General features: G+C 31.7%; 1 protein-coding gene across 1 annotated transcript; it reads left to right on the forward strand.

Moving 5' to 3' along the window:
- Positions 1–29,654: 29,654 nt before the first annotated feature.
- On the forward strand, positions 29,655–47,031 carry LOC143058263 (peptidyl-glycine alpha-amidating monooxygenase-like). Its single transcript, XM_076231734.1, has 12 exons — positions 29,655–29,791; positions 30,172–30,229; positions 33,238–33,325; positions 35,019–35,122; positions 40,384–40,461; positions 40,643–40,697; positions 41,791–41,858; positions 43,249–43,329; positions 44,433–44,512; positions 45,229–45,282; positions 45,745–45,794; positions 46,830–47,031. The coding sequence occupies exons 1-12, from the start codon at positions 29,663–29,665 to the stop codon at positions 46,978–46,980; spliced, it is 996 nt and encodes a 331-aa protein (XP_076087849.1). The 5' UTR covers positions 29,655–29,662; the 3' UTR covers positions 46,981–47,031.
- Positions 47,032–57,755: the final 10,724 nt, after the last annotated feature.

The following is a 57,755-nucleotide window of genomic DNA, read 5'->3' on the forward strand; positions in this document are numbered from 1 at the left end:
AATATTTGCAAAAAATAGGACTTATATTGAGACGGAATCATGCTAAAAATTTACATGGAACAATGTTTATATTAATCATTTTGGATTTTCATTTGATGAAGGCTGATTTTGATGACTATAGTTAGTCTGTTTATCTCTGTGTAGTCAGATTAATAAAATTAGCTACATACGCAGATCATCATTAGAAAAAAGTATTGGCTAATTGCTTAACAAATATTTAATATACGAAAAATGACATGATTAAAAAAGATGTAAGATACACGTTGCTTAGTCAATTAATTTGCTTAAAACAAACACATTTTTATATCTCTAACTGTGTCATGTTTACATTCTGACTTTAAACGCGTGATTCTTAGCCAGAGTCAACGTTCCATTTGGTCTCAGTTCTTAAAATATTTCAATCGTTCTTGGGTTGATTTAACAAACATAAAGAAAATTGAAAAATAAGAAAACAGTGATTAAGGTGTTAAATGTGATATATGCCTTTTTGTGCTTCTTTGTTTAACATGTGTTTGTTTGTTGTTATTGTGATAACGATACTTGTTGTTCTTGTTCATCCTCTCATTATGTTATTGTTAATGATATTCTCGTATTCTTGTCTTTGATTTTTGCTTATGTGCTTTGTCTATATATGTCTTCGAAACATATAGCGTGGCTCTGATCTTATACATCCCGTTGTTGTGCTATTGTAAAAAAATGTTTGTATGCTGGTCGTTCATTTTTGCTATGTGCTTTTTCTATGTAACTTTTTATGTTTCTTCGATACATCTATGTCGTGGCTCTGTACTAATGCATCACGTCATTGTGTTATTGTACTATAGTGAATTTGTATATTGTTGTCGTTAATTGTTGCTAATATTCTTTGTCTATATGTCATTTTGTGCTTCCTTGTAACTCATTTGTTTGTATTTTAGTGTTTAAGATAATAACACAATGTTGACTGTTTTACCCCTATTTTTGACATTTTTACCTAACATGTCTGTTTATTTTGTTCACGCATCGTTGTCAATATAATGAAATTTGATGCGACTGTCATGCAAGTGAAAGGTTTAACTAGCTATAAAACCAGGTTCACTCCATCATTTTCTACATAAGAATTTTCCTGTATCAAGTCAGGAATATGACATTTGTTAGCCATTCGTTTGATGCGTTTTATCTTTTGATGTTGCCATTTGATTAGGGACTATCCGTTTTGAATTTTCCTCGAATTTGAGTATTTTTGTGATTTTACTTTCTACACAACTAACAGAGTTGTCTCATTGACACCTATGCCACATTTTGTTTTAACTATATTTATAAATGTTATAACTAAGGCTTGAATGCTCGTTGTGAATATTTATAACGAATTATAAAGTATTATCAAATTATAATATTTCAATATCAATATAAGAATATGTAGTATGAGTGCCTATGAGACAACTCTCCATCGAAGTTATGTAAAAGTAATTCATTATATGTCTAAGTACTGTCTTCAATACAGAGCTTTGGCTCACACCGAACAACAAGCCATTAAGGACCCTAAATGACTAGTGTAAACTCATCCCAACGGAAAACCCAAAGGCCTAATCTTTATATAATTATACACATAATGAGCAACAACAAACGACATCCACAGAGGACCCGTATGCATGACACTACTTTGGTTGAGATTTGTTCCGAACTAACGGATTTTCCCGCATGTTCAACACTTAATTAGAACTATGAATGGATTTCTTAACTTAAGTGGTTTTAAGCATACGGGCCCTAGTTTCTGACTTAGGACAGCTGCAAACAACTCCAGCGGGTATTAACATTTTAATAGGTACCCAACTTTCAACCTAATCTGAAACAATAGTGTGACATCACAACATAGAAAGACACAGTATCAAATATAAATCGAAATAGCTTAATTCAATCAAAAGACAAGTTAACAGAAGTAAACGCTGAACGAATAAATTTGATCTACGACACAATGTTAATACAAAATCAATGAAATAAGAGGTGAAAGGTTAATCAATTTCAGAGGGACAACTATAAACTTGACAAAATGCCTCAATATGAATCATACTACTTCTCTTTATTTCTAGGTATTGTAAGGTATGTTTTTTATTCGTAGATTTTGACAAAATTTTCATGACATTTCAATGGTTCTTCGCATATTTTAAATTTACTACTACTTCATGTACTTAGTGGCAGACCACATGCATCAAATGAAGAACTTAATACATGACTTTTGGCATCTTTAGATATTTGCGTATATAATTTTTGTGTGCATGAAACGCTATTGTGGAATAATCATAAGGTATGTTCGTGACAAAATATTATGAAAATTCAAATCTCACACGAGAGAATATATGTAAATGTTGAAAAGTTCACATTTGGAAAGCTGAAATCATCTCTTTTGTCGTAAAGTTTTGTTTTCAACCGACCCTCGTTGTCAACTTCTAGATGTAAGTCAAGATATGAGGCCGACTTAACTGTATCTGTAGTATCCTTTATCTCTAGTTCGATGCGTTCCACATAGTCACCAAATTTTGAATTATTTAGTGAAAGAGCATCATCTATATAGCGGAAAGTAGAGTTAAAGGATATCGCTAACTTCTTATCTTTCTTCCTAAAAAGTTCCTGCATGAAGTCAGCCTCATAATAATAAAGAGACAAGTCGGCAAGTATAATTTTTTTCTTTGGAATGCCAATAGTCTGTTGAAAACACGTCCTCCGAACGTAACAATTATGTTGTCAATCAAGAAATCAAGCATCTTGATAATATCATTTTCAGAGAATTTTTTGTTTGAATCAGAGTGATTCTTTACAAAGTAGGATTTATCCCTCCCTAAGACAAGATACTTGTATCTACGTTGGCCATTCTTTTTATGAAGCAAAGCAATACCAACTCTTTCAATTTGTATTTTAGTTTGGAATGTGGAATACTTGAGTAAAGAGTAGAAAAACAAAATGTTTTAATACTGTTACAAGATGAAAGAGAGTTAGATTGTATGTACTCTAAAAGATCTTTGGAATTTTTAAGTATCCATCTGATTCACGCCACCTCTTGAATAGGCAGTTTTAAAATTACTTTGAAGCCCATCTTTGATTGCTGATAAAATAGATGTTAATAACTTAGAAAGAGGTTTCGTGGAACACTTGGAAGACCCAGCAATATACCTCAACTCTTTTATACAAAGTTTACCACAAATGGCTACTTTTGTTGGGTCTGTGCATGTCTTTAACTGTTTTGGGTCTTATTAATCTTTGACTTCAATATATTTGGCTTTGAAGGAAAATCCAGAAGCATGCTTCTGACACATGCTATTATAGAGAGTTGTTATACTTTTTTCATGAAAATTACATTTTGGATGTAACGGATCATCTAATTGGTTGGCATTGTTTTGTATATCAGCTCATAGATAAATTTTTGTCATGTGACCGTGACGTCATCAACGTTTTAATGATTTACTCCGTCTTAAAAAAGGAATTCATAATTTAATCATAAGGTATGACTGTAATAATATTTCTGTCTATTCGAATTAACATAAAAATGTGGTGCACACTTTAATATATACGCGGGTTATTAAGTGTGCACCTTATTTTTTAGGTTATTTTTCATAGAAAATAATATTACAGTAATTTCTTGATCTTTAGAATACATTATGTTACATTTATCAGACAGACTATTTAAATGACTAAACGAACCGATCCATGCGATCGAAATGAATATAAAGTAGTACTCGTAGATGAATGTACATTTTAAAGAAACTAGGGCGTCCATACCAGGGAAGCAGCCTCAAAAACATCAATATAATAATTTAAAGAAACTTTTGTAAGTATTTTGGGAGAATTTAAGATGTTAAGGATGTACTTAGGTGAGGTTTTGGAATTTGTGTCAAATGTTCGGACTCCTTGGTGTTTTTCCATACAATACAATGTAAAATATTTTGCCCCGTAACACCCATTTATTTTTTCATACAAGACTTAATAGCTCATGAAAGGTCATTTACCAAAATTTTAGAAGATTCTTGATTTTCTTTCTTTTGTTTTGAGACCCAATAATACCAATGCAAATATAAGGTAAAAGTCCAAGTCAGCCTTTCCACGCCATATTTTAAATCTCAAATATCTCGAAAGGAGGTCCATAACCTATCAACATTTTTAGCCTATCTTTATCCTTAATTGATGCTCTACCAGCTTATAGTATCAATTTTAATTTCTTAATTTCTTAATTTTTACCTAACCTCATTTAAGTACATCCTTAACAAAGTTATAATGCGTTTAAATGAAAGAGTAGAGATATTAGAAGATACTGTAAATCAACGAAATAACCTAGGAATATTCTCGTTCATCAAACATGGAATATCAACAGTTGTACAGATAGCTTATAACATTTTTCTGCGACAGTTATCATGTGGTAATTATCCATCATTGAATTCCAAAAAAACTGTTAATGCATTATATAATTAAAAAGCATGTTTTCTTGCAGGGGCATTATCATTTCATAGACAACACATTGTATGCTCTTACAAGAGGTAGTATAACTTATTATTGATCTCACATAAAATCAAGTGAACAGAATTTATTGTTTTGTCCATTTTTCTCTATCCTTTTTTTTTTGGCACTTCTTTTTAACAGTATTACAGACCATCATTCCCTGTGCGTGTCCTTAATGGAGATACAATAGGTCAGATGTAAAATATGTCAGTAACCTTATTTATTGGTTCAGTCACGTTCTGGGTAGAAAAGACAAATGGAGTGCTTTAAGGGAATATTATAGAACTTTCTCCTACTCAGTAAACACCATTAACCGCAAAAAGAGAGGCGAAATATATCAGAGGGACATTCAAACTTATTAAAACTAAACTAAATTGATTTCAGGTGCTCCGGAAGGGAAGGGTAAGCAAACCGTGCTTCACAATGTATTGCCTTCCAGATGAAATACATTGATAAAGATCGTTTTAGATAATTTACTTGTCTTGTCGAATAAAATTCCACATAACACATCTTATTATTTCATTTTAAGACAACTTGAAATTTGTTATGAAGAACAATGCATTTTGCCATTAAAGTCGAGATAAAGCCCTAACCTTTTGTGCTACATTTATAATTATCATAATCATTGTATAATTAAAAATGTTGGACCCCATATCCCCATCAGGTACACACAAAGACATCATTGGTATCTATTCAACGGGTACAAAGTATAGAAAAAGATAAGCATGCTTTAAGTAAATGCAATATTGGTATACACAACATTAAAATGTAACACACACACACAGAAAAAGACTAAGCAGTAGACAAAATCCTATGACAATAACAAATATAACATCAAAACCAAATACATGAATTTGGGATAGATAAGTACACGTCTTATAGTAAATGTGAATTCACACTCAAAAATAAGAGAAAGCAAACGACACAATGGAAACACAACGTTAAAATGTAACACACACAGAAACGAACTATAATATAACAATGGCCATATTCCTGATATTTTAAAGGAACAAATGGTGGGTTGAACCTGGTTTTGTGGCTTGCCAAATCTCACTCTTTTATGGCCATGTGAAATATAACATTAAAATGACAACACAACATTACAGGACTACAGTATAAATAAATAGGAGAACCCAATTGACAAAGAAACACACGAATAATAGCTAACAAAAGGCAACAAGTTTAAATTTTTTAATACGCCAGAAGTGCATTTTGTCTATTTTAGCATTGTCTGTATGCTAAATGATTAGTTACAAAATAAATATATTTAAGACCAAATAAATGAAAACGCTATATAAGTTCCATGTATTCAAAGCGCATGCATTTCTGTATTTATCTTCATCAGAAACGCAATAAGCAATACATTTGAAAGCCAGAGATTTATAAAATCTGAAACAATTGACACAAGAAATAATCTCTTTCTCGATTCGCACTATATAACCACCGACTTTAACAAATTAATGTTTGAATCAAACATGTTCAATAGCAACTGACGAATATTTACAAATGAATATTGAATCTGGTAATAAACGTGTTACTACTGAAATCAATTTACATCTTCTAGTAATCAATATATCTTTATTTATATGTATATACATATAGATTGACTCTTTATGAATTGCGATTTTACAATAGTAATAGAAGTTTTAGATGCAAATCATCTTTAGTTACGAAAAACTAATTATTTCCTTGCTATGTCATTATGTAATGTTTAAACAATTTCATGGACCAGAAAATATAATGGGTAAACTTTATGTCAATCCAGTAATGGGCATTGATTTCTTAAAATAAACGCTGCATAAATTTATAATTTTTGCCACTGGATCGAAACATCTCCTGTTGGACCTCACTGCCGAGATCGGATAGACAATACTAGGTCATGTGGTATGAATATTTAAGCACGAGGCGTAGCTGAGAGTTTGAATTTACATAAAACATAGCCAAGTTTTCTCTAATTAAATTAGAACATACTTAAATCATTAAATCATATTAAAAAACATACTTCCTAATTGAAATAATCAGACCATGATATGAGTTCACTGTAATTATTAACACGGATGAACATCTTACATTTAATGCTCATTTCAACAGGTGCATTGTGATAGCACTGATAATGTCGTTTCTATTGAATAATAGGGTGAAGTGTTCAAAATAGGAGATTTTGCTGCCTCAGGTAAAATTTAATACCTTAACATATTAAATTCCTTCGTTTTGAAAAGCAAATAATGTTATAAAAGTAAACGTTTTCCAAAATTGTACCTTTTTTTTTATTTTTATAAAAACTAAATAAATATCCTTCAAACCTCGAATGCTTTCTTTTTGTATGGACGAATGCATTATTTTCAAAAATTACATTTACCTTATAGATCAACAGTCATTGTCTCTTACAAAACTTTGATTTCTGGTCTCGCATAGATTTAATTTTTTCCTAAATCTTTAGCCTCTTTTCATTACATAACTTTGCAATATTCAAAAATTCTATTTAAGATGTTTTATCATCTTCTTTTCGTTTAAAATAATGACAAACAACAGTGCTCATAGGATTTTCTTCTGATACTATGGAATTTGACTCATGGGTTTTTAATAGTCGAGAACGGCTGAGCATGTTCTAATTGTTGATAAAATTACCTATAAATAGTCTAACTTCTCAAGGTGATTATTATAAAGGTCATGGCTTTGTCAATAAATATAGGAAGATGTGGTGTGAGTGCCTATGAGCAGTTCAGTTTAGAACCATGTATTATAAAAGTTCCTTCTGGTATCTCTCTTTCCAACAGATAAAAAAATATTCTGTATTTATATAAATAAAAGGTTTCATGTTGAAGTACAAATAAAAAAATGTAAAAGATTATACAAATTATTACAGTGTTCTGTCAAGAAATAAAATCATTCAGATTTGTGGTATAATTATACTATCTAACACAAAACAGAATAATTATATGTGCCTACGTTATTTTATGTTTCAAGTGTTCTCAAACCAGCTCATGACGTACAGTTCTAGAGGTGTTTTTTTTTGTATTTCAATAATCACCACCGATGATATACTTATACAGTCAATTTAGAAATATTGCAATGTTTTTATTGCAACAATTGCGATTGGTGCGCTGAGGTTAAGAAAAACATCGCATTTACGTTTGATGGCTTTAATTTTTGACAAGCCTTAACAAAGTCAAAAATCGCGACATAGGTATGCTGTTTCCGCGGCGGCGGCGTCAACAATGTATTAATTTGTGATTAGGTCAATATTATTTGATATATAGTTGTATAAGAATTTAAAAATTTCATTTTCATTTTCATGGATATAAGTTAGCCGTACACCCTCTGTCATGGTCTATTGACTTTAAAACTTTTGTTAAGGTCAATGATATTTGATGTGCAGTTGTATTAACATTGGTACATCTCATTTTCCTGGAGATTGTTTCTCAATCTTCCTTAAGTAACGATTCATTGACTTTGAATATTTTGCATAACTTACATAGTGAAGTATAGCTATATCAATCACAATATTTGCATTAAGTATCGATTTAAGAAAAAGGCGAGACATATTCCAATGCTAACGGTATATTTTAAATCCTAAAAAAACACTCGTGTTTTTTTTTAATCGTGCAACTATCGCAATAATGTGACGTCAGACGAACTTTTTGTGTACACAATACTCCCTACTGGCTCTTATGTAAGAAGACCAAAGCAGATACGAAGTTTTAGTTAACCAATATCCAAAACGTTGTTCCAAATACAAATTAAACCATCAAAGACATCTAAGCCTAAGAGTAGAGTAACCTTAAGGTTTTAAGTTTGCTCATTTTAAAAGCGTTGTCATGAATGGATGCAAAATAGTTTTTCCATATGCCTTTTTCAAACACAACTAGGACGAATTTGTATCCAAGCCTACTCTAATCTTTTGTTTACCGTTTGTCTAGTTTTGTGTTGCAATTTACCTTATTTTCCTTAGCGAATATGAACGAAACCAAACTCTATTAAATAGGACCACTAATTATTCAATGTGCTTTCTTCCTTCCGATTGTTTGAATATACTGGGTTCCTTTACCCTGCATAGCAGTTAAACGGTGCTATAGTTCTGTTTTTTGTTGGTGTTTAGCATTGAAACATGTATGCATCGTTTAGAGTTTAAGAAGTTCCCATAGCGTTTTTTTCTTGATTCAAGTGGAGTTTTGTGATTAACTTTTATAGCCCCTTATTTCTAAACGAAACTCTATTTAAACGGAACAACTGAATTTCTTTTACTTTGACTAGTTTATCCTTCATGTGCTGAACAGTTCTATATTCAACATAACATCTATAAACCAAATGGATTTTGGTAAGACAGGTTTCATTTCATGGCAATATCAATGCAATTAGTCTTTGTAAGTGTTCTAGGACATCAACAGATAGGTGTTTAAAGCTTGTGATAATGTAAGCTGGCAGTGTTTCTGATGATCTGAAAAAAATATTTCATTTTCATGTTTTATCGAAAAGATTTTAACCCATGCTTTGATTTTTTTCCAGTTTGCTGTGTTCTTAATCGTATATATAATAAATCTGAATTGTATAGTTGTTCGATTTATTTCTTTGATTCGAGATGGATAAAAACAATCTAATAGAGACAAGCTTGTAAGGTTACATAACTTTATTAGTTAATAGTCAATGTTATCTATAAACGAGACGTACTAATATCATCTTTCTCATTTCTTCGCAACTGGCTTCTGTAAAAAAAACCAATATAACATATTTATTTGTTCATTACAGAATAAATATATTTCCAACCAGTAGGTAGAAGGCATATTTGATTGAACATTTTATATACGAAAGTAATAAATGTTGACGGTTGCTGCTCACAAGAAAGCTATTAAAACAAGAGTTTCAAATGGTGAAGTTGAAATCATCCCTTTGTAAATTTTACGGACGCCATAACGAGTTGGTTGACTAAAAAACTCATAGATACCAAGACTAAATTTTGTTTATACGCCAGACGCGCGTTTCGTCTACAAAAGACTCGTCAGTAACGCTCGAATCCAAAAAGTTAAAAAGGCCAAATAAAGTACGAAGTTGGAGAGCATAAAGGACCAAAATTGCAAAAAGTTTTGCCAAATACAGCTAAGGTAATATATGCCTGAGGTAGAAAAGCCTTAGCATTTCAAAAATTCAAAATTTTGTTAACAGTTAATTTATAAATATAACCATATCAATGATAATTCATGTCAGCAAAAAAGTAATGACTACTAGGCTGGTGATACCCTCGGGGAAATAAATTTCCACCAGCAGTGGCGTCGACCCAGTGGTGGAAATAAACTCATCATTGATACCAGGACTAAATTTTGTATATACGCCAGACGCGTGTTTCGTCTACACAAAGACTCATCAGTGACTGTTATGGAATATCCGTTTCACAGATGATATCGGATATGTTCCTTACGTCGTAACTATAATCCCGTTCCCTTTTCAGGAATGTGACATACCACATGGCTTGGGTTTTTTTTATGAAAATAAAGTAGAAAATGTAAGGAACTATATCTGTTTATACGCATTCACAATTTGTTTTGATCCGATATCTTGACAATGCCTATTGTTCAATTCATTGCAACCAATGTAATAAGCTCTCTTATTTACTCTAGGTATTGTGGCACTAATCATACTTACAACATCTGTTGCTTCTGCAACTAAAAGTTAAGATAAATAATTTTTCAATTGTATAAGATGTACAATGTAATTTCACCTCATACGATTTTCTGTTTTGTTTTTATATAGTAAACAATATGTGTATTGTTATAATATTAAAGATTACATTATGTTAAGAGTGTTAAATCAATGAATCTAACTTGATTGGAATTCAGGTGTAATAGATAGTTTGATTACAGTGAACATATTGTACAATGAACCACATTGACGAATGAAGTTCTATCTAAGTGAAAGGTCTATTGCTTATAAATAATAAGGATACATTGTTGTAAAGAACCTTCTTTTATTTGTCAATATTCGACAGGAAAAGTTTCTTTTAATTTGTTTATGTATACATGGTATATCGTAGGATAGTGAAATGTTAGATCAGTTTTTGTTAATTTCTGAAAACTTCGTGCATAATTGAATTCTGTTGTTTCTGAACATTTGAAATTCATGCCGTACTCTTTTTGATTTCAGTCGTTTTAAAATGTTATAGAATGTTGTAACGTTGTTTCCGGAATTGTCCTTTGTTTTAAACAAAATTCTTAAATTGTAGCTAATCCCAGTGTGTTTGAATTGTCTCAAAGGTCACAAATTGTGTCACGTAAATCAGTAAACAAAAGGTGTATTTGAACGATGAATTGAAATTTTGCAAGCAAGAATGGCACAAACTGTAATCCAACAGAATTCCTCCAGATGACAATTTAGGGACATGTGGTTCGTCTGAAAGACACAGTCACATCATCTTATTGTATCCATCCTGTAAGACCTGGAGGGAGTACATTACAACAAAACAAGCAAATTCATCTGATGCAACTTCTCAATTGCTTTTGTTACGGACTTTCCGTTTTGAATTTCCTCCAAGTTCAGTGTTTTTGTATTTTTTATTTTTTCATGACGCCTACAGTCACATTTACCCATATTAGCCCACAATAGAATTTTAGACCGAAATCTGTCAAATATATTTTGTATAGCTGTTTAAATTTCTACAATCTTACTCATCATATCATGTAGTTATTTATAGTGGATTGATAAACACGTTATTGTAACTTATATTAATCTCTTTCCACTTGGCGGGTGCGAGTGCTGCTTTGTAGCAGCCTAAGCATGCTCTTTTTGAATCTACAATGGTGTCTTTTACGTGCAAGAGATATGGTTCTCTCTAAACACGGGTTAGCTATTTATCGTCCCCTTCCGACGGACTACAACGTTTCCTCAAGACCATACTCGTAAATGGGAGAGCCGTCATATGTAATCGCAGTTAATCTCAACTCTCGCAATTATATAGATAAGACTTAAAGACTTAAATCACTTAATGGTGTTTGAATCTCAGACAATATATCGAACTCAATTGGTTTTTAACCATGATGAGTACACCATACAACCAAAATATCCGAAACAAAATTTGGCCATTTCTAAAGGAATTTTATTTTCTTTTTAACCGGACATATTTCGAGCTAGTTATATCTTACCTTGTTCTTAAAAACAGTCAATTTTGTAAACTGGTTGCATTAAAAAAAATTTGTGGTATTGCGCAGCTGCCATTGACATAATTCAAACATTTTTCAAGGCGATAATTTCTACCTTCTATAAGTCACTGATGAGTCTTATATAGACGAAACGCGCGTCTGACGTACTAAATTATAATCCTGGTAACCTTGATAACTATTGTAAATAGATCCGATTTATTTTTGTTCTACATTTTGTCTTGTAGAACCTTTTATTACTCGCTATTTGGCATTGGTTTTCCATCTTCAAAACATGTGTTGAAACAATCTAGCGATTAATCTTGCATCTGTATTCTCTATATTAGTTCTACAGATAGTTTACTTACGATTTGGTGCTAGATGTCCATTTAAGGCTGCCATTAGTCCAATAAAGGTTGGTCCTTGGCCTACAAAAATACATTTGAGCTCATTTTGAATAATTTTTAAATGTGCATGCAAATGTATATAGAACACCTGACAACTTTAAAAAAGTTTTTGACAGAAATTATTCAACAGTTTTGAACAGTTCCAGCTTAAAATAGATATAAGTCATTACCCAAGTATCACATATTCTGAAGTTCTATCCTAAGTAAGTAAGTGGAGCAGCTTATTTATTTATTATTAATTAATTAATTAATTAATTAACTAATTAATTAATTAATTAACTAATTAATTAATTTATTAGTTTATTTATTTATGTATTTCTTTATTTCTTTATTTACTTCTTTTTTTTTCTTTATTTCTTTCTGTCTTTCTTTCTTTCTGTCTTTCTTTCCTTTTTCTTTCACTTTTCGCAGTAACATTTGTAAGTTTTAAGAATTATTCAGTTATTTGCTTATTCATTTATGATTATACACAACTACAAACTTTATATTGATTTGATATATTGGGACCGTAAAAGTCATCTACAAAAAATTGACATGTTTGATTATGATTGTCAAGTACAGTTCTTAAAAAGTTATTTTCTTAAGTACTAAATTCTGCAAAATAACGCATATATATATCTACAAGATAGATACACAGAAGTTGCTTAGTGAATTAGTTCATAAATCCTTAATCCTCCTTAATACGAGTCTTTTAAAAATTATGAGGAGTTTGTTCCAAATTTGCATTATAGGAACAAAATAATTTTGAAGTTTAAAAAAAAATACTATCGGGACAATCGACCTAATATTTTGTTTCTGACATTTGGAGATGTTAATAATCTTTTACTTCGGTGTTGACATGAATATTAATTATATGGTCATTTATATAATTTTCCTGAAAATTTTGAAAAACTAAGGATTTTCTTATCCCAGGCATAGATTACCTTAGCCGTATTTGGCACAACTTTTTGGAATTTTGGATCCTCAATGCTCTTTACCTTTGTACTTGTTTGTCTTTATAACTATTTTGATCTGAGCGTTACTGGTGAGTCTTATGTAGACGGTACGCGCGCCTGGCGTATACATTATAATTCTGGTACCTTTGATAACTTTTAACACCACTGGGTCGATGCCACTGCTGGTGAACGTTTCGTCCCCGAGGGTATCACCAGCCCAGTAGTCAGCACTTCTGTGTTGCCATGAATATCAATTAAACTGTCATTTGTACAAATTTAAAATTTTTTGAAAAACTAAGGCTTTTCTACCTCAGAAACATATTTCCTTAGCTGTATTTGGCAAAACTTTTAGGAATTTTTTGTCCTCAATATTCTTCAACTTCATACTTTATTTGGCCTTTTAAAATTTTTTTTTATTCGAGCGTTAATATAAAATTTTAACTTTGGTATCTATGATGAGTTTAGTTGCAACCACTGGATTGATGCCACTGTTGGTGGAGATTTATTTCCCAGAGGGTATCACCAGCCCAGCACTTCTGTATTGAATTTAGTTGTCATTCGTATGTGCATAATTATAAATGACTGTTAACAAAATTTTGAACTTTTGAAAAACTAAGGCTCTTCTACCTCAGGAATAGATTTCCTTAGCTGTATTTGGCAAAACGTTTACGAAGTTTCGGTCCTCAGTGCTCTTCAACTTCATACTTTATTTTCCCTTTCAAACATTTTTTGATTCGAGCGTCACTGATGAGTCTTTTGTAGACGAAACGCGCATCAGGAGTAAATATAATTTTTTTATCTTGACTTATACAAATTATTTAATAAATGTTTGTAAACATGCTTAACATAATAATCAGTTAAAGGGGCACTAGCTACGAAATATATATAAAATTTGAAATATGATTAGTTTTTTGTTCAATCATTAATGAAAGTGACATAGTGAAAAAATAATTTGCTTTTAGCGTTCAATTCTGTCAAAATAAGGTAAAAACATTGATGCTGAATTATTCAATTGCAAGAAAATAATTCGTCCTCATGGAATTTGTATTTAGGTGAACTTCAATTCAATCCCTTATGTTTGTTTGAGAACGCATGATTGTGCATGTTCTGTTATTGAAAGGAAAAAATGTCAACATTCACGGCCGACACTCGGCTAACCGAGAGATTGGTCGGTTAATCTATATTGAGTATGCGGCTATATGGGCGATTGGTCTGTTAATCGGGTTGGTTATACGTCTGTTAAGAGTAAAACGCTTAATTTAATGTTAAACTCTATTAAATATACAGATTTTTGGCATGTTACAAGAACCAAATAAAAAAAAGAAAAGTGTCTGACAAAACTATATCTATCATAGAACCTTTTGCACTTGTAAAAACATTTCTTAGTCTGCGCAGTTTTCAGTAAAACTAAAAGGCGTCGCGCAAGTATGTAGTATTTATGCTTATACGCATAGCAATTTTTTTAATAAAAGGCGAAACAAACAAATTTAGATATCATTTAAAGGACAAAAAATAGTACTGTGGTTCTAAAAAATAAATTGACATTAGTAAATATTTCATAATTGTAAAATAACGTGAATAATACCACGTTTTAGTGAAAATTATGGGAATAAAGTCTGTTAATGAGTTGGACAATTGAAATTGTGTCAGTTAAGAGTTATTTAGCCACGACAATAATTTTGCTACCTTTATATTTTCCCCTTGAAAAATTTAAGAATGAGATGTTCCAGAGTAAACAAAAATGACAATACGGTGCCACAGTATCCTAGAAAGAGCATTTTTATTTTGACTTTCTTTGCATTTTATTGAAGGGTGTGTCACTTCAATATAGCGTGATATGGATTGGCCTCTGGAATATGCATGAATTTTTATTGAAGTTTTCAATCAGCCTTAATTTTTGTGTCTGTTCGAAGTAGCACGTTCTCAATTCCGACTGAAAGTGTCTTTCTAATACAACACAGGGTACACATAACGTGTTCTCGTTCACATATGAACATGATATTTGTCACTGGACGTTAAACCCTAATTCGTCAGCATCATCCAATTGGTTCTTTTCTTCTATTACTTAATCATATGTTGTTTACAAATCACTCTAAAGAAGTAAACGGAAAGGAGCGAATGCAGCTACACTTGGTTATTTTAAGTTTCAATTCATTTTATGTCGTTTAGTTTCTTTCTACATAAGTGCAGAGGAGAACTATTGTTGCAAAGGAGAACTACAGTTGTCTATGGTGGCCGGTGAAGTCCAGTTCGCGTTTTCGCGATTTCGCTTTTCGTATTCTATAGGGCGAAAACGCGAAATCGCGAAAAGGCGAAATCGCGAAGTCGAAAACGAGAAATCGCGAAGTAGAAAACGCGAAAAAGCGAAGTCGAAAACGAGAAATCGGTTTCGCGTTTTCGACTTCGAAATTTCGCGTTTTCGCCATGTATAATATGTAAGGCGAAACCGCTAAAGCGCTAAAATGCAAAATCCCATTAACTTGCCACCATAGTTGTCCGCATGTTAACTTCTAGAATTTGTCACCAATATAAGTACATCGCAATCAGTTACTGTTTCAAGAGCCATCGGTGTTTCATGTGTGTACATGCATTCTTAAACAAGTATTATTTTTCTCTTGTTTTTAGCAATGCATCACTCTCTACTGTCCTTATATATTATTCTATATTCTGCGTTTCCATCCAGATTCTCGCAGTGTATACCATGAGGGTCCGGATTGCGGGTATTGTTTATTTTTGTATTCTTTAAATTGTTATGTCACTTTTTTTCTACATTTTATTTATCTTACTCATTATTCTTTCTTTATTTTTCATATTTTGTCATCCCAATATATTTTACTTACTGATGTTTAGTTACATTACGACGTTTATATCTGATTTATATACTGGTTACCAATATAGATGACAAATTTGTGTCATTCATGACAATTAAACAGAATCAACATGATATATGCGATCATTCTTGGATGAAATTAATATTACTTTAATATTACACTTTTTGAAACCATTTTATCAATTTTCAATTTCATGTGTTGTTTCCGTATAATTTATGTTATGTTTCATTGCTCATGTGTTGTTTTCGATTATTTTAGCCGCTCGTCTCGAGCCTACTCATTTGATCCGATAACACCCCATATAGCAATAAAATTATACTTTTATTGTCATTCATAACTCTTAACAGACCAATTAACAGACCGGGTTTTATACATCCGACCCATTAACAGACCAGGTTTTAAATAAAGATTGATTTATGTCACCAAAATACAGATTTTCGTGTAGATTTTTCACACGATGATATCAATATGGTTAACAAACATAATGCTTTTCTTTTTTCGATGTTCAAAATATTGAATGCAAGTAAATTTAACCAATGTGTCATTTTGTGTACATTTTATGTGTGTAAAATGTGTATAAATTTATTGATGAGTAACCCGCCTTTTCATTTTATAGATCGTACATCGAAGCTAGAAAATTAATAGTTACACCACTGAATTCAGTACATTGAATTGTTTTGTTAGACATGAATACCTTTATGATGAAAATATATTTAAAAAGTTATATAATGAAACATGCTGAACTTTCAATGATTTTCTCGATAACACCTGATTAACAGACTTAAGCCAACCCGATTAACAGACCAACCGCCGATATAGCCGCATACTCAATATAGATTAACCGACCAATCTCTCGGTTAGCCGAGTATCGGCCGTGACATTAAAAAGGAAATAAATTTAAGGTTTATTATTTGATTGACTAATACGATTCACAAAACATCATTCTTGTACAGGTAAAAAAACGATAATTAACAGATATTTTAAATCTATAATCTGAAATTAAACAGACCTAGACAAATCCAATGGCACGAGTTCACTTTCTATTTCTATATCGCTTAAATGATCATCGTAGTTATTCGGAGGTCAACTTAAGTTAATTAGGTGGCGTCTAGACTAAAATACACATGGAACGAATGCCCTGTAAATTGTTTATTTTAAACTTTTAATACTTTGGATAAAACAAAATTATAAATCAAATATGAAAACTTGTGTCAAATATGTTAACATTAATTTAACAGCTAGTGGTCCTTTAACTAATTTTTTTTTCTTTCTTCAATATATTTTTTCTTTTGATTTTAGTCAGAACGAATGTTTAAGGATATTGTTTATATTGTTCATGATTGTCTGGTTATGACCCTGTTTAAAGACCAATAATTATTCATCATCATCATCATCATCATGATCATCATCATCACGTTAATGATATTTTGTTATCAGCATTAACAAAAACTTGGTATGATATATTTAAGCCAACTGTGTATTATCGAAATGTAATTGGAATTTAGTTAATGAAGATATATGTAGCATATAACTTACCGGTACCTTCGTCTATTTTTGGCTTAAATGTGTCAGGAAACAACTTTCCAGTTTCAGAAAGAACATGCGCAAGCAAACTTTCTGGTGCTATAAATTTATGCAAAAGAGATTTTGAAACAAAAATATTACTTCGTGTTTTTAAAATCGACAAAAAAGAAAGTAATGTTTTCACAAGAGATTAATACGACCCAGACATCAAGAAAACAAACATCATATCAGAAAATAAGTGTGCTTTTTATAAGCTATTTTTTCCAATTCATGATGACATGCTATTGGGATAGAATATCGATCACAGGTCATCGATCAATGAGAACGAAATAACAAATTTGACAAACGAATAGAGTTTTGCATCCTGATGTGGTAGCTAATTTCATAGTAATTAAAAAAATGATACATATTTGAAAAAAAGTATAAAACATTGATGTTACATTGAAAACTAATATCAAGCTACAGCTGTTAAATTCAGCAATAACTATTAACTTAATAGATTTCGAAGTTATAGGAGCTTGTAATACAGAGTTTGTTGTTCGTTGTTGTATAACATATCTGATTTTCGTTCACTAACTTGTTCATACATCAAGCCGTTTTTTCACGTTTGACTTGTTTTACATTTGTCATTTCCAGGCCTTTATAGCTCACAATGCGGTATGGGTTGTATTGTTGTTAAAAGACGTACGGTGACCTTAGATTACTAATTTCCGCGTTATTTGGTTTCTTGTGGAGAGGTGGCTTAATGGCAATCATACCACACCTTGTTATTTTTATATTTATAATTGTAAATAACAGTAACCCCAATTAAGATATTCGAACAAGTAGACAACTTGGTGAAATTCAGTTTGATTCGTAAATGAAAATCCGATGCGTAGGTGCTCATAACAAGAACTTGATTCATTGTTAATGTATTGCTCCCTAATTGTCACTAATTGTTATATCAGTATCATGTAATTTTGTATTGTCATGACTTTGATACAAGTCTTGTATTGTCTTTATTTTTTGACATACTTACACGCGCCAATAAGCTTTAAAATAGGAGAATATCATTTTTATTATCTAACGTTGGGAGGAGCTTGATTCTACTATACTATTTTTGAAGTGTCATTGGTAATTTTTCACGACGAAAAGCAATAAGATGTTTGGCAAATCGAAAAACGTCAACAGTAAAGTGAAAACACATTTGCCTACAACAATCTGGCCACTTAAACTGTAGGAATAAATTTCAGATATTAAGTTGTAGAATTAAAAGAACGGTCAATATTATACATATTAGTTTCTTAATTAATACTGTTAAATGTTACTTATACCGGCACCAATTGGTTTTCCATAATCATTAAATCTGAAAGTAATATTTCCGAAAGTGCGGTGGAAATGAAAACATTAAAGAAAACAATCGCTTACTTAAATAGTAGAATCATAATTGCATGTAAATATATTGCGTATAATGACAAACACAGTTGAAGAGCTGTACGACCAAAAAGGATATAAAAATAGCCAAATGCATCTATGATTAACTTTGCCGGAGGAAACTGGTTTCAGTTTATGAATAATTTCAAAATTTAGAAACGGAAAAATTTAGAATGGTTTGTTATAACCGAAGTATTAACTACTGAGCTGATTAAACTCTAGGGGACTGAAATTCCCCAGCAGTGGAATCGACCCGTATTGTAAAAAAATGAATAAACATGTTGGAAATTGTATGCGTCCGAATCGCTTTAAAGGATTAAAAGATCATAAAAAGTTATTGAAAATTTGTTTTTTAACAATTAACAAAATTCTTAGCCTCAAGATATTGAAACGCCGAACACAGTTTTCATTTTAATCTATCATGTTTATAAGTAAAAATCTATTAAGAAGGATATTATAGAAAACACTTTCCGCAAATTTGAAATATAGCAGTTGAATCATATAAGAATGGAATCCAACATACTGGACTGTTTTCAGTTGCCAAAAAACAAGGTTGAAACTTCAATAAAATTAAAATGCTATAATATTGCTCTTCTGATACAAACGGAAATTATAAAGTTATTTTTTTGTGACTCACATGATTTGAATTGAAAAACGTTTTTGTTCTCAAAATCTAATTTCACATTTAAGTAGAAACTTAAATTTTAAAGAATCAAGCATAAGAAACGCAATCAAATAACCACCATCGAAAATATTATGACGATAAAATGTAGCAATGAAGTTAGAAAATTTCAAACTCAAAACAAAGCTTGTACAGATGTTTTCATTGTTTTAAAGTATCATTTTAGCTTTTTCATTTCCATGATTTTTTTCTTTATCATTGATGAACAGGAAAAAATCTCTAAAACTATCATCTTATCTAAACTTCAGTATGGACAAAATTAATTGATCGTAATTAATTATGTTTGCATTATATTTGTAATTTGTGAAATGCATGTGAAGAAAGATTGATACTTACATATTGTAATTGGCCAACTGAAATTACAAAATGTTTAATAGATAATATGGTCACTGACGTATTATTCAAATGGTTTCACAGACATGTGAGATTGATATATTGAACTGGTTTCGAAGACTCCAGAGTATGATTTGTACCTTGTCCGTAGTAGTGTCTATGTGCTGGTTAAAAATGTCATTGATACTGTAACCTTAAGTTTATTATAACATGTATAACATAGACAAAAATAATTAAAACAAATCCCACACCAACTGGAGATAATCATATGGTCTTAAAGTCATATGAAACTTCAAATCTAAAAAAAAAAGTTAAATATGTTTTAAATACTTGAATGGCTAATTGTGCTATTAAAATAAGTGTATGTGAACTTTCTTGTAAACAAATATGTTTATATCATTCAAATCGTCATATAATAACTGCTTTTGAATTCTTGGCTTTCCCGTACACTAATTCGCGATATTTCCACTATAAATTAAAGTTACCTTTACTTTAAGACATCTAGTTAGAACTTCGGCCACCGTGTGCATGTGTGAGGGGGGCAATCCTGATTAAAGAATATAAACAAAGGGGCACAGGAAGTTAAAACACAAATGCTGAAAGAACGTACAACAAATCTTTTAACAATTGTTAAAGAAAAGTTTAGTGACAAAAAAAAGTAAAATCACAAAAAAAAAAATTCAATGGAGAAATATTCATGTATTTTGCCATGAGCTATGTGTGTCTTTTTTATTGAAATTATTTTTAACTTTCCAACTGACTTTTTATCTCCTCCCTCAACCCTTTTCTCTTTAATAATCTCGAAACAAAATAATGATTCAATGAAGTCATTGCGGATTTTTTTTTATTTGTCTAGACTTTAAACATTTCTTTAAATTTGAAGTCCTGCTTGTGCACTGCATATGCCTGAATATCTTTTAAGTGAGTTGGAAAGTTGAACATAATTTCAATAAAAAGACAAATCATGGTCAAAATAGAAACGACTTGAGGACAAACAACATTAAAAAAAAAACACAAGCTAGAAAACTAATGAATGAGCAACACAACGTCCGCTTAAAACAGGGGTTGAACTCATGTGTCCCGGAAGGGTACGCAGTACCTGTTCCACATATGGTACTTGTCGTATTGCAGAAGCAAGTTAAATCTTGTGATAAGTTCATTTCGCTGATGTCACATCCAAGAATATGATGAGGGGATTATTATCGCGTTGAACGGAATATATCCGTTGACATATGTGACAAAAAAATTATAATACAGCAAATTAAACGATGATGAACATTGTAAATGACCCTTACAAGTTTACGTTTGTTGTATTCGCATAACGAAACATGAACAATTTATTTGGAAAACCAAATCACTGTAAGGTATACATATCTATTGGTAAGTTCTAGAGTAACATTTTCCTGGAGAGGCTTTCGTGAGAAAGTAATTGTTCTATATAATTATTCAACTACATTTCGAATGAAGGCAGATTGATACACGAGGAAGATATTATATTAAACGATTTAGCTAATTTTACCACACTTCATGTTTCCTTGATTAACGCTAGAATGTTTTGATTGAGGTAATTCGCAATTATAATTAGTAATAGGTCCAGTATTTTTAGTATTATAATTTTCAATTATTTAAACAGCTACAAAAAGGTACAGATCTATCTGGTTGTATATACCCAAACTTGACCTCAATTAAAATGTGTACAAGTCTACTTGTTTCCTTGATGAGTTACATGTCCCTGCTGCAAAATAATAGGTAAACAAATGTGTATTTGTCTTAAAAAAACAACGTTGTTCTAATATTCGTAAGCGGAATATACTAGTATCTGGAATATAGAAAAACAAAAATAAAATACGAAAAAAGTAAAGCTTTGTGTTTTAACCATTGATAGTAAAATAAAATAAAATAAATTGAAAGAATATCAATTCAAGTATAAATATTACTCACGATTTGCTACCTGCAATTCCTGAAAATTATCTATTGTACCTCCTGGTGCTGCCCGTGAATCTCCAGGAATCTAAAGAATATGTTAAGCTCTATATTATTTTCTTAAATAAGGCTTAGTAAGATGTCTGCTGTAAAAAAAATAATAAGGTCGCTAATTGTAATTTATCGTGATAAGAAAAGTTCAACTATTATCTCGAATCAACCATAATCCGTTGAAAATTATCACTTAGACCCAACAGCATTCATTATACACACATCGTTTTGCTCATACAGTAAAAATGTAGCTAGTGGCTTTTTAAAATTTCACAATTTGGAAAAACGTTGAGTATCTGTACTGTATCTTAGTTTTAATCATTCAATCTTTGATTATATAACTGAAGTAAACAAACGCACCATAGATACCAGGATTGAAATTTTATATTTACGCCAGACGCATGTTTTGTCTACAAAAGACTCATCAGTGACGCTCAAATAAAAAATGTAATACAATGGCCAAATAAAGTACGAATTTGAAGAGCATTTAAAACCAAATTTCCTAAAAATTTTGCCTAATAAAAGATGGATTAAAATAAGTAAAATTTAGATTTCTTTTCATTCCTATTTAAGAATGTTGAAGTATTTGAATGGCAAATACGTTCTAATTACAATGCTACACAAGTTTTCAGTCAACTTTTATATCTAAGTTCGTGTTTAAATTGTTCAATTTTGTTAATTTAGTATAAGAAAGAAATATCTGTAGCATTAATTGTAGAAAGTCTTTAAGTAAAAGCCTTTAAAGTAAATTAAAGGATATGTGAGAAAGGGATAATTAAACTAAATAGTGAAAAACGAACTGATTTTTATAAAAAAAAAAAATATCAGACAATAGTATTCAAAACAGACATAGAAAAGTAAAAACTTAAAATACTTTAACATGTACAAACAAACGTGCCCAAATACAACTGTAAAGCTCAAGCTTGGCAGATCTAAGGAGACCATGAATATTAACAAAACTGTTCTTATTAAAGGTGAAATGCAATCGAATAGGACAGTTTCATACATTGAAGCACAAGAAAGTATTCTTCTGTATTATCAATGGTTATATTGTTCAATATGCGAAATACAGCAAATAGATGTTATTTAACATGTTTAAGTTGGTACTTACTGGTTGTAATTGGCCAACTGAAATTACAAAATGTCTTTAAATAGGTAATATCGTCACTATCGTAGTATTCAAATGGTTTCACAGACATGTGAGTTTGATACACAAATTACACTTGATCATTGTCTCTTCCGTGGCAGTGTCTATATTAACACCACTGGGTCGATGCCACTGCTGGTGGACGTTTCGTCGGCGAGGATATCAACAGCCCAGTTGTCAGATCTTCGGTATTGACATAAATATCAATAATATGGTATTATTTATAAATTTCCTGTTAACAAAACGATGATTTTTTTTGAAAACTCAGGATTTTATTGTCTCAGGCATAGATTACCTTAGCCGTATTCGCCACTACTTTTGGGAATATTTGGTCCTCGACGCTCTTCAACTTTGTACTTGTTTGGCTTCATAACTTTTTTGATCTGAGCGTCACTGATTAGTCTCATGTAGACGAAACGCGCGTCTGGCGTATTAAATTATAATCCTGATACCTTTGATAACTATTACATCACTGGATCGATGCAAATGATGATAGACGTTTCGTCCCCGAAGGTATCACCAGTTTTCAAATCTTCGGTGTGGACATGAATATCAATAATATTGTCATTTTTATAAATGTCCTGTTTACAAAACGATAAATTTACCGAAAACTACAGATTTTGTTATCCAAGGCATAGACTACCCTAGTCGTCTTCGCCACAACTTTCGGGGATTTAAGTTCCTCAACGCTTTTCAACTTCAGCTTCATAACTATTTTGATCTGAGCGTCACTAATGAGTCTTATGAAGACAAAACGCGCGTCTGGCGTTATTAATTATAATCCTGATACCTTTGATAACTATCTATATGCCTGGTTAATCAATAAAATGTCAGTAATAGTACGACAAAAGTTACTTACAGAAAAAAGAAAAACAAAAACAAAAAGAAATGATTCGAAGACTGAAGATAAATGACAAAGGACAAACAACAATATCAAATTATTAACTAGAAGACTCAGGTACACGAAAACCAAAAAGTAGAGGTTGAGCTCGTGTGTCCTGGAAAATGAAGAACCCACCATGTTGATCAAGCAAATTAAAATCCTTCCACTAGTCACCTTCGTTCACGTCTCATCCAATATGAGGACGGGATTGAAATTGCAACAAAAGATCCATTGCCGTCAATTAAATAAGTATGGCGTTTCCATGGTAAATAAACTCATCATCGATACAAGGATTAAAGGAGTAGGGGCAATAAGGCCCTTATTTGGCCCAACAATTACTGCAAATTTAAATGTTATCAAATATATTCTTCAATAACTGAAAACCGTACTACAGTACAAGGTACTCAGAGAAACAAAACAAATTTGACATTGAACAAGTTTCCATGTCAACAAATCATAATTTAGTTTACATATTTTGTAAAATTTCGTGATTTTCTTGTTTTTTACAAATTTTATGTATATTTTAGATTGAAAAAGTTTTTGCGCCCCCAAGAAACAACTTTATATTTGGTGGGATTATGTCAATAGTAATAATAAAGCTGCTGTTAAATTATTTTGTTGTTTCTAAAAATGTTGCCAAGTACATTTAAGGTAATCTATTTCTGAGGTAGAAAAGACTAAGTATTTCAAAAATCAAAAGTTTTGTAAACAGTTAATCTATAAATATGACAATATCAATGATAAGTCATGTCAGCACAGAAATGATGACTACTGGGCTGGTTATACCCTCGAAGAATTAAAACTTCAAAAGCAGTGACATCGAACCAGTAGCAGTTAATAAACTCATCATAGATACCAGGATTAAATTTGTATATACGCCAGACACGCGTTAGTCTACAAAATATTCATCAGTGACGCTCAAATAAAAAAAATAAAAAGGCCAAATAAAGTTCAAAGTTAAAGAGCATTTAGGATTTAAGTTCCTAAAAGTTTGGCCAATTACAGGTAAGGTAATCTATTCCTGAGGTAGGAAAGCCATTGTAATTCAAAATTTCAAAAGTTTTGTAAACAGTTAATTCATAAATATGGCCATATCAAAGAAAATTCATGTCAGCAGAGATGAGCTGACTACTGGGCTGGTGATACCTTTTGGGAATTGAAACTCCATGTTTAAGAGCTGTATATGACAGGAGACCGTACATTGGTTTGAGATCGTCGTTACATTTACATGTTCTATCCAACCAAGTAGTCATGGCAAAGGAAGAAGCCTACATAGTTTCCAAGATCATTAAATTGAGTTATATTTTACTAAAATTTAGTAGAATATTTTAAAACATAATGTACAAGACATGCATCTAAATATATTTAAGAAGGTATATATATCAAAAATATTCATCGTACAATGCTCAAGTCAGGTTTAAGTGCTGTAAATGACAGAAGATCGTACATCGGTTTGAGATCGTCGTTAAATTAACATTTTTGCTCTGAAATTTAGTACCAAGTATTACATAGGAATTATGCTGTACTAATGTTAAAGTAGTCTCAATAAAATGAAAAAAAGTCCGGAGATATTTATTCTGGAGAAAATGTAAACTGAGCTTACCTGTTATGCTCTCATTTAGATTTTAAAAAAGGTGTTGATTTGAGATCTTTTGAAAATATTTTTTTAAAATACTTTTTTCTAACATATATTTTATGTTTATTATGTGTTTTTTTTTTTTATCTAACTTGACAAACGTTCAAAAATTTATCTACGGTATCAGCATGGCTTATACTAATTACCAGGGTAGTGTTAAAGTGACACATTCGACTTCCTGGCATTTTTGTTAATTGAATACACAATGAACAACATACATGAGTGATTGCGACTGAACCAGGTGTGCACAGGTATAATTTATAAATTATGCCATTATGATACCAACATTATAAACTGTCCGTGATATACAGCATGTGTTCATCTGTGTGTCACGGTTCTACGAATATTATATAACATATACGTATAAAGGGATAAAATGTTATTTCAAGCTGTTTCCCGCGGTTCCAAACTTATCGTTAAGCTTTTTCCCCCTTTAAAATGTTAATAAAAATACCCACCAGTCTTAATTACAGATTGAATTCAAGATTATTGTTCAGATTGTACAAAATAGAAGCTAGGACAATTCGGAAATAAATATACATACGAAGTTAAGATTCAGACCCGACATCTCCTTGACTTGTATCACTTGGGGGAAACAACATTTAAGACCGGTTAAGAATAGGTATAGGCCTAATCCCCATGTTATCTATTTTCAATTTTGATATTATTTATATTTCATTACCTATCCTTTAGTTTTCTATAAGTTGTTCATGTTGTTAGTCCTGTTGTTTCTAATCAGTATATTCCGTTTATACCTCACATATGGTAACGGAAACATTTTTCATTTATCAAGGTCATTGACTATTTGTCTTGTAATTTTTTGTAAAACATTCGGAATGCATTTGTATCATTCAAAATATGTTCCATATCGTATATGCTAACCATTCCACGAAAACTTGTTGGATTACCCCCTCATCTTTTCCCGATTTTTCGGAAGTTAAATTAAGCTATGATTTCATTTTCACTCTAGTAAAATATTGTTATTTTTCAAAATGAATGTCGGGTACTTCGAAACACTCATCATGACCTCCTGACTGTACTCAGGACTCTTTATGGTTGTCGGGACGAACGTATATATTCGTTTAAACTGTTTATTTTCATTGGTTCAGTTTGGTATATTTTGAACCTAATACTATATTGTATCGTTTATTTGCGTAATTCTCTGTCTTGAATGTTGTACTGTGTTGCTGTCATGTAATATTGTCATTTTAGTGTTATATTTAACATTGCCATAAAAGTGTGAGGTTTGGCTAGCCACAAAACCAGGTTCAACCCACCATTTTTATTCTTAAAATGTCCTGTACCGAGTCAGGATCAACCCACCATTTTTATTCTTGAAATGTCCTTTACCGAGTCAGGAAAATTGCTATTATTATATTATAGTTCGTTTCTGTGTGTGGTACATTTTAGTGTTTCTGTTGTGTCGTAATTCTCCTCTTATATTTGATGTGCTTCTCTTAGTTTTATTTTGTAACCCGGATTAGCTTTTTTCTCAATCAATTTTAGAATTTCGAAAAGTTGGATACTTCTGTTGCCTTTATTGAAAACGAACTTCGAGAGATATCTATTTTTTTCATTTAAAAAGATGAGGGCACGTGTCACCGATTATTTAACTTCTCAGCTGTGAATGATCCAATCCACAAAATCTATTGGATTATTCTTATTCTTTATGAATATTATGTTATTTAATAAAACAGTATATTAAATCAAATTACATTACACACTTTTCACGATACTTCAAAGTTGTTTTAGAAAGGTTTTTTGTTATTCAGTTTACTTTATGCTTTGTGCATTTTAACGATCATTAAGAAAAATTTAAGAAGAAAATAACTTTCAATGCATTTTAATATAGTTTCTCGAATGATATTTATACAATAGTTATCAAAAGTACTAGGATTATAATTTAGTACACCAGACGCGCGTTTCGTCTACATAAGACTCATTAGTGACGCTCATATCAAAATATGTATAAAGCCAAACAAGTACAAAGTTGAAGAGCATTGAGGATCTAAAATTCCAAAAAGTTGTGCCAAATACGACTAACGTAATCTATGCCTGGAATAAGAAAATCCTTAGTTTTTCGTAAAATTCAAAGTTTTGAAAACAGGAAATTTATAAAAATGACCATATTATTGATATTCATGTCAACACCTAAATGTTGACTACTGGGCTGGTGATACCACGGGGACGAAACGTCCACCAGCAGTGGCATCGACCCAGTGGTGTAAATAGTTATCAAAGGTACCAGGATTATAATTACAAAATATTAGTCAATATCGTTACTTAAGTCTAATTCAAAACAGATTTTACGGCATTGTTTAAAACAATGTTTCCAGTGGAAATGCTGTTAGGCGGAACACATATACGTTGACAACAGTACGTACGTTTTTATTACATTCGACTAAATATAATTTTTAGCAATATAATGGATACATTTTCATAAAATAGCACTAAGTACATTCTTATAACATTACTCTAGTACACTATACGCACAACTGAAGCATAGCACTAGGATGATCCTGTAGTAAATGCACTGTGTACTTTAACATGCTATTGACATTGCTTATATTATATATACCACAATTATCAGATAACTATTATTCGCGGAGTATCAAATCATTCATTTCTTACCCTAAGACATAACTAAATCTTTAAATTATCATAGAGAATGTTCAGACCTTAATATTAGTAAATAAATTTACAATATTTCATGATTCCATGTAATTTCGAATCCCAAATTTTACCCCAGAATATACTATATACATACCACCAGCTACTGATGAAATAAGAAGTCCTGTCAATATCAAAGCAATCATGATGATCCAAAGCTGTATAATGTTGTCAGATAAAATTGTTGGTTAGTCTTTTATATATGCACCTAATCACTAATCAGTATGAACTTACCATAGTTCATCAATGTTATCTATTTTCAATGACACAAGAACGTTTACTTATGTCCAACCACTACTACGATAATAAAATGAAACTAGTTAAAAAGACATTTGAAATTCAACATGAGACAATTAACAATACAATATCATACTCATACTAAAATACAATACAATACAATACAATATGCTTTATTTCAAACACACTCAGTCACATTAACATGTGAAATAAGAGGTAAATTACAAAATGCAATGCGTAGAAAAATATTTGAAACAAACATTCTCATCAACATGATATAATCCGCATTTCAATAATTACAAAAACACTTAAATAAACTCAATGATAACAATGTGAAAACTGATCCCTATTTTAATGATTCTTATAGTTTGTTGTCATGTTGCCTGCTACATCATTCTGCAGGGCTAGATAATGATTGGGTTATCCACAAACATGTGTAACTCTGCCTAATTAGATATTTTCCGATCCCAAGTATCGAGCCTGTAATTCAGTGCATGTCGTTTGTTACATTGTATCATACATCTCATATTTTGTTTGCGTTTATTGGTTTGTACTGGTCGGTATTTTTGTTCTCGTTTGAGCTGTGATTTTAGTCCATTCAAGGTTGTTATGAGCATTGGGTTTTGTTCGTTGTTGTTCTCATGGACAATCATACCACATGTTCATATATTTCAATTACCGACTTTGGGTCAAACAGAATATATTCAAAACAACATAAAATATGTATTCAAATTACGTTTACTAGTTGTTATATTACCATAAATAAGTTTATCTTCTTTGCTCATTCTTCCGCTTTATAAAAGAGACATGGTCTATACTTTCGTAAAAAAAATCTTTTGCAATAGCTTGAAGAACTAAAATTCGTAAGATTAAACATAATGAACACCCTTAAAACCAGAGGAGTGAAGAACATGATTTTAATACAAGTTGATGGTTCATCGACCATGCTTAATTATAAGCCTTATATCAAATGTTTTTCAACTGCTAAATCGCCAGGCCAGCATGAAAATTAATTGATGCCTTCATTGTCTGTGAATGTACTGCTGATACAAAGTGTAAAATAATATTTGAAAATATTGTACGAGCATACATCGCGATTGTTAGATTCAACACATTCTAGGTGTACCGATTTTCGAATCGTCGTTTATTTTACTTTTGAAATTTTTGTCTAAATTGCGACGTAAATATTACAAGGACAAAGTGTGGGTTTGGTGCACTAAATAATAGGCTGTAATCTTTTTTTTATTTGTAAGCACTGAAATATTCTTCGTAGTAATGATTGATATCGCCAGATGGTTGTTTCACTTCCTCCACTACTATGATATGAATTGTTTTGTTTGGCTGTCGATAACGTCATAAGTCCATTTAAGTTTATTTTATAAACGCAGTATTATTCTTAATCATGGCGGATTCATTCAATACAGAAATTTTACCGTTAAATGCATGTATTATTGTTCTTTTATGGCCGTTATGCTGTTCTGGTGAAATATTTGAAATGTTTATGGAAATGCCAATTACCAATATAGAAAAGGTATTTTGTTTTCATTGTATTTGTTTTCCCTTTTATTTCATAATCAAATGCTTAAAAGGAACCCAATTTTGATGGGAATATGTAACGCAATCAAGATGACAGTACGGCAACAAGCTCACCCAGTCTAATAAAAAAAGACTAGCAGTTGACACATAAATGTGTAATTAGTACACACCGTCATTAAAATAGTCGAAAGTTATCTCAGGTGATCTGGATAGTTAAACATTGAAAAGAAAATCTATCAAACCGCTACACGTATTTAAAAATTCCCTGACATATATGTTTTAATTAAAAATATTTGTTTTGACAACTTACACGTCTTTAATTTAAATAAATTTACGCCTACTATCTATTTACATCTGTTTTTCCATATTTTGTAGAACGATACATATATATGTACAGCTTTCAAGCTGAACGATGTTGACAGCATGTTTTACCGTAAGTTGTTTGAAGTTTAATCATCAATATTGTATGAGTATGGACAAATTTGGAACTGTTCTTGACTTCATAATACGTATATAATGGTATAGTTGAAAGAATAGAAAAAACTAACAATGTCGAACAAAGTACGTAAATTTTATACTTGTAAAATATTGAGCTTTATATCATTCCGAGTCAACTGAATGTCTGTAACAGACAAATACCATTCATTTGGCAAACAACAACCATTAAAAGACTGAGACGAATGAGGCTTTTAACTAGTGGTATAAGTTCTTTGTCATTCACTGTATGTATTAGGGAAGAGAGTATAACGATAATGATTTCATTTTGAAAAATATGATTCACTAACATATTTCTGTACAATAAACTTCAAAACTACACCAAATTAAACACAAATAAAGATTTAAAAAATAATTCAAGCCCAAAAGAATTATTTCGATTCTAATAGGACAAATACAGCAATTCTTTTGAAACGAAGCGCTCTAGGTAGAAGTCAATATTGGCCGTTCCCTTAAATAAAGGCACTATTAAATTGGCGTGAAAAACCGAGCACACTGAATTAGTGACATGCTTGCTTAAACTGTTTACAATAACGTATTTAGACAGTTTTTGAGGAATTAAAATGATAATGTACTTACAGGGTTTCCCCTGGGTCAATTATTTTTTTCGCCACCTCTTTCGCCAAAACAATATATTTTTCGCCACTTTATTATTTTTTCGCCAAGTAAGATATAACTATATTTTTCTTTAAAGATTTACCTTTTTTTCTTACACCCCACCCCCTTTTTCCCTTAAATGAGGTGATTTTGCCCAATTGTGTCTATGATTATTCTAGAGTCTACATTTAATGAATAAACACTAAACATTTACTTTAAAACAACAGATTTTTTTTTTAACATAAAAGGGAAAAATATTAATTGAATTTTAAACAACTTTTCTAAATGAGGGGGCCACTATACTTTTAATAATAAAGAAGATATAAGTCCTGGAATACAACAACATTAATGGACAGGTTTTGATTATATAATACCAGTATAGTTCATAGGGAAAGTTTCTTTAAAAGAAAAATATTGATGTGCCCTTTAATTTTGTACTAAGAAGTGGTTTTTACAACAAAACAAAAGCTTTTATCACATGATATTTTGATCCCTCATTTCATGTGTAGTCATAACATTGAAGGGCTACTCTCATTCAAGGGGTTGTTCCCAACCTTTTGGATAGATTTCTTCATAACGACAGGTTTCATTTTTTGACCATCGTAAATAAAAAAGTTGAGACGTAAAACTATGCTTGAAACACACGTGTCACTCAAACGACTTTAAAGTAGTCTCCCTAATCAAATACCTATATTAAAGTCAAAGGATAATTAAAGTTTTAAATCGGAGATTTTTCTTGTTTTTGAAAATCTTTCGTCACAACAACAGCTATCTTTTCTAAACTATCTTTAAAAAGAGAGGAGACGTCAAAAGTTTGCTTCAAACACGTGCGTCGCAAAGTGGTAAATAAATTCTGTATGTGACATTTAGCGGAAGCCATTTAACCATATCATTTTTTCAAACAATTCAATCAACACCTTTATTAATTAGTCCTTTGTTGTCGATAGCTATAAAATTCAATCAGCTGATTATTGATTTTTTGTCCAAATCTTAATGATGTCAAGGTGAATTCCGAGAATTGTCTGATAGGTAAAGTCCGAGAAACTCGAAAAAAGTAAATAAACAAGATGGAGGAAAATAAATCGTTCTATATATTTCTTTCGCCAAATTCTTTCGCAAATGACGAATTTTTATCGCCACAATTATTATTTTTTATACCGCCAGCGGAAACCCTGTGTACTTATATGTCTTATATGTTTAAAAAAAAGATATGACTTAAAACACATTTTAGCAATGTTTGGTAATGTTGCTTTGTTGTGATCATTTTCTGTTTCACAAGCGTGTGTTTTCCGTAAAATGCTGATGATTTCACGTCATCGTTCTATGACGTCGGGAAACTCATTCATAAAAAAGCATATGACGTTGGAGTACGATCGGAACAGCCTAGACAAATATATTCATATTTAGCACGGGTGTATACTCAAATTGTTAGAAGAACGTCATGTTAAGAATATAAAGATAATATATTATAAATATAAATAATGATTTATAAACAAGTCGAAATTGAAAACTACGTTTAAACCTATGATTGCGTTGGATAAAAACCGTATTTCTTATACGTGTGCATGTAAAACAAATTTCGTTATAAGAGGGTCTAAATACAGCACAAACAACATTTTCAAAAAGACCAAAAAAGTTAAAAAGTATGTGTTAGCAAAACGCATTATGACTAATAAATTGATCACAAGATGTCAAAAAATGGATCTTAATATTAATTTAATACAAAACCGAAAACAACAAACTTGCGGCAAAGATGTTATACCACAAACATAAGGTGCAAAACATTTTTGTTCACCAGATTCGAATTTCGACGATAAATTTCTCTTCAGTAATGTTAGGGATCGAATACATATAAACCCCCTCTCGGGGAGGAGGTGAAATAATCAGATCTACTCTAACATTGTAATGTCGACGTAGTAGGCACTTTATCATATTCTGAGTCCTGGTATCTTTTCGTTAGAAATCCAATGGACAAGGTATAAATGTATGCTTCTAAAAATAGAATGGCATCCTTTAAATATAATGCACAGATGAGTAGGTGATCAATCCTTTACACTTATATACTTCAAGTATTGTGTTAGATGTCATTGTTCTATAGCTACGATAAGGTAACAACTCTCGAAACGAAAGCTGGTTTTATCAGCAATATGTTGAGGGGGAAGAACGCATTTGCGCAATGCTTGGCGACATTGTCGTAAAGGTGAGAACTGAATAATACAGGATCCAGTCCTACTCGACGAAGGAGAAAAAGAATCAGATCTTCTAGAACAATGCGAGATCCATTTTCAGGGTACTTTATGAATTTAACTATACTTCAACATACACAATTTCTATTAATTATATTTTTAGAGAGCTTGAATTTTACTGTAGACGAAAAACGAGTTCACCATTTAGCCACAGGTTTCTGTGAACAACCGGCACGGCCAGATTCGTCTTGGTATGACATTTTTTGTTCTATTATATCACAGCTCCTTTGTTCTACCAGGGGTGATCTGAGCCGGATCACTCCTACCAGATCACCCCAGCTGGATTTTCCTTGTTCTGCATGCTTTTCTTTGTTCTTTAACATTTTAGCGGGAATGTTAAATCCACTATAAAACTTAGAAATATTTATACGGAAAAGACTCAAATTTGTGTTGAAAATATCCAGTGTCTGTGCTTGGATTCGAACTCAAGACCTTTACCATATAACTCTACGAATTAAGCATCTATACCAGGACTATTGGATACTAACTCACAGTAATTTAAAATATTTAATGAAAACAAGATAACTCGCCCCACATCAATTTGCATCACTTTTTAACTAGCTCGATCCACTTTTGAAAAAAAACGACCCACTCTAGTACTATCTAAGTGAAGTCTGTCTCTGATAAATGGGGTAAGTTGTCACGACTAAATTCATCTTGGATTTTCTATTTTTCATAAGTGGGACAGACCTTTATTGAATGGGATTTTAACACATTTCATAAGTGTGTCGAGTTGGTAAACAAGAGTGGGGCGATTAAGTGTGGGACCGATTGGCCAATAGGGTGGGTTGATAGGGTTTCGTATTTGAATATCGTGTACGGGGGTCATTTAGGGTATATATTATATAGTAATATATTAAGTATATTTTGATAGTTGTGTGGCGGTCTAAACTAGATTTAATAAATTGTAAATAGTTTTTCATATAATCTAGAACAGCTGGGATGTAAAATATTTATCCCATTCGGATATGGTGTGTCAGTGTAAGATCAACTTCTGGACTTATTAATATTTAGAATTTTAGGCTTCACAGTGATGTTTTCTGTTTTTTAAACAAATCTTATTGTTATTTATTTGACGTCTGTATATCTTTTGGAAAGGTATAACGTATTGCAACAATTGCCTATCTACGGCATTCGCGACTCTAAAAGTAGTTTTTTTTAAGGAATAAATCCAAAAATATGTTTCTCTATTTGTTTTTTTGCAACTGCTTTGTTGTCTAACACTAATAGATAAAAGTAAATAACTTCTATCAAATTCTAATTATATTCATATCAATTACCGATTTGTGTCTGCACCATTAAAGCATCTACTGTGTGATATTGAAGTCAATTATCTCATCATTATCTTAAGTCGGAGTTTTTTTAGCTGTTTTGACTACACTTTGTTTTGTCTTTTTTGGTTGATAGCTCTCCATCATTTTGATAAGCTTTGGATTTTCAAATATTTTGACATCGAGCAATAATGGTCGAATTTCGCACCTGGTGCAGAAAAATTGATACCGTTTAGATAACTGCCGTTGTGCTGATATGTAAGGAGGTTAACACAATCACAATAGCCAGTACTTCGGTACTGTTTTGAAAATACGGATGTTGTGTTATTAAGCTTTACCTTTTACAACATGTTTGAAATGCTTCAAAATTACGGAATTTATCACCCTCATGCAAAGCTCTGATTCCTCCCCGGCTTTCACTAAACTTTTTGTCCTTTTTGGTTTATAGCTCTTCATTCTATTAGCTTTGATTTTTCAAATAATTTGGACTCAGGCAATACTGAAAAAACATTGATTGTCGAAATTCCAATCTGGTGCTAATGCTAAAAAGTTAGTACCGTTTATGATGTTATTTTTAAAAGGTTTGACGTGTTAAATTTATTCATAAATGTAGGGATTGTACTGACAAAGTTGGACACCACTGTACCGGAGCCACTGTTAACGTTGCCGGATGGGATGATTACACCAGGGAAGAGGGACAGCTACATCTTCCAACTGGTATAGTTTGTTTACTCATATTATAATTCTTAATCGATTTATCCCTTTCCTGACCTGTTGATTATTTTTATTTAATCAACGTGTGGTTTGGTTCCATTATGACATAACATTTTTTGCTTTAATCTAAAATTCTGTTTGTGACTTTATGTAAAAGGCGACCATGCTACGTCGAAAGAAAACATCTTTTTTACAGGTTGTTCAAGAAAAGGATTTAGATTATCTGCATATTGTGTAAAATCATCAGAGAAACAGATTCCACCATCAAATATCGTGTGATACGATATTTATCCACTGTCGACAGTTAAATTTTAAATATTGAAAACGCTCGGCGAGCGTCGCGTTTAAAATGTGAAATTCTAACTGTCTCGGGTGGATAAATTTCGTATCAAATTCGATGCAGTTATAGAATCTATATATAATAATTTTCACCAACAAAATATTTCCAACAATTCTTTCTGGATGGTGAGCGTAAAACTTAATAAGTGTCCATTTTATTCGTTTAACCTTATAACTCAGTTTGAGTTGTTCATGTGTAAGGATCACAACTAAAGTAATGAAGTCTGTTTCTAGTGTGCACGAGCGTAAGGTATTAACTAAGATAGTTACACGCTATCCGATAAAGCACTGGCTATTTTATTGGCAATTTGAAATTTTAAAAGTTCAAATTAATGCGCTTGTCAAAGATTCCTGTTCAATCGTTCATATGTGCTATAATTGTGGAAATGGTAAAGTTATAAAGCAGACATTCTCGGTTATCTAGATATAGGAAGATGTGGTGTGAGTGCCAATGGGACAACTCTCCAGCCAAATAACAATTTAAAAAAGTAAACCATTATAGGTCAATGTACGGCCTTCAACACGGAGCCTTGGCTCACACCGAACAACAAGCTATAAAGGTCCCCAAAATTATAAGTATAAAACCATTCAAACTGGAAACTCAACGGTCTAATCTTTATAAAAATCGAGAAACGAGAAACACGTAAACATAACATAAACAAACGACAACTACTGTATATCAGATTCCTGACTTAGGACAGGTGCAAACATTTGCAGCGGGATTAAACGTTTTAATGGTACCAAACCATCTCCCTTTTTCTGAAACAATAGCATAACATCACAGCATAGAAAAACACACGATAAAATATCAATTGGCAGGCTTAACTAAATCAAGAAACGTAAATCAATACACTATGAACGAATAAATTTGATATGCGATATCTGAATGCAAATGCACAGTTAATAAAATATTAGGGACAACCATTTAAGGCCAAACAGCAAACAAACAAGTCCAAACAAAGCCATGGCAAGACAACACTGCGAAATATCTAACCCTTCCAAAATTATCACTTTTGAAAAAAAAACGGTTTTAATAATACAGGTAAATCTTGAAGTTTATACAAATGTAGTAAGTGAAAATTAGAAGATATTCCAAATAATCAAAGCTGGTATATAGACAAGATCCATATTAATATAAAATAACAAAAAAGCATTATAAACAGTATCAACAGGTCGAATTAACAAGAATAACATTAACGGTACCATTTTTTCTGCACCAGGTGCGCATTTCGACAAAACATGTCTCTTCAGTGAGAAAATACGATTTGAAAGTACTCGCAGTTACTGTAAGCTAGTTAAAAGTCAAAAACAATTAATAATAATTAAAAAAATCATGCATCAGAAACTAAAATCAGCTAAAACACATCCCAGGGATTTAGTATTTTAACGTCATGAACAGTCACAGAAGACATGACTTGTGCAGTGCCAAAAATAAATGTATCGACAGGTAGTAGGATAGGGAGGAGCGACTTCTATAGGTTGCATTTCTGTAAATATTGACCATGAAATTTCCCATAGGAACTCCTTTTACGGCTAAAACTGTACCACTTTTACTATGAAGTTTAAAAAAAAAATCTTATCCTAGAATTGAAAGTTCATTTGCACCACAATTTTTTTCAAAGGTCAAAATATAGGGCTGTGCGTCATATTTTCAACGTTTATATGCCCTGAACTTCTCAGAGTTTAAACTTACACTAATTTTCTTAACTACCCCTACCTCGAATGAAAGGTTACCACAGATTTCAATGTAAACAATATGCACGTGTTTGTTTACTTGTTACATTCCCAAGTTCTGTCTTTGCGATATGGAACACAGAGATCATAACTGGGAACCAGTATGTAAACAAAATTAATTTTCTATGAATATTCAATTTCTCCCCAATAACTCTTACTTATAAGTTGTTTAAAGGTTCGAGAAGTTTACACGGATCACATAGTGATTTCCTCGCTCTAAGTACAATATTACCATAAAATTTAGGATGTGAAATACCATTTTGAATAAGTTTTCACAGCCATATTTACTAATCAAATCTTTGTATCTATGAAAGAATTTAGTAAAAGTTTTATGTAATTTATTGCATCGAAATCCCTGACACAATAATTTCCCAGTGATATATTGATTAAGTTCGTTAATCTATGACACCAGAACACTCACGGGCAAACCGAACGAGTTGGGATGTATAAACACCGTATGATGGAGCCAAAGGCACATCGCCGTTTAAAAAAGGAAAATTAACTATAGGAAACGAAAAATCGTCTCTTTTGTCGTAAATTTTAGTATGAGGTTTCCCGTTTGAAATTGAAATGTCTAAATCTAGAAAGGGACAACTGCTGCTGTTTATGTTAGATTTAGTTAAAGTAAGTTCTTTTGGGTAAATTTCGGAAGTATAATTAGAGAACTCTGGATTATTCAACGAAAACATATCATCCAGATAACGGTAGGTATTTTTGAATGTATCAACCAAATATAACAATGATGGGTCTTTACTGAGTTTGGTCATAAATAGAGATTCATAGCAACATAGAAATAAATCTGCTATTAAAGGGCACAATTAGTGCCCATAGGAATACCTACTACCTGACGATACACTTTATCGCCGAAACGTACATGAATGTTATCTAGCAAAACATTTAAAGCTTCAATCATATCCTCACATTTCCAGTAAGTATATCTAGCATACTTTCCTTTTTCGGTACAGAATAAGGCTTTAAACGAGTTACAGCAAATAAAATTACAATGAGGTTTTTCGAAAGACCATTTTATCAAATACAAAAACTTGATAAAATTGCGTGGAAGTGTAGTGTACAGAGTAGAAAAATCATAACTGTCAACATAATTATAAGGACCATCAAAAGCATGTATTTTATCTAAACTCTCTAAAGAATTTTTAACAAAAATAATTAATACCATTATTTTCATAAGCTTTATTACAAAAGTTAATAACCAGTTCTTTGATAGTAGTAAGGGAGGTAGTTAGAAGCACTGATAGACTAGTAGTAGAACACTTACTCGAAGCGGAGATGAAACGGAATTTAAATGTTTTTTGTGTAATTTTGGTAACCAATACATAGTAGGGACTTTCAAATGTTCGGAAGATGCTTTAAGCTGGGTAGTGGCAGTGGTATACTAGTTAACCATTTGACTCTCTGTGGTGCGCACTGACCTGAATGTAGAGGAATTGATAATTTCGTTTTGAAGAACTTCCGTGTAGTATATGCGTCACACCACCACTACATTATTGGCTGTCTTGTCAGTCGGTACGAACACAAACCGCTCTGCGAGTACCTTGAGTTTATTTTTTATTCTAGAAATGGGAATATCATGGTTCCTATTATTAATTTCAGAATTCTTTTCTAAATTCGAATATTAACAGTATTCATAATTTTATTCAAATAACTGTCGAAAGATTTTTTATCAGATTTTTCACGTTTGCGCCAATTTTTACAGTAGGCAGACAGAGCGTCTTTAATGACCTGACGACACTGTTTCCAATCTATTATAGATGGAAGACGGTATTTCGATCCTTTCTTTAGAAAATTTATGACCTCATGGTCTTCGAGGATGTTGAGGTCTCCTGTAATAACTTGACCATAGGGAACATATTTAAAAACTAGATGTTTCGCAGTCTCAAGTGGAAGGAACATTATTTTGTATATTGACGTCTGTTGTAATTGATGTATAATCAAAAATCAAATTGCTGTTCGTTTTTTTTTAATAAGAATACGAAATAATGGGTTGTTCCATGTTATAAACATATGGAGGTATTAAGCTATAGACAGAAGAGTCATTGAATATGCTAGACAAATTAATAAAATCATTACCTCTATTTATATATTTTGATTTCGTTTATGGTTTTCAGGTTGATCAATACTAGGAAATAGCCTGTGATGAAAAAAGGCTGTAATAATACGAGTGTATTCATAAAACGGTCTAAAAAAAAAATTTGTCACACTCCAGAAAAATAGCATACACTTTACTTATAGGTATATAACCCAGTTTGCATAATACTTGATGTCTGCCATTATTCTTTATTATAGAACACAGATCAGCAAGTGTATAATTCATACGATGTTTAATACGTTGATTACGGTTTTTGCGTTTACCATGAGACATATTATTTCGAAGTCGTTTATCAACAATATTAATGACATCGATATAAGTTTTAGATATATTCCCTTGCCCTAATATTTTATCATTTAGACCGAGAGGATAAGCTGTTTGAAGTTTTTTTTATCCAAAATAATTCGCGAACTTCGCGTGATTTTTCAAATTGCTTGTGCGATTCTCCTGGTTGTTTTTGAACGATTTCGAGGGGTTGGATTTTTATATATTTCAGATTATGATTATGCTTATCTAAACGCTGGTATACTAAACTTTTGATATGTTTTTTGGGTCTACGAAAGCGATAGAGATGTTCTTGATTTCTTTGATTTCTTTTGTAATACTCTCGTCCCGTCTGTCCCACATATTGAATACCACAGCAGGTTGGGTTCAAGTTACCACATATATTAGGTTTTGAGTTTTTCAGGTAATATCACTGGAAAAGGAGAGCTAAAATGTTCTCCCGTTCACTGTTGACCTTATAGTATTTTGAGAAGGTAATCTAAAACAGGTTAGTCATTATTTTGGCATTGCACGGAAAAATTTGTGGCTATCCACGTGCATTGCCAAAATATATCCTTATTTCAAAGAAAAATACACTGTCTTTTTGTTTTACATTTATTGTTGTATAACTTGTTCATAATCAAATTTAACATGTATAAGTATCGATGTCGATTGAATACTGGATTGAAAAAAAACAACTTCACCAACTTTCAATCGTTTAAATTAATGATGTACTGCAATGATTGAATAATATATAATAGTTTGTATCTCTATAGAAAGGTACAATTTTAGTAACATTTTGATTTGAAATTGCTTTCAGGTTTGACTGTGAAAGTAGGATCGAAAACGAAACTGAAATATTTCGTTACTGAATTACATTACACGACAGCTATACAAGGTAATATCTTATTCACTCTTTTAAAGCTAAGTTTTCCTTGAAAATCAACGTTATGAAACGAATTTCAGTTCATTATTTTCCGGATGGTTTTAAATGTATCTTAAACAGTGTATAGTTATTTGTTTTGAGTCACAGTTTGAGAAAATGGTCAAATGCATGAGATGTGTATATTTTTTGGCAGAAGACGAACAAAACAGGTCTCCAGTCACCGCAACATTGACATTGACAGACCAACCGTAAGTTTACCAGATATGATAAACTATTTTTACAAAGGAGTAAGATGAATGTCATAAATATAATTCAATTAATAGTGAAAGTACAATATCAATGTTCAATCTATTTTCATACCTCAATACCAATATTTATATCATATTTATACTTAAAACTTATATCTGAGAAATTCAAAACGGATTCATGAATTATAATTCAGTATTTAATATTGCAGAAAGAAAATGGTATTTCTACCAGCACTAATACGTATAATATGTAAAAGTCTTGTATAATTTTTAATTTTAGTTTCTTGTGTATAATTTGGAGTTTAGTATGACGTCCATTATCACTGAACTAGTATACATATTCGTTAAGGGGCAAGTTGTAAGACTCCTTAAGGTGCAGGTGTTTCTCGCTGCAATGAAAACCCATTGGTGGGCGAGTGTCTGCTCTATGGTTGTATTGTCGTCTCTTTGACACATTCCCCATTTCCATTCTCAATTTTAAAAGTTTGAATTTCAGAAACCAAATCATGTAAAAAAACAAAAACAAAAGGAATCGCATGATCTCAGTAGACATGATGAGCACCGCTCAATAATAATGTCGCAATTTGAATTAAGACACAATTGATTAAACTACAAGTGTGATAGCTATTCTGGTTAATAAAAATCTAGAATGGGAATATGATTTTGAGTTTAGCCCCCATACGTGTCGTACATGTCAGCTGCTTTGTGATGGATACCTAAAAACATATGCATTATCGATTTCAGTCGATTCAAAAGGGATTTGTAGAAGTCAAATTCTACAATTGATTGTATACGAATACACATTTATATAAATGTCACTAAAGAAAGTATTTTATACCATTTAAACAATCCATTATTTTGGTTATAAAAATCAATTCAATATTCATGCAATTTGACCTGCCAATGTTGATTGTTTCATTTTTCATTTTGTACACAATATCCAAGATATTGGTTTTCTAGTTCAAATATCTTTATAACATCTTTGTATCTAGAGTTTACCACAGGAAGTCATAAATTCTTTCTGTAATATAAACAATAAACTCGTCCTAGATACCAGGACTAAATTTTATGCATACGTGTCTTTCTTTTTCAGCACAAAATTACGATACCAGGGATATGTAATGTCAACAACTGGATATATACCAAGTAACACTGAAAAGGGTAATTACTAAATAGATCAAAACCCATCGTTAAATAAAGGCAACAGTAGTATACCGCTGTTCAAAACTCATAAATCCATGGACAAAAAACAAAATCGGGGTAACAAACTTAAACCGAGGGAAACGCATTAAATATAAGAGGAGAACAACGACATAACACTAAAATGTAACACACATAGACAAAATCCCACGAGAATAACAAATATAACATATATATATATATATATATATATAACATCAAAACCAAATACATGAATTTGGGATAGACAAATACCGTGACACGTCTTATCTTAATGCAAGATATTTTATATACTCACAATTAATATTGGTTGATTCAATTAGTGTGTGTTTTTTTTATTTAACTTTTTTTTATTATTTGTTATTAATACAATATATATAAGTTCACAGAATCATAATCGTCGTTGTGGCCTGTTATCTGATGAAATATCAATATAATCAGATTATATGTATATTATATTGATATTATACTCCTTTATGTCTGAGTCTTTTCTCTTTAAGTACTATATTCTATCATCTTAAATACTGAGTGTGGATTTTCTAAAATGGAAAATGTGACTTTGGATAGTTTTTGCTGTTCTAAATGTTCAGCCATATATCTTCGGTGGTTTGTAATCGATGAAATAGGTTTAGATATAATGGATCAACAAATTGAAAAATTCATATATGTTTGTTTAAAACCTGCTATTGTTGTCTCTTAAACACATTCCCTATTTCCATTCTCAGTTTTAAGACATGGAAATAGTATCATTTTGTTTTTATGGTGAAAAAGATTATTTTTAAATGTTGACTGATCTGCCCCAATTTTCGACTTTTCACCTATTTTGTCTGTTTGGGTTGTTCACAAATTGTTGTCAATATGATGGAATTCTATGCAACTGTCATAAATTTGAGAGGTTTAGCTAGCTGTAGAACTAGGTTAAATTTCCCTTGGAGTCCGGTATTGTTGTTATTTTAGTTTTTCATTTTGCACACAAAAAGTCATAGAAATAGAATGAAATTCAAAACAGTGTGGCTGTGACCATTGATTGACACATTAAATTCATCCATTGACTGGGACAATTTAGGTGAACGTTTTTATGTAACGACCACTGCTCACTATGTACTTTTTAAAGACACTTAAACTATGGGGTCACCAAAGATTCTCAACACCTTAATAAAGTAATTCGAAAAATTAATCAGAAATAACACGATATTTTGATCAGTTTAAATGTGTATCGTAGGTACGTCGTGAACAGTGGTCGTTACAGACAAACGTTTACGTAAATTGTCCCAGTCAATGGATGAATTTAATGTGTCAATCAATGGCCACAGCCACACTGTTTTTAATTTCATTCTATACTAGTATGCCACGTTATAATAAATCGTTGTAGGTTTCTTTGCTAGCACTGCTTGTCCATGGACTGGTCCTGCAGTGTTTGCATTTAAGTATCACGTACACACCCACCATCATGGTAAGTTTGTTTTTATTTAATTGCATAACAAAGGAATATACAAGTTTCGAGTTCGATGCATTTCTGCAAAAACTTCGGTTTTAGTGAACGTCACTCGTGCGTTTCGGTGCGTCGTGACTTCCGTTTCAATGTTGAGCGAGTGGTTGAAAAACTATAAAGCTATATTGTACGAATTATTCGGCAAATTAAATTCTCATAATTAACAATCTGCACCGCTGTCATTAGGGAATTGTGATTAAGTACCTACTTAACAACCTTCATTTCTAGTTTTTCCTGCACAATGACGATCACTAAGACGCTTGGTGAATGTTTAAAGTGCAGGGATACAGGCGAGCCCCTCTATCTGATAAATGACGTCACAAGGGCGCGTATAATTGACAAGTTTTTTCCGGTGACGGATGAACTCGAAAGTGGTCTATTGGTGATAAACTCCGGCCAACCGGACGAGTATGTGTTACAGTTCTTGTTCCACAATTAGTTCCCGTCGTGTTGTATAAATTTCAATATAATTCATTAATTTTCAATAGCTAAAAGACAGGATTGTGCTTTTGTCTTCTTTAACCTGTTAGTGGTCTTATAATATTTATAATGACAATCCATAATGTGAATCAATCCATATTTTAGAACTAAAGAGGGGGGCACAGTTTATTCCAATTGTTTCTTAAATAACGAGTCCAACAAAACAAATTTGTCAATAAAACTGTGTATCATCCTTAGTAAATGGTTTTTATTATATTGTTTGTTTGTTTTCATGATTCGTTTTTTCCTACAACATCTGTATGTTTCCCTATTTTATGAAGCACTGTATGTCTTATTAGTGAAACATGGCAAGAGTGTTATATACATGGATTGAAAAGATCAAATGTATTTTACTTTTTCAGAAATACAAATGAAAAATAAAAAAAAAATAGAAAACACCTTCAGTCTTACGTTTATTCATGTTATGGTAGTTTTCTGTCGTTTGTTGTTTTTTGGTTTTTTTTTTGTCATGGCGTAGTCAGGTTATTTCTGATTTGTGAGGTTAAATGTTTCTATAGTATTTTTTGTCTCTCTTTTTCATCATCAAATACCAAAACATTCTATTTCTTTCTTTTTTGGTTTAGGTGTCCTTGTCGAAGGTTTTCGTGTCAGAAATAAAACGTGGACACTACTTGGTAGCCACCTGAGCCTGTCGAAGACAAAGGTATTTAAACGTTTTAATTGAAAATTATGTAAAATGTATGCAATCTGCACCAAACTTGCCAGAGGTGCTCGAATCAAAACATTTGAATAAAAAAATCGATTATGAAGAGCATTTGTAGAAACACATGACTTAAAATGATAGGTGAAAATAGAACAATAGCCCGCCTGCTGAATCTCATTTTGTGTTTTATGAGCCTTGTTATAATTGTCATAATCTAATTAAACAAGACGGACTAATTATCGGACGAGCTCACAATAAAAACAAGTGCGACCCCTTAAATAAATTGTCGTACGAATATTAGAAAGTAACCACTTAATATATTAATTTGATTGACAATATATAAGATATGAAATCAGCACTAATGCTGCATAACAAACTTAAAACCTCCTTAAGTAGGGAGGTAACTTGCGACATGCATCAGGATTCGACCAACATATTCTGATTCTTATCTCCTAATTTAAATCGATGAACTTTAAAATTGCAAATAAATAAATACATTCAAACCAGATTAAGATCAAACTCAATTGGATACACTGCTAATAGAAAATACTACCATATGCAACAAAAATACAAAACAACAAACTATACCGCATACAAACATCCCAGCAATTACTTAGAGCAAGCTACATTTGTAAAATTAGTTTATTGGTTGAGTTTAAACATCCTTATCTCTTTTGTTGAATATCAATCATAATATATTTTTACATGATTTGCAGAACCATTTGAATATTCAAGGCGGACCAATTGAAATAAAACTGGGAGATATTTTGGTACGTACTTTGAATCATATATATGTTTCGTATCTTGTATTTTAACTATTATAAGTAAGACTGAAGAAGAAGTATATATTCTGCTCTCATAATTGCAATAGGGCTTCAAACTTATTCAGTTTGTTTTCTTACAATAACTGCTTGAGTGTAGAAACCGAAAAAAGAAATATTCACGTGACCACATTATCAAACTCATAAGTATCGTTAATACAAATGTTTTCTGCTTATTCTTGACACGTGGGATTATTTTAAAGATAATGTCTTATTCTATATTTGTTCCATTGCTTATTCACTGCAAATATAGCTGAAGTCTGTATGTAATACCTAGACGAAATAAAAAACGACTTTCTTTTATTCTTATTTTTTAAACATTAATCTTATAAATTGAATGTTAAATAATGGCATAACCATTCTGAACTGAGTTTACGACTTTCAAAAAATATATATACTGGTTTATTTCAGGCTGCACGATGTTTGTTCATAAATCCTTTAAATTCCAATATTAAGTTTGGGTAAGATATTTTCTTTTGTCATGTTTTGTTTAAGTATAGGATGTTACTAACTCAACATATGGTGGGGTTAATTCATTTATTTTCTATATCTAAATCTTCCTTGTTTTCCTATTTGGAAAAAAATACACAGTACATTTAATCATTTACAAGGAAATGTAAATAGTTTAAACATTTAACAATACTACTGAGAATAACTTAATATGTAAAGCGACTGGTTCGTTTTCGTTATTCGATATTCAGTAAACAACCGGCTACTAGCAGTTGGTTCGGTGTTCAAATTTCTAAGTTCAAAATGATAAAAAAAAATATTCAATAATATTTTTAAAAAGCATCATAGTTAAAATATTATGAAGTAAAAATAAATGTACGAAATCGTTTCATGGACCCTTCTAGCTGTCGTGAATTCTCAAATAAAAATCTTAGTGTAAATCGTACATTTCTCTTTATAAAATACATATTTTTATTGAAAAAAAACGAATGCAATCAAAGAATGTGCTTTTAAACAAAATGTTACTAGAAGAAACATACGATCATTCTAGTAACATTTAAAAAAATAAATAATAAAAATAAATAGGGAAAGTAAAAAAAATCACACTTGTAACTAAAAATCGCCGAAAATTCAGGAAGAGTGGCACAAGGCGATAGTAAGACTTCATAGTATTATGTGGATAGTTACTAAATATAATGATACAAATGACACCAACAGGAATTTGGGTAAACTTCTCGTGTTATATGCTTATGAAGAGCTCATTATACTAATAGCCCTGTCAATTTATCTTTAGATAGAGATTTATATATTGAAAGCCTATGATAAATGCCAAACATACATAAGTAAAACAAACTGCTAACACGGGTCCAAATCTTATTAACAATATAAGGAATCAAATTTTATTCAGTGGAAATGAGACAACGGTTCCACAGGAAATGCACAAGTAAGATACAAGTTTGGATGATTAAATTTTCAATGAAAAAAGATATATAATCATTAAATATGGTGCTAGTTAAATCTATGTAACATGTTGTTTTTAATTCCAGATCAACAGATTTCGACGAAATGTGTACTTTTCACCTTTCGTTGGGGTACCATCCGACGGACAAAGCTTATTTTGAAAATCCAACTTCATGTTCCGCAGAATCTCCTCAATTTTCTTTGTGTGATTATCCTGATATGCTGGGTAAATGTTGAAAGACAATAAATGTTTTAAAATGATTTGAATAAAATAACATGTTTTTTTAAGTATGTGCAACAGGTATCTCGTGAATAATCTAGAATATGTTCATTTGACTCCTCAGGTTTTGAATAGTATAAAAAGTTGAAATTTGAAAAATCACATGCTAATCGAATTAGACCAAACGAAACAATGTAATACCACGTATCATTCTGTCCTTCGACAAAAAAGGAAACAATATACATTAGTTTTCTCTTCTAGTTCTTTTCATACAACCTTTTCTAAATCGTAAATGTTTGATATTTTTTGAAACTGGATTATGTTGTTTAGCATGAAAGTGTATCGTTATTAGGGAGTACAATGCTTCTATACACCATCTAAGGGAAGATAAGTCATGCCAATCTGAGATACATCATTCTTCTCAAAGGCAGCACTTGAACTATTCTCAGTGCAGTGTGCAGGTGTAAAAAGATTGTGTGTAGTGTTTACAAATTTTAAAATTTCAATATTTGCCGCTAAAAATATTCCAGGAACTCAAATTAGTTGATAAGAGACATCAGTTTTTATTGACAATGCAAATTTATCTGTACGTATTGTGTGTAAGTTTTTCAAATCAATATCTTTAAATTACATTCATTGTGTTGATCATTTTAATACTTTGTACTCAGTATCCTAATTTTTGACATTTTTACCCATTATGTTGGGGTTTTTTGTTGTTCACCAATCGTCGTCAATATAATGAAACGCACATCTGGCGTATTAAATTTCAAACCTGGTACATTTTGATAGCTATTATTCGTGTGTTTCTCTGTTTTATATGTTCTCCCATTTATTTGTATTGTAGTCCTGTCATGTAATGTTGTTATTTTAAAGTTATATTTAACATTGCAATAAAAGTGGGAGGTTTTGTCTGCCACAAAACCAGGTTCAACCCACCATTTTTGTTTCTAAAAATGTCCAATACCAAGTCAGGAAAATGGCCATCGTTATATAGTATAAAAAGATGATGTGGTATGATTGCCAATGAGACAACTATCCACAAAAGACCAAAATGACACAGACATTAACAACTATAAGTCACCGTACGGCCTTCAACAATGAGCAAAGCCCATACCGCATAGTCAGCTATAAAAAGCCCCGATAAGACAATGTAAAACAATTCAAACGAGAAAATTAACGGCCTTATTTATGTAAAAAAAATGAACGAAAAACAAATATGTAACACATAAACAAACGACAACCACTGAATATACAGGATCCTGACTTCGTTTCTGTGTGTGTTACATTTTAATGTTGTGTTTTTGTTGTGTCGTAGTTCTCCTCCTATATTTGATGCGTTTCTCTCAGTTTTAGTTTGTAACCAGGATTTGGTTTTTTTCTCAATCGATTTATGAATTTCGATCAGCGGTATACTACTGTTGCCTTTATTTAATGCATATGGAATGTTATGTGACTGTCATACAAGTGAGAAGTTTAGCAAGCTATAAAACCAGGTTTAATCCAACTTTTCCTACATAAAAAATGCATATACCAAGTCAGAAATAATAACAGTTGTTATCAATTCGTTTGAAGTGATTGATATTTAGATGTTGTCGTTTGCCTAGGGACTAAGGGACTTTCTATTAGAAAGTTCATCGGAGTTCAGTATTTTGTAATTTTACTTTTTGATAACATGCAGATGTCATTTTTCACTAAAGATTTTAAACACTGATAAATCACATACAACTTATTATAAATTTTGTCCGGCATAAGGACCAGTCTGCGATTGACATAGAGAAGTAAGTTGTTCCCAAAGACTGTTTTGACAGAGTCAAATCGGTAAATAACCAATAAGTTATTGACATTACCTATTAATGATTGTTTACAGTTATGAATAAAGGATTGAGAAAAAATGCATTATTATCATTAGAGCGAATAAAGCTGGTCTTTGGTATATTGTTCCAACTAGTCCAGTATATTCAGCACTACTGTGTTCACAAACTTCCTATATATACAAGGTGATATGATGTGCCTCTAAAATAGGTAACTTTTTCAAGCTTATAAGTATGGGAATAGGTGGGGAAAACTATCAGAAATATATGATAAGGTAGATAAAGTTCCTATTACTTGTATATGAAAAGACATTACACACAGAATCTTAACCTTAATCTTAATTTAATATACTTTTCCAGTACACCCTACGAAACCCAACCAATATGGCAAAAGGTTACAATTTTAGCTACGCAATATCTGAAAAGGTTTACATTTTCCAGATCTAAATTATATGAAAAGGGTAGGGTAACACAACGGCATGGACACCCCGTTTACATTAAGTATTGAAGCCCCCCCAACCCCCCTGCCCTGTACGGAGAACACACAATATCTTAACACAGTCATTCGACATTTGGATTATTTAATCGGAGAGAAAAGCAGTACAAAGAGGGATAACTCGTGTGATCAATCTAACATTTCTCTCTTGTTTTGTTTTCTTTTAATCTGGTATATTTCATTTAGATGCAAATTAAATAATGTATTAAAAAATCTTATTTTTCATTGTACGCATGCTCTGGGCAAACCACAATTTATGTTTCACCAGTTAGGAAAGATGTTAAATACTGCTTCTAAGAATTCATAACTTGATGAGGCACTCAAGAACCCATTGCGTTATAATCTTTATTGGGTTATATGAACAGTTTCAACAGAGCCTCAAGTTCACATGTGTACAGCTCATGTTGCCCGCGCTATTCATTGTCCCCGTTTCTTTTCTAAATGTGTCTCCCCGTTTATTTTCTAAATGTGTCTCCCCGTTTCTTTTCTCAATGTGTCTCCTCGTTTCAATTCTCAATGTGTCTCTCCGTTTCTAAACTTCAAGTGTCTCCCAGCTTCAATTATAAATCTGTTTTCCAGGTTCTAATCTCAATGTGTCTCTCTGTTTCTATTCTAAATGTGTCTTAAAATTCTCAATCTGTGTCTCTGTTTCTTATCTCTATGTGTCTTTCCGTTTTATTCCAAATGTGTCTCATCGTTTCTATTCTGAAGGTGTCTTTCCGCTTCTATTCTGAATATGTCTCTTCTTTTCCATTCTCAATGTGTCTCACCATGCATTTATATTTGCAATATGTTTTGCCTTTTTCTGTTCTCAATGCGTCTCTCTGTTTCTATTCTGAATGTGTCTTACCATTCTAAATCTGTTTCTTTGCTTCTTATACCTATGTGTCTCTCCGTTTTATTCCCAATGTGCCTCATCTTTTCTATTCTGAAGGTGTCTCTCCGCTTCTATTCTGAAAAAAAATTCTCCTTTATCTATACTCAATGTGTCTCTCTGTTTCTATTCTAAATGTGTCTAACCTTTCTCAATGTGTCTCTCTGCTTCTAATACCTATGTGTTTCTCCGTTTTTATTATCAATGTGTCTCAACGTTTGTAATCTCAATGGTTCGCCTCTCTGTTTCCAGACTGAATTCGGTTAAACTTTCCCGATTGTTTAAAATAGTTTTTGTTTTCAGGAAACTTGCGCTAATGTAACAAAATATTTGTTCACTCTTTGGTTTATTTCTAATACTTAAAATACTATAAATGTTCTGATCTGATACAATTATACTTAGGAAGTCTAGAAATCGAAAGAGAAAGAAACGATCTGACTTGACTTTATTTTACACCAGGTAAGTTTTCAAAATTTTCCATTTTTACTTAATTCCACAATATCATTTTTTGAAGTGTGCTATATGGTTTCTAACAAAGTTATTGCTAATTTATAAACAGACGCCTGAAGACAGATCAAAAACACAATTTCAAAAACTATGAGTATTAAAAATATGCAAAATAAAATATGAAAAGAACATGCTTTACCAGATCCAAAATTCTTTTGAAATTTTAGCTATATATTGTCGCGATTGTTCGTATAAACTTTCAAATTCATTGAAGACATTCTTCGATGAAAGAATTTACAAAAATAGGCATACTTTGATTTTTTGTTATCAAGATGACTGCAATAATAATATGTATATAGAGCAAAATAACATGACTGTGTTCTTTATGTAAATGGAATTTAGCAGTTAAATTCATGTTTATCGATTTGACTCAAATTCTCATATTTGATTTGTGTATATATATCTATATCATAAACCATTCATATAAGCAGGTATGAACATAAACATAGACATACATAAGTTGCAGACTTTCACAATTAGATTTTAAAAAGATGTATTTGATTTCAATTAATTTATTCAAAGTTTAAAACATATGTTAAAAATCAGTTTTGACATCTTTAAAAATTAGGTTTTGAAGACTGAATTATTGAACCAAATAAAATTTGTATTACTTCCAATGTTGACATTCTTTTTCGTTTTGATAGATGAACACGCCTTGTGCTTACGTATCCAATTACTAGCCAAGAATTCAATTAAAGTTCACCTGAATACAGATTTAGTGAGGTGGAATTATCATCATGCAAGACAATAATTCATTAGCGATGTTTCTTTGTTCATTTCGAAAAAAAAACTGAACCAAACTATAACACAGCTAGTATATAACTATTTCATTTATGATTGAACAAAAATAGATCACATTTTACTTTTTCAATATCTCGTAGCCAGTGCCACTTTCAGAAAATATCTATCATTGTTGAAAGAATTTAATTTATATGATACAAACTTTGATACTTAAACTGCTAACGATTAAACCTGATGTATTATCACATTTGATCAATTTTGTGAGCCATTGCGTTTATTTGCCAATTAAAAATAACTGAACATTTTGTATTTATGTTATTTTCATTCAAGGACAACTCTAAGATAATTGAGGGGCCTGATGGAATATTTTAGTTCTTCGTGATCCGTTTTTGTACAGTTTTTCTATATATATATTTTCGTGATCCGTGTCCGTATAAAATTTATTTTTTTTAGATAAAAATTCAACTCGTGAATCGTGATGAGAACCCCCTCCCCCCATCAGGCCCCTCATAAATATAGAAAATATTTCAGGTGTTGTTTGGGATATTTTTTTTTTGCGTACCTGTATCCGTTTCAAACAAAAAGTTTCATTGTTGGTTATCAGTGGCAAGTATTTCATAGCCTATTACCTGTTTTCGAGTGTCACTGGTGAGTGAGTCTTTTGTAGATTAAAAGCGTCTGGTGTACAAATTTCAATCCTGATATATATGAAGATATAAAAAAAAAAGAAGATGTGGTATGATTGCCAATGAGACAACTCTCCACAAGAGACCAAAATGACACAGAAATTTACAACTTTAGGTCACCATACGGCTTTCAACAATGAGCAAAGCCCATACCGCATAGTCAGCTATAAAAGACCCCGAAATGACAATGTAAAACAATGTAAAACATGAAAACCAACGGCCTAATTTATTTACTAAAAATGAACGAGAAACAAATATGTAACACATAAACAAACGACAACCACTGAATGAAATGCTTCTGACTTGGGACAGGCACACGCATATAGGATGTAAGAGTTTATGTATCCTATATCATCCGTAAGTAATCAGATACACTAAAACAAAAACAACGTTTTCGGTGTGAATGATGAATCAATCAATAACATATAAAACTAGTGAAGTGGTTTACACTTGACAATAACTTCCGTTCTTCTCTATCGCCAAAAATATACTATACAAGTGTCTTATTCATATCTCTCACGTCAGGTTTTAATCCGGTTACATGTACTCAGTTGCACATGACCATTATTACTATTACGAAAGCTACGAAATTTTTCCGAATCTTAAGTCCCAACACGCCACGAAATTTCTATCGAATGTCAAATACTACACTCAAATACTACACTCGCCATTCTATTTCTCAACCAACTTTTTGTTGTCAATTTTAGAAATTAAATTAAATTAATTTTGCACCTTTTCTATTCAGTATCTCTATTGCGCGTTTTTGTTTGTTAGTAAAATTAAATAACACAATTTTAGCAGACCACCAATTCAAAGTCACCATCTATTTAACCACATTTTGCAATTTTTAAAGCTTTATAAATATTTTAACTTCAGTTTAATTTTTTAGAAACCAGGTATTTCCTGTATTGTACATGTACCACTTTTCTACATGCCAATTTTCATAGTCTTATATTGAAAAAATGCATTTTGGAAGCCAACCTTATAATACTAAAAATAACCCCGGGTTTTCTTGAAATGTTATGATTTTATACTATGGAGCGCATTAATCCTCAATGTTTTATGCAAATTCTTAGACAACTAATTTTGGCTCAAAATGGTCTTTATGTATTTCTCTTCAACCAAAAGTTTCATTTCTGCAAATTCTGTTGTTAGTTTAAGTAAAGTTTAACAATGACACCAGAAGCACTATGTTTGTGAGAGTAGGGCTACTTTTAATTGGAGTGGTCTTCAACTAAAAACATCTTTCCAGCGGAAAATTGAATACATATTCAGGATAATATCATAAAAACCAGCGCTCTAATAAGCATTTACTGACATACAATCGATCTTAATATCAAATTAAAAACATTTGTTTAAGATTTTTTATTCATTAATTTTTTATAGATGTTTAAAAAATGTTTACGAAATTTCAAATCAAATGAAATATACAACAAAGAATTAGCCACATTGTTGACTAAGTAAAGGCGTAGACCAATAAGATAAATTGGATATAATGGCGTCGATGTCAGACTTTCTTCATATGAGGGGTTTGCACTGTAGACAATCAGAATAATTATATACGGTAGAAAACTAAAAATAAATAATAATGTAATTGTAAATAATACTTTTGTAATCCGCTGCTCCCTATCGCTGATAAAGGTTTTTGTTTTCCGCATTATAGTGCCTCGTTTTGGCAAAGTTTTCATTTCATATGTAGAATTTGGATCAGTGATTTTATTTTCGTTCGGAGTTTGACACTTATCCACTCCTACTCCAATTTGTTGAATATCTTTGTAGCTGTCATACAAAGTTTTGTTTTCTTCAGAATTAATGCCTTTTCCGTCAATTTTGATAGCGAAAGATGCAGTGCAGCTGCACTCGGTAATACCGGTGTCGTCTAACGATGTCTTCACATTTTCGCAAAATGGTTGTATTGTTAGAAAATCAGTCTGTTTAAAAGACAACATTTTTATAGTGTTCATCTGTTGTTGGTCTAAAACATTAAATGTTGACTTCCGGCGAATGCTTGGTTTATAGTCCGTGACTTTGGAAAGACGAATTGGGGCAGAATGTCTAGCGTTGATTTTACTTTTGTCGCCCTGATTTTGTAACGCCTTGCTGTCAGCAGAGCGAATCTGCCGACTCTTTCGCCGAATTTTTAAAGAGCCAAGAACAGAACGTCTGTTTGTTGATTTCCTTCTACGATGCTTTATTTTGATCGTCGATTGAACCTTTATTGTATGACGTCTCAAATGAAGTCCCACTAATGTGTAGAGTATTACTAATAAAAACATACATACAAGTATAACAAGCAAACCCCATGCATAATAAGCGTATCCGATGACGCTACCAGCAACCTCGTCAGACCAGGTGCATTCGGAACCTTCAATCATCTGTCCAGATACTGTGAGGTGCAATGTTTTAATACCGTAAACGTACAAGGCGGGCAATGTCGCAATTATTGCAAATAGAACAACTCCAAATAATGCGTAACGGGCGTGTTTCTCGGACATCTGATTTCCATATGGTTTACATATTCTTCGATACCTCTCGGAAGCTATCACAACAAGCATTAATGCAGTGATCATTGCCAAACACGTGTTCAAAAATCGGAAAATTTTACAAGTAATTCCCGCGTTAAATATATATGGGTTTAATTCATCGGCCATTTCAAACGGCATGGACATGCAGCAACTCAATATGTCTACAGAAGCAAGAGACAACACGAACATTCGGTATGTCGAAGATCCAAACTTCGTAATGTAGATGTAAAACACGTGCAAGTTTCCAAAAACGCCAATTATGATCAATATCAATATAAACATTATAACCGGAAGTCGGCGGACTGCTTCCGCTGAGTTTAAACTCTCCAAGTCAATGTTTGTTATGTTATTAGTGTAACTTGAATTATTCATTGTGAAGAATTATAACTATCCGCACCTAAAATTAAAAACGTCTTTTATGGAGATAATTATCTGATCTGTTTCTTGAAACTAAATTTCCATGCCGTTCATTTAAGATATAATTATTATCACTTATAACTCCTTGTAAAATATTAACTAAATCCTGCTTATAAAGCACACGTACAACAATGTCCTGCTGAACACGATCTTATAATTCTTTAATTCTTTTTTTTATTTTAGCTGAAATTCTTCCCTATATTTTTTAAAGATTTTTTCCTCGAAACGAATAGCTAGCTCACTCCCCTTTGTAAGTTACAGATGTGCGTATATGATAACATTAAAGCTTTCCTTGATATTTTGTTTCGTTACAAAATTAGAAACAGACTGAGTGCTCTAATTAACGAATGATTATGACAAAAGCTGTCGCGTGACTTTGAATTGCACGTACATGTATTGATGTTAATCAGAAGTTCACGTTCCTAAATTATAATTACTAATATTATTATAATTAGACTTTAAAAGTACACATTTGTAATCAATTCACACATACTTTACCACAAATGTGCAAACATGTTCAAATCGGAAACTGTCCAACTTAAAAGTAACTTAATCTGTCTCTACTTCTTAAAAATAAAAATCACTGAAAAAGCAGTTTTTTCACTGTTTACACATATCAAGTACAAAACAATAGATTTTACACCTCTCATTCGAAAGTAAGACATCTCATTCGGAAGTCAGCGGAAGTTGATTTGATACTTAAGAAACACTTGACGCTGATGACGGAGTTAAGTAGGTGTTTTTTGTTACAAGTATTATTGATATATCGTGCTCTGTATTCAAATTGAACTAAAATTTCAAATTAATTTACAAGTTTACCGACAACTGATACAAATAAACACATTAATATTCTCTTGATTCATAACAACAATCAATTGGAAGATCAACTTCGACATAAACTCGATACAATACCATTTCCTGAGTTTTTTGTTCCAAACTTAATACAGAGTTGTTCATCGTTATCTTACGAAACTCTGGCGATTTGCATAAAGAAAACAATTTACTCTATTATGCATGAGCGTCTGGTAAGAGAAAAATAGACTTTACAAAAAAAGTTTTAGGTTACAAAATCGGAAGAGGAAAAAGAATAGGGAATAATAGACAAAGTGAATGAAGAACAGAAAAATGGTAAAATAAATATTAAAGAGATGAGACCCCCCCCCCCTTTTCGGCCGGACTCTCGGCATGTATACAAACCCTTGCAGTGATTTGAATTACTAGAATAATTATACACACATTTTTTAGCTAACATTTGCGTTAGTTTTATAAGGGTTATGTATCTGGACTCTGTGTCTTACAAATATTTGATGTAAATGACCCTTTTTGATTACTTATAGTATCAAATTTTAACTGAAAACTATTTAAAAAAGCCAGTGTGGAAAATGTTATTTCGAAAAGACAGAAAAAATATTACAGCCATTCCTTATAATTTAATTCTAAATTCCATCTTACGCCGGAGTAAATCAAGAAAAAACGTTGATGACTTGATAGTCACATGACAAAATAAGGTTTATGAGCTGATAGACAAAACACTCAGAAGACACGTTACACCCCAAATTAAATTATATAAAAGTAGAAAGGCATGCTTGATTACGTGGTCAGTGCTGCACAGTATATATATGAGTTAATCATATGGGTTTTACTCATTGTTTAAGGCCGTATGGTGAACTATAGCTGTTAATGTTCGTGTCAGTTGGTATCTTGCGAAGAGTTGTCTTATTGGCAATCATACCAATCTCCTTATTTCGGGTTTCAAATAGTGTAGAAAATGTATGATAGTATATAGTGTCCCAAAAGCCGTCGTTGGCTGAGTATATGTTTGTCTTATTTCGTGACTGCCTATATGATATATATATAATGTAATTTATATGTTAGTTTTGTAGACAAATATATGGCACCTTGATAATATAAACATACAGCACTTGAAGGTATTGTATGCGATAATTACTCAGGAAGGGAAACAAATTCACCCAAGACGAAGTACCTTGTTCACTTACGAAGTATATTTTTGTTGTCTTGGTGTTCTGGTGGATTGCTTCTCACCTTGAACCGAGGATTAATTTTAGTGAGTTCGATCCCTGTCGTGGTAAATTGAAAGACATTAAAATTGTTTTTGCTGAACCTATACCCTGAGCAAAGTTGGTATTTGCTGTAAGCTTAAAGAGTGACATGCACCTTGGTCGGTCGAGGGATAAGCATCTTATAGCATGTTTTTATTATAATAATGACGAAGAGATTCCCCGCTGGATATTGATAAACAATCACACTGACAAAGGATAAATTGCTATTAAATATCATACTATATAAATGTGATCATTTTTTTTCAGCTTCCATATCAACTAGTGATCTAAACAATTAATTCGAAACAACGAACTTCTAATCATCCCTGACTAAATCAGCAGTGACAATTTGTCATTTTTGGCTATTTATAATTTATATACTTTTACATTCCCCGCTGGACATTGATAAACAATCACATTGACAAAGGATAAATTGCTATTGAATATCATGCTATATAAATGTAATCATTTTTTTTTTCAGCTTCCATATCAACTAGTCATCTAAACAATTAATTCGAAACAACGAACTTCTAATCATCCCTGACTAAATCAGCAGTGACAATTTGTCATTTTTGGCTATTTATAATTTATATACTTTTACATTCCCCGCTGGACATTGATAAACAATCACACTGACAAAGGATAAATTGCTATGACTCCCTTTTCCTCGACGAA

Source organism: Mytilus galloprovincialis, chromosome 14, assembly GCF_965363235.1.
Source record: "Mytilus galloprovincialis chromosome 14, xbMytGall1.hap1.1, whole genome shotgun sequence".
Lineage (NCBI taxonomy): Eukaryota > Metazoa > Mollusca > Bivalvia > Mytilida > Mytilidae > Mytilus > Mytilus galloprovincialis.

Coding starts and splice junctions, on each gene's coding strand:
- LOC143058263 (XM_076231734.1), top strand. CDS start 29,663: ATGGCGGATTCATTCAATACAGAAATTTTACCGTTAAATGCATGTATT. Junction 43,330..44,432: donor CGTACACACCCACCATCATG/GTAAGTTTGTTT, acceptor TTTTTGGTTTAG/GTGTCCTTGTCGAAGGTTTT. Junction 44,513..45,228: donor TGAGCCTGTCGAAGACAAAG/GTATTTAAACGT, acceptor CATGATTTGCAG/AACCATTTGAATATTCAAGG.